Source organism: Adiantum capillus-veneris, chromosome 17 (genome assembly GCF_014529385.1).
Source record: "Adiantum capillus-veneris isolate H3 chromosome 17, ASM1452938v2, whole genome shotgun sequence".
NCBI classification, from domain to species: Eukaryota; Viridiplantae; Streptophyta; class Polypodiopsida; order Polypodiales; family Pteridaceae; genus Adiantum; species Adiantum capillus-veneris.
Genome location: NC_140947.1, coordinates 49,218,243 through 49,290,331, shown reverse-complemented (window position 1 = coordinate 49,290,331; position 72,089 = coordinate 49,218,243). Strand labels below are relative to the sequence as shown.

The following is a 72,089-nucleotide window of genomic DNA, read 5'->3' as shown; positions in this document are numbered from 1 at the left end:
TAGTATACCCCACCCCCTCTTTCTCTCTCCTATCATATCCCATGACCCAAATACCCCCCTCTCTCTCTAAAGGGCGCCATGTCTCTTGTCTTGTAGCTAAATAACCTCCCCCACACTCACACACACTCAGTTTCACTGAAAAAGGTGCCCACAGACCCATCCCCACCCGGTGGTTACCTGATTTTTCTTGTGTTCACACACATCTGCACACAGATTCACCTCTGAACACACTCCCCTCTCTCCCCTCTTGTAATTACTTTATTCTCCATGTCACCTCTCACTTTTTTTCATCAACCCATCTCTCTCTCTTAGTCTCTCTCTCTCATGAGATTGCTGTTCTGGCACATATACACACAGCCAGACAAGTGGGGCCCACAGTCACATGGCCTATGTAGATAATGATTTCTTGCAATGTTTTGCCCATGTGCCGGTGTGCGGAATCGCCACCTAGTCTTGTGTTTTGGAGTGAGCTTGTGTATATGTGAAGGGTGTGCGGATTCGCCATCCTTTTGTGATGCCTAAGTACTAAGCCGCTATACCCCCTCCCTCACTCTCTCTCTCTCTCTCTCTCTCTCTCTCACTTGATCTCATTCCCTTTCCTTTTCATCATTACTCCCAAGCATCCATCTCTCTTGGATGAAAACTTTGTTATGGTGGTGTGTTGTTTGCGTCCTAGCCGTTGAAGCTAGGTGGTGCCCCTGTTTGCTTTACCATGACAGGCTCGAGGCGCGCCATTCGGTCCCCGGTGTTTTAGAGGCTGTCGGGGTTCGGGGTTCTCTTTGCTCCCGTCAGTACTTCAAGGCCAAAATTTAACTCCAATAAGAGCGTATACCAAAGGCACTTTTTTCCCACCGGGTTTTTTCCCTTTGGTCATCTAGGTTTTAGACCCTAATCTAGAAACTCTCATCATCGACTTCTTGTATATATTCCTTCTACATCAACAATAAGGAAATGGCTACCCAAATCAATTGACAACAACTTGGAGGAAAAACTGCAGGTCTGCATATGCTTATCAAGAGAATATTTTATCTCCAAGGTCGACAACAAAGCTCCATCAAACATTGGCAAGTTAAAGAATGGCCTACAATGACAAGCAATAAAAATTCAGCAAGTGATCTATCCACAGCAACCATACGTAGCTCACACACTGCTTCAACATTGGTTATCTATTGCAGACAACTCCAATTGCAATGGACATGGAAAACAAACCCATAATAAAGTCCACACCACAAAGAGGATTGATTCAATAAACTCAAAAACATTAAAATCCTTCTTCATGGTGGCCAAGACTGGCAACAAAGAGAAGATTGTGCAATGAGAAGAAAATTTGTCTCGATAATCAAAGATCAAGTCACGTATCAACAACATGGCTGATATGAATCACTCAAGGAAGGGGGGAGCATCATCAACGACAAAGCACTTCCCATGCTGAAGACCAACCTTGAAGACAAAGATGAAGACAACCCTATGACAAGACTGCACAAGGTCATGTCAAGGGACGACATGAATTAGGAAGGGGGGAATGTTTGAGGACAGGTCCAACGGGCGTCCACCTGGCCCAACACGTAGCCAGACATCACATTTGTAGTTTAATATTTTACCAAGCTAGTATAGTAATACTCTGTGTAAATCCTGATTCTAGAGTAGCAGGTCAATTTCTTGAGTTCTAATGTTGTCATGATATTTGTAAAGGTCCACAACATATATACATATGAAAAAATCATTTTTTGATATTTTTTAAAACCTACAAACACTGAAAGTTAACTTTTTCAAAAACTAATCCCCCCCCCCAAACAAAAAACCTTTGTTCTCTCCTTCTCCTCCCTCTCCTCTCCCTCCCTGCCACCTTCTCTCCTCCTCCTCCCCTCTCTCTCCCTTTCCCCCCTTGCCCCCTTCTCTCCTCCCATGTTCCTCCCGCTCCCTCTCCCCTCTCTCTTTTCTCCTTTGTGTCCTCACGCAACACCTACCATGGTGCTCATGGGCATCAGAAGTCATATACCTCGACCACCATGTACTCCGCACAACAAAATAGTACATATTCGCTTATCGGCGGCGTTTGCACGGAAGTACACACATGAGGATGAGGAGAGGTCATCCTAGGAACGTCGTACCGTTGGTGAGACGAATGTTGATGGTTCTTCAATATCTTGGGAGGGGAGAAGTAGGCTTGTTAGGCTATTGCAATTGGTTGTGTATGGGTGCAGGTGCATCTTTGCATTCGTGGATGCACAAATATCAAGCTCTTCATCTCATAATAGTGGCATTACAAGAAATTATTGCCTCTTCAAAGAGGGAGGTTGAAACTCTCCAACAACAATTGCAAGAAAAGGATGTGTACATTATGAAGCTTGCCAATACCATCACATATTTGAAAGAAACACCCCTTGGTGCAAGGTAACAATATACTTCTTACTTTTGGTTGTGTTCTTATTATCATAGACTTTGAAGTCTAAAGTGTTTCCTCTACTTGTTTTGTAGTGCTTGACACAAAGGCTACTTTTGTGCACAAATAGTGAAAGGTTGCAGGTTAGAGAGGTCAAGTGTTACCACTTTTTCTCTAAAACAGCCTTCTTTGTTACATCTTGCAGGTAGGTGCTTCAAATCCATGCTTATTAGAGGTGGATAATCTCATCCTAATGTATATTTTAGGATTATACAGCTTGAAAATGTTGAATTCATACATGTTTTTTTTTTGAAGAATATGTCTCTAACGCGTCATGATACAAGGTGACCTCTTACTATGCTAGTTGAGTAGTGTTGTTTGCAAGAATGGATCAAGGAACTGGCATAACACGAAGCTTTTACGATGGCACACAGCTCTCCTCAAGAAATGTGTCTCCCACTACACCAAAAATCATTATGCTAACATGGAGAGATCCCTAGTAGGACAATACAACAACTTTTAATCAACAATACACCCTTTCCTAACATGAGGGCACCCCCACCAAAGGTATTTTTATGTGATAGATCACCCCATGAGCATACCATGTCATGGAATGGATGTAAGAACTATGACCGCACTACCCCTTGGAAGTTGTTCACAAATGTATGTTTATCAAAGTTAATGAGAAGAAATTTGGACTTTTTTGTTTGTTGATGTATAAGAGCACTCTAGGTCTACCATATATTAGATTGCTTGATAAGTTAAATAAGATTTGTAGTCATTAAAGTGTAATTTCTTTTTTGTTTGGTAAGATTGTACATGAGAAGACATGATAAATTACAAGAGATCTTGACAGAATAAACCTGGATGCCATACCTCTCCTTGAACCCTTTGATTTCTATCGTTGTGGGAAGTCCAAGGGAAGCCTATTTTCAAGTTTTTAGCAATAACTTTCTTTTGAAGGAAATTTTGGTTATTTTAAAGTTTGTACATAGTCTAGGAGTTCATTATGATTGTTTTCCTTCAGTTTCAAATTTTGACCGAGGGCACTCCTTGGAAGCCACTTTTAAAGGTGTTAGGGAAAGATTTTGGGAAAGTTCTGTATGTAGGAAATACAGTCCTTAACACAATAAAAAAACATTGGTTCTTTGAGTATTTTCTGATTCCATGGTTTTAATGCTCGTTGGAGCCTGTAGATTAAGGAAAAGATAAGAAATGTCTGTTTTACATCATTTTTTTAAGAAATTGCCAACTTGCACGTTGATTTTTGGAGAATCCGAGCAAGTTAGGAATTTTTTGCATCACAGCCTAAAATTTCAACACTAAAATAATTTTTTTTTTTAAGTGGCCACAAGGGCGCGCGAAATACTTATCCAGGAGTTTTGGATGTACATTTCGCGCGCCCTTGTGGCCACTCTTGCTGAGGGCCCTAGGCGCCTTTACATGGCAAAAAATTATAAAATTATTGTGTATGAGTATGAGATAAGGATGTAATTTAGATGTACAGAGAGCAAGAGCTCCCCCCCTGGGGCCTTATAATGACAAATAGGGGCTTTTTTTAATGCATGGCCTTGAGATAGAGGTGTAGTGTTTGATGTAATTAGACCCACCTCCCCCCCCCGGCTCCATTTTCTCTGTGTTCAAAGGTCTGAGACATTTACTATGTAAAATTTCCCTATATCATTTGTGTTCACCAGAATGGATTAAAAGTACTTCTTATAGGCCTTATCAACCAAACAAGGAGCCAACTTCTACTTGTGTCCACCTCTGTTCTTGGGAATGCTTTAGTTAAGCCATTTATTTGGTATTTGAAACCACATGTGACTCTTATTCTTGTAGTATCCAACCGAAGGTTTCTTGATTAGTAGTTTACATAGGCTCGAGTGGTACATATCTTTTATGTTAACAATGTATGTATCACATAATTTATGTTTACACCTTCTCTATCCAAATGAGCTACATAGTAAAAAAATCAGATCCGCAATTTAACAGTTAAGTTCACAAGGTAATAGCTATTGGTATCATCTTTAGCAATACCAAAGAAATAGCTACCAATAGCTCATGAATAGGGATATTTAAGAAGATTTGATACCAAAAACTTGTCAACACTACTCAAAAAGGTGGAAACTCAAAGGCTTTACAATATATGTATGATGAAACACGAGTCAATAATAAGTCACCCCTATACATCGACACCTCCATCTCAAGTTGTCATTTCTATTCAATATCCCCAAATGAGGACATCTTTACAAAGATTATGATCCACTTAAATAAGAATAACCATTAATGAATAAATTGAAATCAAAATATTGCTTGAATTTCTTTATGGTAGAGATTAAGACTTGAGACTTGAAACATCTTACAGGCAAACCAAAATATCCATAAAGGTCAACAATATTTCTCAAATTTGTATGAAACTCCAGTAATCTAATCTAAATACTCTCACTCAATACGACACAATTTAACAAAAAAACATATTTATAAGTTGCATTGATAGAGGAATCCAGCCTCATGAAAATAATTACAAATGGAGACAACGTTGTTGCTGTTAGGCTTCTCTTGCAAGTATTTGTCTTCCTCATCTAGAGATTCATATACACTTGAGTATTTGTGTGTCTATGACACTAGGGAAGATAGTAGTACTATATGCAAGGCTTTTCTAAGAGCTCCTAGAGAGTACCAAAGATGTCAGGGATAATGGGTTTGTGAGGTGAGCCGGGTCAACACCGGGGACTTCTCGCCGTGGGAAAATTAACATACCTGATGCACTACACCAAGAAAATAGATTGAATAACACTTAAATGACTTAAAATTGGCACATTAGAAGCCTCAAGCTGGTAATGATTAACCCAAAATGTAATTTGATTACAAAAGTTGCCATTAATGGCACTTTTTGACAATTCCCAAGTTGGTGAGATCTTAATCCTCCCAAAATCCACCCGAGAATATAAAATTCATCCCTCGTTAAACCTTGAGGCTAATCTGCTTAGAATGGCTATTATTAGCACTTAGAAATTGGTGCTCCTCTGCTTAGGTCAAGTGCAAAGAAGCCGAGACTTCCATTGCCCAAAGTCTACTCGGTAGAGAGTAAGAGCATTCTACCAACCCCCTTCTTCCCTTTCATGTTCTTTATTTGCTTCCTACTCCCTTGCTTGCTTCCAAATTACAATTCCTACTACTACCAGAAAAAATCTTGAGTTTATTGAGCTTAATCCTCACAAATTTGTCCAAGAGTGATAATCTCCTGCATATGCCTACAATCAGAGCTTCTAACTAGTTGTAAAGAGATATGAGGCTCAAAATTCTTTGCTTGTTTCCCTCAACTCTCCTAATATCCTTCCCTTGCCAAACTTCTTATTCTGCTTCAATCTCCTCCTTTGCCAAAGTCGAGTCCAAGAGGGATAGATTTAGCCGTGCTTTACTTAATTGGATGAGCCTCCTTATCTTGCTTCATGCCATTCATAATAATTTCAATGTGGTGCAGCTCCGCTTCCATGACAAGAAAATGAGCTTGCTAGCAAGCTAATTTTAAGCTAAAAATATGTCAGATGCAGCTTTAAAGGGCCAAAAGTTTTCTTGTTAATGCTAATAGTGAGAATGCTTGGAGTGGTCATAGCTAGTATTTTATTGATTAAAATTGTAGTACTTGAAGCGCTTTACAAGCCTGTCTTTACAGTTCATCAATTGGAGCTACATATAGAAAGATATGTCAGTTTGAGGCTGTAACAGATCTGTACCCGATTGGGTAACTGCTGATAAAGGGTCAAAGATTATATGAATGCATGGGCCTGAAGTGCCCACTTTGAGGAGCACATCAATTTTTTTAGTTCATCAAAAGAAGATCCGATTGTCAAGATACGGCCAGTTTAAGTTTCACCAAGGGCCAGTTTCGTACCACTTTGGTTCTCGGGGGGTTCACTATGTGTAAAACTACCATATCACGTGCGTTCAAGACATGTTTGTAAAACCCCTTATCTATGAATTTTTAGGAATATAATGTACCCTTTTCTTTTAAAATATATAAGTGTTTTTCAAATTTGAAAAACTGATGCCCTTCTGTATATTATTTCTGTAAGTTTCAAGAGCTTTAAATACCCTTCTGTTGAACTCACGTGATAGGTTACATTCTTATCAGGTGACCTCCCCGGGATTTGGTTGCCTCAATCAGCTCTTCATCTTTGAGTTTTTGAGCTTCAACCATGTTCTGGGAAATGGTATCTTGTTCAGAATCTCATCTCTTATAGTGTATTGATAGCAGGTGCTTCAATTGAATTGTTTTTCATGGCCGGCTAATGGAAGTTTAGATTGATTTATACTAACTATAGGAGCCATTGGAGCTGAATGCTATGACTTGGATGATGCAATCACCAAATGTGATGCCTTCATGAGAGTACGTTAAAATCTTGACGAGCTTTGAACGGTTTAATACGGCAATGCCTTGGTCACTATATATGCCAAGTATGGTGGCAATCAAAGGCCGTCTCCACTAGCTCGTCCACTGCGGCAACCCATGCCCACTTATTGATGTTCATCAGTAACAAAGGAGGAGCAGTGCCTTGCCTGCTATGTATGCCAAATCTGGTGCCTTAAAGGGCATGGCCACCCAAGGAATCCGGCCGCCCAAAAAACTCAAGGTCATGGCAACCAATGGCCGCCCAATTTGAGTATAAGGTGTGGAGGGAGGAAATAAAGAAAGGAATGACCAGGGTGGCAGCCAGCGAGGGTGCAGGGAAGAGAGAGGAGCTCACGAGGAGCAGTTGAAAGATCATCTCATCACGGCCATGAAACGTGTTATGCTCAGCAGGCCTTGGCGCCGTCATTCAGCCTCAAAAGCGGTAGTTTCTGCACACCTTCATCCCGGCCATGCCATGTCACCAGGGAGCCATGCCCACTAGCGACATTGCTAGTGGGTTGTCCATAAATAGTAAGGGAGATAATTCATGCAAAGCAAGATCGACCCTTATAAAAACGAGAAAGGGGATCTCACATCTTCACTTTGTTTTCTCTCTCCGGGAACCTTGAGCTAACCCTTGAGCTCTTGAACCCAAGCTTCCATAGCCCATGCAATTCTAAGCTAAACTCCATAGCTTATTAGAATCCTAAGCTTCCTAAGCCTCTTTAATCCAAGCCTCCTAATCAAATTCTAATCAAATCTTCCTAAGCCATTCAAATCCTAAATTAAACCCTTCATAAGCCATTCTAACCCTATTCTAATCCCCCACCATAAGCCATTGGAATCTGAAGCCAAAAATCCATAGCCATTCACATCTTCAATTAATAACCACACCTAAGCAAAACCTCCATAGCCTAAGCTAACCTCCCATAGCCATAGCCGAAGACAAGATCAAGCTCTCTTTCTCGACCTTGAAGCAACAGAGGAAGAACAAAGGAGAGAAACTTTATCAAGACAAGCTCGACAGGCCAATTAAGGCAAAGGGGAAAGCACTGTCATGCTCAATAACTGTTATCATTGAATTGGACATTATCATCATCACTGAAGTTTGATTTTTGTAATTATCACCTAAATTAAGGCAGATTAAACCATGTAAGGAGCATAAGCTCCACAATTAACATTTGATTAAGCAAAGGTATTGTTATAATTATCCATTTTGGATAATCAATAATCAAAATCTGGTTCAAGCTGTCTGTTTTAAGCTTTTTCTACATTAATTGTGTTTGTTGGAACTCTCTTCCTCTCTCCTCTCACAGTCAGAGGCCTCGCGCCTTCCCGACTCACCTTTCGAACACAAATCCCCCTACATTCTTGGTGAACCCGATGCAAAACGAGCCGGGTGGGAGGTGAAGATGGAGATTCCAGAACAATTGATGCAGTTTATTGAAGATTTCAATTTAAATGGATTTTATGGGAGCCGAGGAGTTCCAGATTTGTCAAAAATGCTACAACTAGTTTAGGGATGTTTACAAGAGGTGAAAGCTTTGAAGATGAAAAAGCAAATAGAAGATGCAGTGGAGATGTCACTTGATGACGTACATGAACAGTGTGGTATTTTTCAAGGACATGATCCATATGGACTCCCTACATGCTATAAAGCGGAGATGACGAGCTGAGGAGTTCAAGAAGATTGGATGACTTTGAGTTTTGAAGAAGTGGTACCCTCCGAATTTAAAGATAAGGTTCGAGGACTGGCAGAAACATATCCCACACAGTGGGGCTATTTTGCAGATGGGTTTGTTCATGAAAGCTCAAGGATTATCGAGTTGGCAATGAAGGATATTTTTGATCGAAGATAGATTGTTTTCTATAAAGAAGAAGGGGGATCAGATGCTGTTCCTTAATTACGATCAATTTTGGGAACATATTTCTGCAAGGAGTAAAGCCAAGGCAAATACGGCTTTGGAAGTAGCAAATTCAGCATCAGAGGACATATATTGAGCAACCTAGCAAAGATAAACAATGAATTTAATACTGAAATGGAAATATATGATTTTTTTTCAAAGATTGCTCGCATGGAAGATACCTTCGATAATGGTTCTAGTGAAGGGCTAGACTGTACAACAAATGTTTTTCAATCTATTGACCTTAGCATGGGATGTTCTCAAAATGTCTATCAAGAAGATGAGCCACTACATGCTACTAATGGGTCTATCAGCACTATAGCTGAGCAGTACAACAGGTTTACTACAGATGATTGCATCAATAAAGCTATTATATACACAATACCTAAAAAAGTACAGAAGGTTGATGAGCCGACACAGGATATGCTTGAGGGTATCCCTTTAGAGGGGTTGCCAAATGAACCTTCGTAGTGTTATGATGGATTGCTATGTAGCACGGATGCAGATAAGGAAGCAGAGGATGATATTGATGAGTTTGAAGATTGCCTAGATCATGATGATTGTGAGAAAATTATTGTAACGGATTTCTCATCTATGATTGTACATGGGCTGCATGAGAAGATAACTCCTACAATTGTGATGAATGTGGACACTTCCAAGAGTGATTTTCCCGAGGATGCTGTGGATGAAGATTTACAAGTTGAATTTGTTTTTCATGATCAAGCTTAAAACCCAACAAGTAAAAATTCCTCTAATGATACAGGTCCAGAGACTCCCAAGGTTTTTCATAATGTCCTAAGCCCATTTGAATCCGAATCTAAACTTCATAGTTATCATAAGCTTCCATAACCAAGCTGCAATCTCTTTCATAAGCCATAATTAACCAGTTTTTTAGAATCTCTTCTTTCTCTCTCGACCTTAAGGTAGCAGAGGAAGAACGAAGGAGAGGAAATTTGTAAACGCAAGCTTGGCAGTCCAATTAAGGCAAAGAAGAAAGCACCATCATATATAGTACTGTTATCATCAAATTGGACATTATCATCATCGAATTTATTGAAGTTTGATTTTCTTAATTATCACTTGAATTAAGGCAAATTAAATAGATATAAGGAGCACAAACTTTGCAGTTAACATTTAATTTAAGCAGCGGTGTCAAGAAATTTGCGGTCTTGCTAGGAAAGCACCGGGCTTCTGGCTATGAGAGTTTGTGAGAGAACTCCAAAAACTTTATGAAGGAGTTATTCCATAGATGCCATGAAGTTTAGGGTTTAGAAGGAGTGCAATCAAAGAGTCCCCACTCTTTCACTCACACACACAAAGAAAGAACACAAAGAGAATATCAGAACAATACAAAGATGAAAACATCAAGGCTATGGTCATATCATATCATGGGTAATATGAAAGGGTTGATAGATGAGTTAATAGCTTGTTGACCAAAGAGGCTACAAATTGTTCTTTGGAATTGTAATTTTGTGCTTACCATAATATATATGTTTTGTCTAGTGATTGGGATTAATTGTGTGTACAACTTCTCTTGATTCATAGTAAGATAACCACACTTACGTCAAAATGAACAGTTATACTCTATAAGGGGTAGTATGATGGGATCTGGTGAAAGAAGTATTTTATTGAGCCTTTCTGGGCCAAAGAGAAACACTATACATTGTTGAAATTGTATTTTACAACTAATCCATACGTGAATTGCTATAGATCGCACAGAGTGGAAGTGATAGAAATTCACATCATGTGGATTATTCATCTAGGATAACTCTAGTATGTGCAACATGTAGATATGAGAGAAGTGAAGGAAAGGGAATTTCCCTCCCAAACCCTACTCTTGCTCGTAGGCAATAAGGATACTACGGGGAGAGATGTACCTGTAGTAATTAGAACCTAGAATTTATAGAGAGAATAAATTTCTAAGAGTGAGAGAAATAGGTTGGGTTAGAGAAGGAGATGAAATTAGACATATATGTTGGATTAGTGATGAAAAAGAAAACAATAAGAAATCCACAAAATATCAAACAAGAACATATCTTACTTGACAAACCCTTCGAGAGTTATTCACCACCATTATGATGGAGAGAGAAGAAGAGGGAAGACTTCAGCTTTGATTGATGCACCAAGTTCAAGACTTTCTTTGATTAGGGTTGATCTTCCAAGGATAGCTTACAAGAATGTCTAGTCTTCATCTAGGAGCAAGTGCAGGCTTATGATTATGTTTAAGGCTAAGTATAATCAGGCATCAATCCTCTCAATCCCTCATGGATTCATCTCATGAATGTTTTTCAAGGAAGAAGAGGTCCCTTTGTATAGGTGAAGGGAACCCGCAAGATTTACACAAGAAAGAGAAGAGCCAATGTGAACAGGAACTTACAAAGTTTGAAATGAGATGTCCCTGCATGATGTGGGCAGCAGACTGGGGTCCAATATTTTGATCATATCTCCTCAACCATGGCTCCAAATAAAAAAGTAAAATTTTTCCAATTCGTATTGGAACCTTGTGTAAAAAAATCATCAAAATAGGGTACACTTTTGGCAGCAAAGTCTTCCTGTGGTCCCATTAGCCTAGACTTTCATTTGATTCCAAAGGACACCTCATGCAGCACAAAAGCATGACATTGCTTCTTGACAAAGGTTTTTAAGCATCCTATGAATAATACATTAAAAGGAGTGCATCTTTGAGAATCATGCAAGCTAGTGTCCCACTAGGATTTGATTCCTTCCTAGTAACTATTAAAAAGAAACATAAGAAATATATATAAAATACATAGAATATATATATATTAGAAGTTACCCTAGATATAGAATCTAGCTAGGGTGTGAGATGATAATGAGATAGTAGAAAGAAAGAACCAATGTTTTGTGCCCTAAGTTAAAGAGGCGGAGCTATTGACGCTTTTTCCATAGTAGTTTCTGACGGTAAAGTAAGAATATGTTACCCTTGAGATAAATAATAGGATGAGATAGAAAGCTTATTATTATACTTAGATATGCATATGTAAATTATAGGTAATATACTTAAGTATCTAAAAAGTTGCAAGATAGATCTTGTAGCATTCATTTCCACTATGTATGTGTCGCAGCACGACATCTATCCCCCTCTAAACCTACACATCCTCCGATATGTGCCACATTTTCTCTTTGTAAGATCAGCCCTCTAGTACATCTTCTTTGCTTTCTTCTTCACTAGATGATTCCAAAGCTAGGAAATATACTTATGTATCTAGAAAGCTGTAAGATAGATCTTGTAGGATTCGTTCCCACTATGTATGTGTCACAACACAACATCCACCCCCTCTAAACCTGCACATCCTCTGATATGTGCCACATCTTCTCTTTGTAAGATCAGCCCTCTTGTACATCTTCCTTGCTTTCTTCTTCACTGGATGATTCCAAATCTTCATCTTCACTTTGATCTTCACCTGCGTTTTGATCTTCCACCTCATCAACATCTTCTGGATCATTGTCTACTCTTCTCTTAAACATTTTGATCCTTTTTCCTCCAATGGGAATCTTTACTTCTATACCATCTAGTTCATAAAAGCTGTAAGTAGCATTTTCATGCACATGCTTTACAACATACGGTCCAAACCATCTTTTTGAATAATTACCCATGATTGTGTGTTGGTTATCAAGGCTACTGTCATACACTAAAACCCAGTCATCTTTTTCAATTGCTTTTTTGCTGAGCTGATGTCGCTTATCAAAGTAGTCCTTGTTTTTCAACCTTGCACTTTTGAGTCGTTCTTTTGCAGCCTCAATGTCTCTAGGTCTTCTCTCTAGCTGCCTTATGCGCAATGCAAGGAGCTCTTCCCTGCTAAGCCCTCTTGCCAAGGTAGCACATTACATGTGGGAATTGTATCTTTAGTCGACATCACTTGCTTTTGACCATACATCTGCTCTGTAAGCATATAGCCAGTTACTGAGCTATGTGTTATACGATCAGCCCATAAAGAATATGTCAACAATTTTTGCCACTCACCAACTCTTCCTTTGCAAGACTTGGCCAAAGCTTTGATGATAGGAGGATTCCCTCTTTCACTCTTTCCATTTCCTTCAGGGTTGTAAGCTAAGTATAAGAAAGCTTGATTCCTAATTTGGAAAAGAACTCCCTTGCTTCCTTAGCATCTAGCTCACCTCTCTCTGCAGTGATCTTCCCCACACAACCATAACGACAAATCACCTCATCAAGAAGGAATTTGCACACAACTTTTGTATCTCTTAATGCTCTTCCTTCAACCTGGTTAGTTAGGTCCTCTCGTACAAGAACCAAGTATCTCATCTGCCAGAGTCCTAAAGGCATTGTGACTAGATCCATAACCCATTTAAAGTGCATGGATAGTGGATATGTCGGACATTTGAATACATTTGGCAAGTTATACACGACTCTAAAAATTGAGATACATCTTTATACATACCCTTCCACGAGTATTTTTCTTTCAACTTGGAGAAGGTTGCCTACACACCCCTATGTCCAACCCACAGACTCTCATGAAACTCTTGCATGAGCGTTACTTGAGTTTCTTTTTTACATATAACCCATTGTGGTGTAGCACCCTTTTATTTGGGATGCTTTCACAAGTAACCATCCCTTAAAAAGTACACATATGCTTTCCTACATATCCTCCTGAATTCTTGTTTAGACTAATCATCCAGTTTTGCTAGAGTACTCAAGTAGCTTCCAATAATAAGCCAATCACCTTCATAAAGCTCTTTCAAGAACAATTCAAGTGTATTAGTCATGCAGACATTGTTGCCTTTGACATGAGAGATAGAATAGAACTTTGTGCCCACATCATCTCCCTCGTCAATCATCTGTGACTCATCTCCATACCTTGCCCTTGATAGAATATCTGCCATTGTATTGTCTTTACCTGCAATGTGCTTAAACTCAGGATTTAAGGACTTAATGTAGGCAATCCACTGGAACATAGCAATGTCTGGCATTGAGCAGCTTGTAATCATCCCAAGAAGTGGTAGACAATCTCTTTCTACAACCACACATGCACCAATAAGGTACTCTTTCCCATTTTTCAAGGCTTTAAAAATATCCCATAATTCTCTCTTTATCTGCGGATAGTTTCTTTGGCGAGCACTCAGTACCTTTACTCCAAATCTCACCACAAACCTGTGTCCTTCTTTGTCATCTTGCCCTATTGCCCATCCAATTCCTGTAGGACTGGTGTCTACTGTCACAATTACTAGCCTTTGACACTCATAGTCTACCTTTCTCAAAGTTGGTGCTGACTGGAGCAACTCCTTTAGTCTTTTCATGACTTTTACATGTACTTCTGTCCATTTAAACTTTTGATTCTTTCTAAGCAATTGATAAAGAGGATCTGCTACATGTGCATAATGTGGAATTCAAATGGCATAAAAGACACATGCTCCCAAAAACCTTCTAATCTCAGTGATGCTAGTGCATGTTTCTTTCATTATTTGGATGGCACCTACCTTTGTTGGACAATGTTTTCTACCATATGGCCCATACATGAGCCCCACAATGAGCACTTCATTGACACCAAACATAGACTTTTTATGTGACAAAGTAAGATTCTCTTCTTCCAACCTAGATAGAATTTTATCACAATCATTTATCTGATTTTTCACAAACTTAAAACATCCCTTGAGATCCAAAGCTTCATCTTTCTCACTTTTTTCACATCCTTTGATAGGAAAATCATCAATGAAAGGCATTGTGATTTGAGGAATAAAGTTATGTAAGACCTTATTCATCTCATTCATCATATGTGCAACCCAGTTGGTTGCTCCCTGTGGAAAGGTACACATGCTTACCAAACCCAAAGGTGTCCTCATGGTTCTCAAGTCTCTGCTTTCAATCACAAGTTGAAATTGATCATACCCTGAGTAGAGATCCCCCATTGAGTAGATTTCCTTCCCTGCTATGCCAAGTACCTTCCCCAAAGTAAACTCAACCTTTCTAATCAAAATCCTCTCCTCTAGAACTTTCTTCAAGTATGTAGCAAGATCAATGTCAGATTGTAGTCTGTAAGCTAGTCCTTTTGGCCCCTTCTTCTTCCCTGTTGTAGATTCCTCCATGGTCACTTCTGGTGAAGGTGACCCCTGTGTTGGTGGTGCTCGCAAAGGTGTTGCATCATTCCTCCCTCCACTTCTTGTAGCTACTTTTGAAGGCCCTTCATCACCATTTTCACGCCTATGCTTTTCTTCTACAATGGCTTCATGGCTTTGGCAGTTTGTAATGTAGGCATGCATAGACATTGAATCCACTGCATCACTCCACCCTGTTTCTAGATGTATGCAATCACCTGCTTCATGTAGAATCTCTTTTGTAAGCTTTCCCTTTTTAGCTAATTGCATGACATTTGTCCAAAGTCGACCATGATGGTCACTCACCTCTTCATCACTAAGATGCTCAAGTTTTAGTCCATAAGTAGCTGCCTCAACTGATGATATGGCATGGTTAGTTGCCATATCTTCAACTAAGGTTTGCATTCCCCCCTTCCTAAAGGTAGTTCTCAAGGATAGACCTATCTCTCTTAAGTGGATTTTACCATCCTTAAAAAAGACAACATATTTTGTCAAAGCATCACTGAAACTATCACAATCCCTTCTTACGTTGTCTATACTATCACACCAAATACATCTATTAACAAAACCATATTTGGGCTATTGTCTTTGCCTAAGATTGCGCAAGTACTTGGTTACATCTTTGCCATTAAAGTGATCCATTCTGTTGATGACTGCTTGTATGGCTTTGGTTACTGAAATCTCCCTTCTTTTAGTGGCATGTTTTTGTTGCATAAACATTGTAAATGCTTGAAACATTTGCATTGTTACTGGGTCAAAATGCATACCCTGTTGCTCCACATGATCACCCATGGTTACGCACAAAATCTCACCCTGGTAAATTCACGTCAGGTTCAGCAAAAATATATCGAGAAATTTGTGGTCTTGCTAGGAAAGCACCGGGATTCTATCTGTGAGAGTTTCTAAGAGAATTCCAACAAAATTTATGAAGGAGTTATACCATAGATGCCATGAAGTTTAGCGTTTAGAAGGAGTGCAATGAAGCTCCACTCTTTGTCTCTTGCACTCACGCACACAAAAGAACAAACACAAAAGAGAATATCAAAACAACACAAAGATGAAAGCATCAAGGCTATGGTTGTATCTTATCACGGGTAATATGAAAGGGTTAATAGATGAGTTAATGGCGTTCAATCTTTGCTGAACAAACAAGATACAAATTGTTCTTTGGAATTGTAATTTTGTGCTTACCATAATATATATGTTTTGCTTGTGATTGGGATTAATTGCGTGTACAAATTCTCTTGGTTCATAGCAAGATAACTACACTTACGTCAAATGAAAAGTTATAGTCTATAAGGGATAGTATAATGGATGTGGTGAAAGAAGTATTTCATTGAGCCTTTCTGGGCCAAAGAGAAACACTATACGTTGTTGAAAGTGTATTTTACGGCTAATCCATACATTCATTGCTATAGATCGCACAGAGTGGAAGTGATACAAATTCACATCATGTGGATTATTCATCTAGGATAAATCTAGTATGTGAAAATGTAGATATGAGAGAAGTGAAGGAAAGGGAATTTCCCTCCCAATCCCTACTCTTGCTCGTAGGCAATAAGGATACTACGGGGAGAGATGTACCTGTAGTAATTAGAACCTAGAATTTATAGAGAGAATAAATTTCTAAGAGTGAGAGAAATAGGTTTGGTTAGAGAAGGAGATGAAATTAGACATATATGTTGGATTAGAGATGAAAAAGAAAACAATAAGAAATCCACAAAATATCAAACTAGAACATATCTTACTTGACAAACCCTTCGAGAGTTATTCACCACCATTATGATGGAGAGACAAGAAGAGGAAAGACTTCAGCTTTGATTGATGCACCAAGTTCAAGACCTTCTTTGATTAGGGTTGATCTTCCAAGGATAGCTTACAAGAATGTCTAGTCTTCCTCTAGGAGCAAGTGCAGGCTTATGATTATGTTTAAGGCTAAGTATCATTAGGCATCAATCCTCTCAATCACTCATGGATTCATCTCATGAATGGTTTTCAATGAAGAAAAGGTCCCATTTTATAGGTGAAGGGAACCCTCAAGATTTACACAAGAAAGAGAAGAGCCAGTGTGAACAGGAACTGACAAAGTTTGAAATGAGCTATCCCTGCATGATGTGGGCAAACTGGAGTCCAGTATTTTGATCATATCTCCTCAATCATGGCTCCAAATAAAAAAGTAAAAATAGGGATAGAAAATTCAGCTCATAAGCTAGGACTCCTATTCTATATACGTTTTCCAATTCGGATTGGAACCTTGTGGAAAAAAATCATCAAAATAGGCTACATTTCTGGCAGCAAAAGTCTTCCTCGTGGTCCCTTAGCCTAGATTTCCATGTCATTCCAAAGGACACCTCATGCAATACAAAAGCATGGCATTTCTCCTTGACAAAGGTTTGTAAGCATTCTCTTAATAATGCATTAAAATGAGTGCATCTTTGAAAATCATGCAAGCTAGTGTCCCACTAGGATTTGATTCCTTCCTATTAGCTATTAAAAAGAAATATAAAAAATATATGAAAAATACATAGATTGTATATATATTAGAAGTTACTCTAAATATAGAATCTAGCTAGGGTGTGAGATGATAATGAGATAGTAGAAAGAAAGAACCAATGCTTTTTGCCCCAAGTTAAAGAGACGGAGCTATGAACGCTTTTTCCATAGTATTTTTTGATAATAAAGTAAGAATATGTTACCCTTGAGATAAATAATAGGATGAGATAGAAAGCTTGTTATTATACTTAGATATGCATATGTACATTACAGGAAATATCCATATGTATCGACAAAGTTGCAAGATAGATCTTGTAGCATTCGTTCCCACTATGTACGTGTCATAGCACGACAATGGTACTGTTAATTATTCGCTTTGGGTAATCAAGCTTCAAAATCTTGTTCAAGCTGTATGTTTTAAGCTTTGTCTACATTAATTTTGTCTGCTGCAACTCTCTTCCTCACATCTCTCACAGCAACAGGCCTCGTGCCTTCCCGGCTCACCTTTCGAACACAAATCTCCTAACATTCTTGGTGAATCCGATGTGAAACGAGCTGGGGTGGGAGGTAAAGATGGAGATTCCAAAAGAGTTAATGCAATTTAATGAAGATTAGAATTCCAATAGATTTAATAAAAATCTAGCAGCTGCAAATCTGTCAAAAATATTGGGCTAAGTTTAGGGATATTTGCAAGAAGTAAAAGCTATGAAGATGAAAAAGCATACTGATGATGTAGTGGAGATGGCACTTGATGCCGTACATGAACAATATAGAATTTTTCAAGGACATGATCCAGATCGACTCCTTGCATGCTATATACGGGTGATGAAGAGCCAAGGAAATCCAAAAGATTGGATGATTTTGGCTTTTGAATAAGTTGTAACCTTTGAATTTAAAGATAAGGTTTGAAGACTTGCAGAAACATATCCCACACAGTGGGACTATTTTGTAGATGGGTTTGTTCATGAAAGATCAATGATTAACAAGTTGGCAATGAAGGAGATTTTTTATCAAAGCCAGATTATTTTCTATAAAGAAGAAGGGGATCTAATGTTCTTCCTTAATTACGATCAATTTTGGGAATATATTTCTACAAGGAGTAAAGCCAAGGCAAATACGACTTTGGAGGTAGCAAATTTAGCTTCAGACGACAATATTTTGAGAAACCTAGCAAAGGTAAATAATGATTTTAATGTTGAAATAGAAATATATGATTTTTTTTCAAAGATTTCTCACATGGAAGTTACCTCCGATAATGGTTCTAGTGATGAGCTAGACTGTACAACAAATGTTTTTCAAGCTATTGACGTTGGCATTGTTCTCAAAAAGTTTATCAAGAAGATGAGCCACTACAGGCTACTAATGGGTCTATCGGCACTATAGCTGAGCAAGACAACAGGTTTACTGAAGATGATTGTATTAATAAATCTATTATATACACAATACCTGAAAAAGTACAGGAGGTTGATGAGCCGACATAGGATATGCTTGAGGGTATCCCTTTAGAGGGGGTGCAAGATGAACCTTCACAGTGTTATGATGGATTGCTAAGTAGCACGAAAGCAGATAAGAAAGCAGAGGATGATATTGATGAGTTTGAATATTGCCTCGATCATGCTGATTGTGAACAGGATATCACCATGGATTTTTTACATCTATGCTTATACATGGGTTGCATGAGGAGATAACTCCTGCAGTTTTGATGAATTTTGATGTTGAAGAGTGGATTTTGTGAGGATGTTATGGATGAATATCTACAGGCTAAAGTTGATTTCCATGATCAAGCTCAGATCCCAAGTAAAGATGTCTCTGTTGATACAGGTCTAGATTGTTCCAAGGTTCTTCATGATGGCTATGAACCTAGAGGGGGTGATGATGCTAAATCACCATGGGTACTGAAATAGGTGCACAAGGTTTTTCATATCCTTGGACAATATGCCAATCATGGTAGGATTTGGATGCTATTTTTTTTAATGATTCTTACGTCAATGATGGTTTGGTTGCCAATAAAAGGGAGTCAATTCTCTTTAAGGCGTATTGTTAATGAGCTTAAGTTGCCAGAAGTTTATGGGATATGTGTGATACACTATGCTTCAGGTGATGCTCTAGTATATTGTGGGGCCCATCAATGCTATGTCCTCTTAATGGAATTTGATCCAAGAGATTCAAAGAATCTTCAAAAGCAGATTCAATACGGATGGTTACTTGTGGATATGCATTTTGGTTACATGTTATTTGATCGAGGAATAGCACACCTACACCAGAAAGGTTTAATGTTGATTGATACAGGAAATATATGCTCATGTGGGTATTATGTTGCTCCACTATTGGGCAGCTTCTTATTTTTCCATTTGATCCTGGGGGCTATTGAAGTGCAACTTCTAGATTCAAGGATATCAGTTATTTTCTTGTAGCAAATTAATTGGCACTAGGTTTTGTTTAAACCACCATAAGCTATTGGAATCCGAAGCCAAAAAGACATAGCCATTCTCATCTTCGATAACCACTCCTAAGAAAAAATTCTATAGCCTAAGCTAAGCTCACAAAGCCATAGCCGAAGAGAAGATCAAGCTCTCTTTCTCGACCTTGAAGCAGCAGAGGAAGAACGAAGGAGAAAAACTTTGTCAAGACAAGCTAGACAGGCTAATTAAGGCAAAGGGGAAAGCACCGTCATACTCAGTAATTGTTATCATCGAAGTGGACATTATTATCATCATTGAAGTTTGATTTTCTTAATTATCATTGAATTAATTCAGATTAAACCATGTAAGGATCATAAACTCCACAATTAACATTTGATTAAGCAACGGTACTAATAATTGTCCGTTTTGGGTAATCAAGCTTCAAAATTTGGTTCAAGCTGTGTGTTTTAAGCTTTGTCTACATTGATTGTGTCTGCTGCAACTTTCTTCCTCACTCCTCTCATAGCCAGAGGCCTTGCGCCTTCCCAGCTCACCTTTCAAACACAAATCCCCCGACACACACACAAAGAGAGAGAGAGAGAGAGAGAGAGAGAGCATAGAGCTCCTCTTCTCAGAGCTCCTTCGCTTGCTTGGTTCTTTGTTGAGCCTCCTAAGCTGAGAGAGCCTCTTCACCTTATTCTTCTCCGAGATCTGACTCCCCAAGATCCCTTCACCTCACTTCTTCTCCTTCCCTTCCTTGCCGAGCTCCAACTCCCCAAATCCCTTTTCTCTACTTCTCGTTCTTAAAAGGCTTTCCTCTCTTGCTCACGGAGGTCTCTTGTCCGATTGCACGTGTTCTCCAGCTTCTTCTTTCCCTCAGGGCTCCGACTTTGCTATGTTCCCTTATGTCCGTCGCTATCCTTATTCTCCTTCACTATCATCTTTTCAAAAAACCCCTCCCCCCTAAGCAACGAAGGCACCATCATTGCTAGGTGGGAAGCGAGTAGATGATGTGGCATGTTCAAAATTTGGTCATCACTGAACTGCACAAGAGTAGCACCAAAATGGAGCGCCAGGGCGAGCTTGCCACATTCCCCTCCTTGGGTGCCATCATCTGAGGCCCGTAGCAGCTGCTACAACTCCCACTCTCCCTCCCTGTGCATTAGCCCACTGCCTGATCCATCACCATGCCCTTTTTTTTCTTTCACTTCACACTTCATCTTTATTAAATTAAATGGGCGGCCATCCCATGGGCAGCCAACGTCCCTTTTCTCTTGGGCGACCCTCCTTTACCTGAAATTCAGGTGGCCTTGGTGCGCCCACTTGGTTCACATGTTGCCCAAGACTTTGCCTAGCTAGCACAGAATTGTACTCCACCTTTATGTGTTGACCAGCCTTGCTTAATGGGTGGCCACTTTAGTTTTTGGGCAGCAAGCTCCACTTAGGAGGCCATTGGATGTTTATGGAGCGGCCATCAATTTCCATCATAATCGGCATATATATGACCAAGGCATTGCCTTGAATTTTTAGCATCCCATGACTCACAATACCATCATGAATTCCATTGCCCATTTAAAGGATGCATGGTGCCGCTTGCCTTCAAGATACAAGCGTACGTGGTTACTTTTAGCAAAAGGCATTCCCTTCACATTTAGTTAAAAGCATTAGAGCTTTTGTGTTGTAGCTAGGTCAAACATATTCCACAATCAATGCTCACATATCAACCAAATTAATGTTGAAGCATTGTATTAGGCCTAGACCTAGTATCAGGTCAACCAAAAATCTCTTGACATTGTAATGTGGCATTTGTGTCTACTAATCCAGTGTTGAGCTCAATTTTTTCCTAGCGAGCATACCTAGCTACCAATGCACTACAAGTGATGACATTCTAGACAAGATTATCCTTGAGCACTTATTCTACTGCATTCTAAAACTTGGATAAACCTCAAAACTCCCAGATGGGACAATAACCGAGGCGACCGGAGTGGTACAGAACTGGCCCCCGGCTGAACTTAAACTGACAATATCTCAACAGCCAAAACTTTGATTGTTGATTTGAAAAGACTGATGTGCTCCACAAGTTGAGCACTTAAAGCCCATGCATTAACTTCCTCCCTGATCCCTCATCTGTAGTTTCCCAGTCCGGTACAGATCATCAATTGACTCAAACTTCAAACTAACATAACTTCCTCACCGTAGCTCCAATTGATGAGCCATAAAGACAGGGTCATAGAGCGCCATGAGCACTATAGTTCTAGCTCATAAACTTCCATTTTTAGTCACCTTAGACATACCCACTTTTAGCATAAAAATCATAAGTTATGGCCCCTTAAAGCCGCATCTAACATACATTTAGCATTAATCTTGGCATGTTAACAAGCCTTGATCATTGCTCAATAAATGTGTAGGCTTCTAAGAATCTTAGCTTGCATTTCTTTGCTCTTTTTCCCATCATGGAAGCTAAGCGGCACGACACCGCAGTTCCAGCAATTGAAGCTCCTGGGTCATGGTCTTGGCTAGGGTCTTTGTGTTGCATTTGGAGGTGCTCTTGGAGCTGAAACTCATATTCTTGGTGTAGATAGTTTGATGGGCACTCTCTCTAGGGCTACCCTTTTTTCTCACATTAGTCACATTTGATACATTCAATCATCATATGGGTATCCTCCTTACAATGACTGCACCAAACCTCATCCTTAACTAGAATCTTACTCCTTACACTAGAGAGTTCTTGTATCTTTTTGTTGAGCTGCTTCAACGTGTTCTCCCAGTCTCTTGTCTGGCTTGTTTGTTGACTAGCTTTTTCTCTAAACTACTAATATCTTCAGATTTGTTGGACTCGCTTAAGCTAGTTTTCCTCTTAGCCTTCTTGTCTCCCTTTCAATCCATCTTCATCGCTCTTTGTACTAGTTTGTGAAACATCTACATGGGGTTCGTGATCTCTGACTTTGCCACACCCTTTAGTGTTGTTTAATTGAGAAACCATGTCATAAAAACTAATATCTAATACTCCCAAATGATTTTCTCTTGGTAAACTTATTATTTAATATGGGGAAGTACCAGGAGAGTAAAAGCTAGAAAATTGGTAAGGCTGCAGACTCGTCTCTGTTGAGGATCTAAAGGAGGGAAAATAGGGATCCAAAGGGGGATAGCCTGCAAAAGAGCAATGTGCTTCAATGAAGATTAAAGGACCTAAGATTCAGCTCCATTAAGACTTCCATAGGCTAAGGTTCCAAAAATTAAATCTTTTATCCAATGGCCAAAGCATAGGGAAATTGGATGGTCATGGGAAGACTAAAAAGTCTCCCTACATCCCTAGGAAGGAGGGGGCGAGCCCATATTTTAGGGGATGAGAGAGAAACACACACACGCACTCCAAGGCTCCCACTTTACACAAAGGGAATCTTGGACACATGTCAAGCTCCTAGGCCAGTTGCCCCCAACCTCCCCTCAAATGGATGGCCATAGAGGTGGACCAATGAGAATTAGGCTAGAGTAAATTTAGTCTAATCAATTTAAAAATTGTTTATAAAAAAACCAATAGAAATTAAGCTCCCTAGAAGACTATTGGAAAATCTACCAAGGGGTCCAATGGGCATCCAACAGCCTAATGGCTTGCCTAATTCCTATAGGCCACAAGATAAAAAGGTCCAATGAGAGTTTAGATGAATTATTTAAATACCTACAGCTCTCAGAAAAGGGGAAAGGGGTACACTTGTCAAAAGGCTATCAAGGATGCTTCTAATTTATGATTGGCTAAGCTTTACAAGAGCCAATTGGAGGCAAGCATGAGCATTTAGCAAGAGGGGTCGACCAAGATGAGAGATGGGGATGCATTTTACTCTAACAAAATGCTACACACACACACACACACAACTTATGTGTGCAAGAAGATCTCCATCTCCTTCTCCAAGCATTGAGAAGTAGAGGCCTACACCAACAACTCTTGGCTATGGAATACAAATCCAACCAAGAGCCACGCTTCAATGGCATGCTCATCTCCTCTACCATGCTAATTACTAATCTAAGCTATGCTATTAGAGTAATTATGTGAGGAGAATACTTCTTTCCCGTAAGATACGTGTTCTTCCTCTCAATCTATCCTCATTCCTTACTGGCTCTCACCATTTTTGAAGGTGTGAGGTTTTGGGACTAAGGCTAGGGACACTAGGTGTGATTTTCAAGCATAATTTGGTGTATGAAGCTTCCATATTCATTGCACCAACGAGTTTTGTCAAGGAACACAAGAATTGTATTGTACAAAAGTCTCCTTTGATCGGAGAAGCTATAAGACAAAGCCTTTATAGAGGGGGGCCCTGCTCCATGTAAATCCGGTCCTCAACTGTTGTCAATTGTTCTATTTCTCTCTCTTTTCAAGTATTTCAATGCCAAACTAGCTAGGTGTAAATTGCTATGTTGTTTTCTCAATTAAGTACTCTTTCTGTGCTTATTAGGAACTTGTTCTTAATGAAATGCTCACTAGGTTATCAATTTCCACTACACACAAGTTACTAGTGCATTAAATGTTACATTGGTATTAGAGCTATTGGTTTTTCTTTTCTCGCTCAAGAAGAGAGGTCCTCAAGCTTGCTACAAATGTTTGGTGTTATTAATTGCAAAAGAGTAAGTAGAATAGGGATTTTTCATCCTTGAAGCACGCCTATTGTATGCAGTTAACGGGGGACACCGTTGAGAGCTATGTTCTTACTAATGGAGCCTTATGGGGCTTGCTTATGGCTTAACCATTATTGAGCTATTAGAAGCTTGACAGAAACCGGTGCTCTCTTCGCTCTGTTGAACCCTCTCTTCTATTTCTTGCAACTAATAATATTCAAGCCATGGGTATAGATGCTTGAGTACTTATCTTTGAAGGTAAAGAGGAGTAGCAACTAGGGCTTGGGGGCTTGAAGTGCCAAAGTACAAGTAAAAGTTTACACCTAAAATTTGCTAGTATGGATGACAAAGGAAAAGAGATTGAAATGAATGTTGATAGCTTTGATTTTGCTAATGAAAGAGCAACTAATGATGCCCCTATGCTTGTAAACTATCTTGTTTCTAGGCTACAACAAGCCCTGGGCAACCCATCCCTCCAAGGTGAAGTGATACAGCAATTGTGCACCCATGGTATTCTCCAAACTACCCACCAAGAAGAGAGAGAACCTAGGAAGCCTCCTAGAGAGACTTCCAAAAGAGGACTCTCTCCAATAAGGGAAGAAGAAGGGGATTCGTACGAAGGGCTCAAAAATCTACTACTCAATGAAGCATCTCCTTCCCAAAGGAGAACTCAAGTTTCAACGGTAGAGCCCCCACCAAAAGAACGAGAAAGAAGTGAGTCTCTTGCCACCTTGTCAGAGATGGCTCCATGAAGACGGCGGGCAAAACGCTCTCCAACACCCCCTAAATGAAGAAGACCATCGCATACTTCTCTACACCATAGTTCAAAGAGGGACGAGAGAAAACAAGAGAAGAAAAAGGTGAGAAAGAGGTCACCCTCTTCTCCATCTTTTTCATCTTCTTACTCTTCTGAAGAAAGTGATGGTACAGACAAGGAGGTACAAGGGAAGAAAGTGATGGTACAGACAAGGAGGTACAAGGGAAGAAAAAGGAAAGAAAGAGGTCACCCTCTTCTCCATCATCCTCATACTCTTCCTCTTCTAAAGAAAGGGATGGTGCAGCTCTTGAATCACCTAAAAGAAGACACCATAGGAAATCCTATGTCGCCTGGAAGAGTCATCTAAGCTCAAAAAGTTCAAAGAGGGAGGAAACATCTCTTTCCTTACCTACGATGGCACTTTTGGTGCTATGGACAAAGTCTTGGTCCTTTATCCCCAACAATTCAATACAGAGTTTGGAGATGAGGGCTTCATGGAGTCCTCTAAGCTACGTCATGTAGCTATGCATTTTCAAAAGTCTACCATGCAATGGTGGTCTAGCCTACGAGCAAACGATGAAACTCCACGAACGTGGAAAGCTTTAGGAGCTTCCATCATGAAGCAGTTATTGGCTACCAATGCCAAAGACAAAGTAATCACTGAATGGAGAATCTTGACGCTCTCTCCCTGCAAATCTATTCACAAATATGTAGACAAGTTTTGGGATTTACATCTCAAAGCCACTATCTTCAAAAATATGGATTTTGGAGAGAAAAAACAACAATTTTATGTGGGTGTAACTGAGGATATGGCAGAGTATGTTAACTCCCAAAGGCCATGCACCATATGTGCAGTCATACAACATACCATGGTGGCTTCACTAATCAATTTCCAACAAGGGTCTAAGAGAAATCTTAAGCCCATGGAAAACAAGGACCGTAATGAGCCTAAGGCGAAGGACAATGTCCAAAAGTCTCCCAAAGGCAATGCCAACAACAACAAAGCTAAGGAGAAGGGAGCTTATAAAGGCAAAAATAAACTCTCTCTTGAAGAGATAGAGAGTTAAAGAAAAGATAACCGGAAAGATAACCGTTGTTTCAAGTGTGGGGAGCAAGCCTATCGTGCTTGCCCCAACAAAAATACACGTAATGAGCCTCCTAAAGCTACCTTGGTCGAAATTCAAGAAGAGGATGCTCATCACAAAGGATCTCCTATATGCCATGCTTGGGGAAAGGTAAGAGAACATGATGCTTTTATTCTCTTTGACCCTGGTTCTACTCACAATTTCATATCCACAAAGTTTGCCACCAAGCTAGGCATCCAAGCCTATGAGATGGGAGATGTCCTACCTGTCGATGGTGCTTTCGAGGGGCAAGAAGCTTCGGTCACTCGCTGAATTGGGAAATTGAGATTCCATGTCCAAAGCTATGTGGACAAGGAGGATTTCTTTATCTCTCCTCTCAAGCATGAGGATGTAATCCTAGGGGCACCATGGTTTGATTGCATAACTGCCAATGTTAAATTCCCTGAAAGGCAAATCTACTTTAGGTTTAGGGAAAAGGATATGTACATATATGCTAAGGAGTTGGGTAGTACCATACCTCTTGTACATAAGCAAGCTTTCAATAAGTCAATAAAGAGCTCTATTTCCGTGTACATGATTTTTTAGAAAGATTCTCAAAATTAACCTAATGATTTAGCAAAAGAAAATATAAATAATCAAAAGGAATTAGAACTATCCAATTTCCTCAAGGGATTCCAAGATGTTTTTATTGATGATATCCCTTGTGAACTACCTCCCAAATGAGGCAATGACGACCATGCAATTGAACTTCTTCCAGTAATTTCACCGCCTAATAAACCTCCTTATAGAGTTTCCCAAGCTCAACAAGAGGAGATTATGTGTCAAGTGCAGGAGTTAGTTGAGAAGGGCATGGTTAGGCCTCGCTCATCTCCATTTTTTTCACCAGTGTTATTAGTGAAAAAGAAAGACGGCCCATATTGTATGTGTATCAACTATAGAGCACTAAATAGGATCACTATCAAGAATAGGTTTCCTGTTCCACGGGTAGAAGATCTATTTGATAAGCTACAAGGGTTGACCTACTTCAGTAGGATTGACCTAAAAAGTGGCAACCATCAAATAAGGATAGTTGATCAAGACATTGTAAAGACCGCATTTTGCGGTATGTTTGGTCTTTACGAGTACCTTGTTATGCCTTTTGGCTTGAACAATGCACAAGACACATTTAACCGCTTGATGGAGAATCTATTCAAGCCTCACCAAACCTTTACTGGAGTTTTCTTTGATAATATAATCATCTACTCTAATTCATTCGACAAATACAAGCAACACCTCCAGGTAATATTTCAAGTTTTATGAGAGAATAAACTTTATATTAATCGAAAGAAAAATGAATTTAACTTACAAGAAATTCAGTATTTAGGTCACATTATCTCTCAAGATGGCATCCAAATGGATCCATCAAACCTAGAAGTAACAAAAGGATGGCCTAACCCAAGGAATTTGCATGAACTAAGAAGCTTTATGGTATGTGTGCATACTATGGATGCTTCATAGAAAAGTTCTCACAAATCGCGGGACCATTATATGATCTAACAAAGAAAAAAATTAGGTATGCATGGTCCACCAAGGATAACAATGCTTTCAAAAAGTTTAAAGAGAATCTTATCTCTTAGTTTGATAGGGGGAAGCAACCTGGATTTCTTCAACCATTTCCGATCCCTAATTCACCATGGGAGAGCACATCCATGGATTTTATCTTTGGTTTGCCCAAGTCTATCCATGGGAATATGGGAAGATGGACAATAGTAGACATGTTTATCAAACAAGCATATTTTATACCTGTCAAAAAGACTATCAAGGCCCACAAAATGGCAACCCTCTTTATATCACGAATCTTCAAGTACCACGTCTTGCCAATGTCCATAGTGTCGGATAGAGATCCTAGAATGACCAGTAACTTTTGGAAGAGTCTCTTTGAGAATTTAGGTTTAAGGCTAAACTTCTCTTCGGCCTATCATCTTCAAATGGATGGCCAGAGTGAAATAGCTAACCTAATAATTCTTGATCTACTAAAAGCTTATGTCACAAAAGTAGATCCAAAGTCCTATGGGAGAAGTACTTACCCTTGGATTATGCTAACAATAACACTATACATAATTCCATTGGAAAAGCACCTTTTGAGGTGATTGAGTGAAGATCAAAAAGTCCCCTGCTACTCAAGGTACATGGGAAGATCTTTGCTACAGATGAATATAGCCGAGACCTGTAACAATATTTCCAAAAGATTAAGGATGCTATATCCATCTCTTAGCAAAGGCAAAAGGCTACTGTTGATAATCACAAAAGAGCCCTAGCCTTTAAACAAAATGATTGGGTCTTGCTTAAGATTCCCAAGGCTCGATTAAGGCACACAACGGGCAAGAATACTACAAGACACCAGAAGTACTATGCTAAGTTAGCAAAAAAGTACTATGGTCCTTTCCAGATTCTTAACCAATCAATCAGATGTCCTACCAACTCAAGTTGCCCAACCATTGGCTCATACACAATGCTTTCCACGTGAGCCTACTAAAGCCTTACAAAGGAGAGCCACCTCAAGAAGCAATTATTGAAGACTCGCCGTAGATCGAGGACCAAGAAGAGGTGTTGCAGCCCGAGACCATTCTCCAACATGAAGACAAGGTATTACGAGGCGATAAGACTATCCAACGATATCTTATCAATTTCAAAAACTATCATTTTGAAGATGCTAGATGGATGCAAGGAATACAATTAAAGGTTAACCTAAACCTTGTGAATGCTTACAATGGTTCCCTAGAGTAAGCAAACGTAAATATGTATAAATGAACAAAGTTTTTTTCTTATAAGACTCTCTTTTTCTTTATTGTGCGCACATGTTAATGAGTATGCATGTTTAAGATCATGTTTGTGGAGACGATGCCTCCCAAACACCAAGTAGAGCTTGTCATTCTACTAAGGGAGATTGATACGGACTAATGTGCAGACATGCTTGTGGCAGCTAAGGCTCTCAAGCACCAAATGGACTAGTCATCCATTCTGGAATGATGGGGTAGGGTAAAATAGGGATCCTCTACCCGCTAGCAAATGAACTAATGACTAGGCTTTATCTTCTCTACCTCATAGTTGAGGACGACTATGATCTCAAGAGAGCGGTAATGTCATAAAAACTAACATCTAATACTCTCAAGTGATTTTTTCATGTTAAACTGGTCATTTAATATGGGGAAGTACCAGGAGAGTAAAAGCTAGAATATTGGTAAGGCTGCAGACCTCCAGGCTCTGTCAGGGATCCAAACAAGGAAAAATAGGGATCCAAAGGGGGATAGCCTGCAAAAGAAAAATGTGCTTCAATGGGGCTTAAAAGACATAAGGCTCAGCTTCATTAAGACTTCCATAGGCTAAGGTTCCAAAAATCAAATCTTTTATCCGATGGCCAAAGCATAGGGAAATTGGATGGTCATAAGAAGACTAAAAAGTCTTCCAACATCCCTAGTAAGGAGGGGGCAAGCCCATATTGTAGGTGATGAGAGGATAACACACACACACACACTCCAAGGCTCCCCCTTTACACAATGGGAATGTTGGACACATGTCAAGCTCCTAGGCCAGTTGCCCCCAACCTCCCCTCAAATCTTATTGGATGGCCATAGAGGTGGGCCAATGAGAATTAGTCTAGAGTAAATTTAGTCTAATCAATTTAAAAATTCTTGATAAAAGAACCAATAGAAATTAAGCTCCCTAGAAGACTATTGGATAGTCTACCAAGGGGTCCAATGAGCATCCAACAACCCAATGGCTTGCCTAATTCCTATTGGCCAGAAGACAAAAAGGTCCAATGAGAGTTTAGAAGAATTATTTAAATATCTAAAGCTCTCACAAAAGGGGAAAAGGGGACACTTTTCAAAAGGCTATCAACAATGCTTCTAATTTGTGATTGGCTAAGCTTTACAGGAGCCAATGGGAGGCCAAGATGAGCATTTAGCAAGAGGGATCAACGAAGATGAGAGAAGGGGCTGCATTTTACTCTAGAAAAATGCTACACACACACAGCTCGTGTGCGAGAAGAACTCCATCTCCTTCTCTACACATTCAGAAGTAGAGGCCTACACCAACAACTCTTGGCTATGGAATGCAAATCCACAAGCTTCAATGGCATGCTCATCTCCTCTACCATGCTAATTACTAAGCTATTCTATTAGAATGATTATGTGAGGAGAATACTTCTTTTTTGTAAGATACCTCTTCTTCCTCTCAATCTATCCTCATTCCCTACTAGCTCTCACCATATTTGAAGGTGTGTGAGGTCTTGTTATTGAGGCTAGGAACACTAGGTGTGATTTTCAAGCATAATTTGGTGCATGAAGCTTCCATCTTCTTTGCACCAACGAGTTTTGTCAAGGAACACAAGAATTGTATTGTACAAAAGTCTCCTTTGATGGGAGAAGCTATAATACAAAACCTTTAAGGAGGGGGGACCGCCGGCTCCATGTAAATCCGGTCCTCAACTATTGTCAATTGTTCTATTATTGTCTCTTTTCAAGTATTTTCAATCCCAAATTAGTTAGGTGTAAATTGTTATGTTGCTTTCTAAATTAAGTACACTCTCTATGTTCATTAGGAACTTGTTCTTAATGAAATGCTCACTATGTTATCAATTTCTACTACACACAAGTTAGTAGTGCATTAAATGTTACAAACCACTTGTTGAGGCTCTTATTTCCTGGTGGGGACAATAACTGCCTTGCTAGGTATTTTATCTCTTCATCAAATTGTCTGACATTGGTTTTATTTTTTTAATCTTCCCCAGTTGGATGAGGAGCTCTTACTCCATTTGAATCTATGTACAAAGGCTTTAGGCATTTCCTAGTATGCGGATAAATGTTCTGGTGGGTAGTTGAAATACTAGATCTGGGCTATCCCCCTCTACCTCTGAGGGAATCACACCCTCCATTCCATTTTGGGTAAGTCTCTAAGACTAGCCCAGCTCTCAAAGGTCTGCAAGTGCACTTGAGGGTCACTCCCTTGCTTACCCTTGTACTTTGGCATCTTTAGCTTGAGATCTTTGGCCACTTGGTGTGCTGCCAGGTCCACTCTTGGTGTCCCTGGCCTCTCTCTCCCTGGGCTTCTGCATTTCTTCTACCTCTTCAAGCTTTGACTGATCATCCGAGTCAAATTTGACTCTATCCAATCCTCTACTTCTTGTCTTTTCTTGGGTTATGTTGACCTTCTCCTTTCTTGGATTCTTTTCTTTACCTTTCCTCTATGTTGCCCTCCATGGTTGATACTTTCTTTAGAGCTATCTCACCATGATTTCCATATGCTAGGCCTGAGCAATCGCTTGGTGATAGATAGTGGTGTAGTCTAGTACTAGGTTATTCAACCTTGGCTATAGCCCTTGCTAGTAAAAGGCACACACACAAAGATAGTCAGACAAAAGATATGGATGAATAGATCGATTAAGAAATATAGTAGCTTCCCCAAGTAGCTCCACTAATGGTCAATGTGCAAGGCAACAATCGAGAGCACAGGGTAATGTAGGACCATCTTATTTGAGTTGAGATGATTTGAGATTGTGCTCTAGTAGAGGAGGTTCCAAATAGGGTCTATGAGTGCGTTTGGAGGAGGAGGTGGTTGTTGTGGGGGTAGTGCAATAAATGCACCATCATGGACTCCTTGATAGAGTCCTTCACATACTGGTACTCCTCTAGGTATTCCATGCATGCCTTGGGATGCACATGATCACAATGACTCCAAGCTATATTGTGTACAAAATGGATTCTTGGTGATGAATGCAACTAGAACGGCCATGAGACAACATATACGATAGATTTGCACATTGCAGTTTGGTCACTCCTTCATGGTGAAGTAGAGTCAGCAAGACAAGGATCACGCAAGAATTTTATTATAAAGGAAATCCATTGTAAGTATTGGTCAAAACTTGAACACTCCATTGTCAGCACAGAGTGGATTCAACACATTGCATGTGAGACCATGTCACATTGATGTTCGGAGGTTCATGATGCCTATAAAGAAGGTAGAGCAAAGCCCATATGGTTGGATGCTCATGAGTGCGATTCATTCACTAATAGAAACAAGAGACTCTAGATAGATACCATCAGCAAAGGGAGTTGGTAGTGGGTCATCCTTGGGTGTGTCACATCTTGGTAATAGTGGTTACAATACAATGCATCATGCGTTTGTATATATTCCTTGATTGAATGCATTTTATTTTTTAAAATACTTCATGTTTCTTCATCTCATGTTTTGAGTGTTTGTTGTGGGAGTTGGTAGTGGGTCATCCATTGACGCGCATGGAGGAGAATCTACCTTGAGGTGAGTTTCCACATTAGTTTTGGAGTTTATTTTTTGTTCTAAAAAGTATTTTTCATTGTTTGACTTGATACATGTGATTCTACGTTGTTAAGGTTTTTCTCCAAGATTGCAGATTGTTGAATTATAGAGAGTCATGTGTATATGGTAGTGTACTGCTATATTTTTTGTATCACAATTCATGAAGATAAAGATTGTATTGTATATGATGTATTTTATATTATGATTGGTCACTCCATACATTTTGGAATGTTTTGATTATACTTGTCTTTTGATTATACTTATGTTTTTTAGTTATTACATTGTTCATTGGTCTTTAAAAATTATGAAGTGTAACATGTCTTTTTGGTTGCAGGTCATGTACTAGTGTGCAAATACATGTCTTGAAAACCACTACAGTACATGTGAAAACATGTACTTGATTTTTTTGGGGCCGAGGGCATTGTCCCTTGTTGCAGAAACAACAGTGCAATTGTTGTGTTCCTATTACAACAACAACACTGCAATTGCTATGTTCCTATTGCAACAAGGGATAGTGTATTCTGCCCCAAAAGAATTGTAGATTTGGTTGACGGTACATGCGTCAGTATAATCCATAGTATTATTGTGGCCTTTACCACCGTTGATACCATAATGTATATTGGGGCTCATCCCAGTGATATGATACTGAGGCTTATTTCAAGGCATATGACAAAGCCACAAACCTTTTTGAGTAGCGTATTGTAGCTAGTATACCTAATGGTATGGCCCTTGTATCTAGTAGTGCATTGGACTTTTATTTCTTTTGGATGTTTAGAGTATAATTTTTCTACCAAATTCCCCCCATGTGCTAGTTATCCTTGCTTGAGGCTTGTTTACTAAGTTCTAGTTATGTCATCTTTGTCAAAGAACTCTTTATTCAAATTGATAAATTGGATGGCTCTAACTTCCCTTTTTGGAAGGATCAAATTTACAATGTGCTAGTGCAAAAGAAGCAAATGAAGTTGATTAAGTTAGAGAGGGTTAACCTTCAGGATATGGAGGGACACGTCAATTCTGCGAGCGCAAATGCACGATCAGCACGAGAAAGAGAAGTTCATGAGAGGAATTAGAAGGCGATGTATTAATGTGTATTTCCATATGAGATATATGCAGACTTATTGAAAACTCATAAAAATGTTAGTTCATGTTGATGTTTATATCTTGTAGCTTTGCTATGCTCTGCTTGAGTGTTGACCATGAGGATGATATTTAAAAGTGTTATTTTCTTCACTACACACCATGATATTAACATAAGAATAAAATCATATCAAGATATTCAACCACACAAGACCTTTAAAGTGTTGATCATGAGGATGGGATTTAAAAGTGTTAGTTTCTTCACTAGACACCATGATATTAACATGAGCATAAAAGCATATCAAGATATTCAAGCACACAAGACCTTTGAAGACTTACCCAAGATTATATTGGCTACAACATAATCGAGAATGCCATAATATAGACCTAATTTAGACTCTCATTACCTAAAGCATTCTAAAGCATTAGTTTCTTTACTATGAATCATTAAATAAGCATGACCTATGAAGATATTCAAGCACACAATACCTTTCAAGACTTACCCAAGATTCTATTGGCTAGAACAAAATCCACGATCCCATAATAGACTCTAATTACCCAAAGTATTATTTTCTTGACTAACATCATGATATAAACATGAGCATAAAACCCTATCTAGATATTCAAGCACAAAAGACCTTTCAAAACTTTCCACTTAGAGCCAAGTCCTACTCGTTAAACATAATATTATTGCAGTGCCCGTTAAGTTTGGTTTAATTGGTTCTAGTTTAATGACTAGAACATAATAAAAATTCCCATAATATCTACATAATCAAGATTCTCATTACTTAAAAGCATATTCAAGAATCTCCAACTAACTAAAAGACATAATCAAGACTTCTAAACATAAATCCTAGTCACAAGCTTCGAGCATAAGGTCTCAAGCACAAGATTCATGTTCAATTCCAGACACAAAATAAAATCCAAATCCAAAATAAAAGTTCTCTAAAGACAAAATAAAATCCATTCCACCGACTAATCAGAATGTGCTTGGTCATCAATGAAAATACACCTATGTCTATGCCTCTCTTGCACTAATGGTTGCTCGTATAGGGAGGTGATCGTCATGAGCTTGGCTTGTGCCTCTGCGTAACAAGGTAGCTCACTATAGATTGTCATGATGTAAGATCCAATTAAAATGCAGCTACAAAGAGATGGAAAAAGAGTAATATTGTATACTTACTAGTCTGAGGGAGTATCATGAACCACAAGAGCAACCCCTTCATCATCAGGGTTACTATCATTGTTTCCAAGCTCAAAGACATTTGGTGTTCCATTGTTCTTTTGCATGAGGGGAGATCAATTTCCCTCACATATCTCCTGGTCACTCTCCACAACCAAGCAACCACGACCAGTGTGCATATCTGCCTTAAATACAGGCCCTGTACCACTACCAAGCTCTATAACAGTACCTTCTCTAGGACATAATGCCTCCACAAACAAAAGCATATGAGAGGTACTATTCTCTAGAGTGCCTCGCCACCCTCCACTCTTGCCATTACACCTCGCTCGACTAGAAGATGGCAAGTAGTGACCTATAACCTCCATTGAGAGATCTTGCTGCATTACTTCTCCAACCTCCGCATGGACACGATAGAGTCTAGCATTATATGACATGAAAACAAGTACCTTGAGTAGTAAGTGAGAACATTCGTGTATTATATAAGAAACAAGTGTCACTTACCTTTTGAGCACTCACATGTTCAAATGGAGGATCCATACCAACCTTATGAAATGCCACAGCATAAAACACACCCATCTATACAAGGCATAGAAAGAACACTTAGAATAGTGTCCAATAAACATAGTGAGAAATAAAAGAGTATATACAACATCAAATTATCAAAATTTTATAAAGAATGATGCTTTACCTTTTGTGTGTGGCCATGTCTAGTCATGGAAGAAAATGGCTCGGAGCTCTCCAAAATCCACCTAAAGCTTAATTGTAGGCCTGCATGTATAGCCATGCGCTCCACTCGAACAAGGGAGGTGCTAGGGCAAAGAACAAGCACCCACCCCATGTCATCCATCACTGTAGATGCTACCACTAGTGAAAACTTTATATGATCATCTGTGAGAACATTCCATGAAGGAATGCCATCAAAACCAACCACCTCCCCACCTGCAAGTAAAGTTTCCTAACTTTCTATCAACATTCTTTGAGGTACAAAAATATGAAATACCAAATAGCGAAGAAGTAAACTTGAAATATTCTTACTAGTAGGAAGATCAATGACACTAAGATCGACACTCCAAGTACTAGGCTTTGCATTTCGTGTCTTTGGACCACCACCCAAACCAACATAGAAATCCCTCATCACCACAAAACCATCTTTGAAATTCCGTGTTGAGGATTCCTTTCCAAGATCAATTTAATCATAATTCCAAACCTTTGATCGCTTGATTTTCCCTTGTTTCTTGATAAAATTAAAACTAGCAAGAGTAGTATGAAGCAATACTCCCTTCCCTACATTCTTATGTGCTAGAGGACTGGCCAAATTTCTTGTGTCTATGAATACCAAACAAACCATGAAAAATAGCAAGAGTAGTATGAAGCAATACTCCCTTCCCTACATTCTTATGTGCTAGAGGACTGGCCAAATTTCTTGTGTCTATGAATACCAAACAAACCATGAAAAAAAGTTATATCAATCAAACCACTCTATGAACTTTTTGAAATTAAAAACACATAATAATTATTTAAACACCATGGCAATAACCCACTCTATGAACACTTACCTTTGATGGGTACGCCTCCCTTGCTTGATGGTGGACGAACACGATTCTTGCCTAGAGCTTCCCTCTCTTTCTCTTCTTTGTCTTTAAGAGCTTTTAACTCTACCTCCATCTTCTTTCTTTGTTCCTCGGTCATCTCCCCTGATGAGCCAGAGTGACTTGCACTCTCCCTTCAAATGACGAAGGTAAATCCCCTTCTCCTCTTCCAAGCATTCACCTTTCTTCATATCAATCCACCAGGGACAATGCTTACGCTCCCAATCTGTGAGGAGAAAAGCTCTATTGGGATCATTTCTCTCTTGAAAGATAGTAGATGTGTACATGCTATAGGTAGGGGGTGACATAATTGTCCAAGCCTTTCATATTTCAGGAAAACAAGTGATCTTCTTGATGGCGATAAGATGCATCAAGAACCTGGCACAAGGAAACCCCAAGAGGAGCTACATATATAAATGAAAAAAATGAGACATACATAATAAAAATCATCTAATAAAGAAAAAAATGAGACATACATAATAACAATCATCTAGCAAAGAAAAAAATAATGGATATACCTATATACCAAGCGCCTTGAAGAATTTTCAAGTCCACATGGTTTGCAGGACTAGTAGCCACATTCATCTCCTTTTGAAAATCATAGAAAAGAAATCCTCTATATCTACTCACAATATCCTCAAAATACAACTGTAAGTGAACATCCTCGGGCAACACAACCTTACTTGCTCCATGAGTAGAATCTAAAATCTGCTGCAAAAGTCTTGATGCATCCTCCATGACTTGATCCATCCAAACTTCCTTAGCTAACCAAGGGATATAATAGTGATCACCCAATGGCATTCCATAGCTCTGATGAAAGTTCTCATCTGTCCCCAACATTTTTAACTTTGCAAGCTTAAGATCTTTAGAACATGCAGCACTAAAGATGGAGTATAGCTTCTCTATTGTAATCTTGAATCTTTCATCCTTGAATGGAAGCTTCCACAAGATTTGAAACCATTTTCACCATTAGCAGGATTGACAATAGACAAGTTCTACAGTGGCAAAAAACTCAATGAATAAAATCAATGTCTATCATTCTAGCTTTATACAAGTACAAAAGTACTCACCCGAGTCATTCTTCTATTGTAAGACTTCACCACAGTCTTCTGTGCTTGGTTTTCTACCTTAGTTTGCTCATCTTTTGATAAATCAGGAGATATCTTCTTAAAAGCAGCCTCCAAATTAGATCTCCATTTATTCTAGACACAAATTTATATTTTTTTGAGCAAAGCTACCAAAAAACCAAATAACTTAATGATATAAAGGATGTTTCTCAACGTACCCCATAGACCATGGGACCAAGAATAGCTTGTGTCAAAGGATACCACACCCTCTTCCCTATTTATGCCTCTCTTGCCCTTGCTTTCTCAATTGACATCTTCTCCGCCTGAGTGAAATTATCAATGAATTGGGATGCATCCAAGGAGCAAATTGTACTTGTGTGATACAAGTAGTCCTTAAGATTTGTCTTGATAATTTCTTCCTCATTCATTCTACAAAACCAACAAAAGTTTAAAACATCCATATATCTCTATTCTACAAAGTTAGAGAAAACAAAAAAATTAAGAACAGAAGACTATACTTACATGTTTAGTCTTTGAAGAGCAGCAATCAATTTCATCTCGTCCTGCAGAGTAGGAACAATGAATTGTGCTAAAACTCTTACTTTTTTTTTTTTGTCATTGCATGCAACCTCTCTTATGCTTTCTAACCAAGATGCAGTACAGTAATTACCATCCCAGACATAGAACATATTTCCCTCTCAAGATAGACCATTGATCACTGGATAAGAGCTCATCTTCAAACTCTTTGTTTAGCAAATGCCAGTTATTATCCCATGTTTTTGTTATGTCATCATGTACATCTCTAGTTGTTCCTTCAGGAAGATTCACAGATAAGACAAACATGCCTTTCATTATAATATACCCTTCCTCTTCAAACACTTTCTTGAGAAGATAAAGATCCTTTCTAAGCTCTCGTACTCTCTCATTCACCAAACATCCGCACAAGGGAATCATTGGAGAACAAGACCGAAATCGAGAAGGTTATCAAGCCGCACGAGGGCTAAAGGATTTACAAGAACCACCACTCTATTCAAGGTATCAAGGAGAGAGTAAGCCAAAAACTCAAGGGTCAATAGAGCCTGGAAGACCACCCATAGAACGAGCTCGAATATATGAACCATCTCTTGCAAGAACTGTTAGAAATTACGGCTTAGGAGCATCACTGGGAGAGGAACCAGCCTACTACAGAAGAACAGAGGAGACATATAGAATGGGACGAGGAGATCCAATGATGAGATTTTTAGACCATCATAGAATTAGACCTTCTCAAGTGCACAAATGGGTAAACAAGAAATATACGAAAAACAGAGATCATAGGGATCATGCAACCGCCTTTGTGCGTGTAATTAGAGCGGAAGAGGTGTTAGATTTCCCTACCCAATTTGAAGGGTTTGGATTAACCCTAGAGGATAACACTGCTACTTGGTTTGACTCTGTGGAGCAAAGAGACTTTGAGTCTATGGAGGAGGTGTTTGACGAGTTTATCGAGGAATTCTCACAAAGGGGGATAGCTCATAATACAGTCTCACAAATCCATAAATTCAAACAGAAAGACGGGAAATCTGTGCGAAAGGCAGCCCTATGACTAAAAAGATATGTTAAGTTCTTCCCTGTGGAAGAACTGCCAACTCAGTCCAGACTTATGCTTATATTTATCCAAGGACTAAGGAATGCAGATCTCTAGAAGGACTTACATATGAAGAGGAGCACAACGTTGAATGAGTTAACTAAAGAGGCTCTTTACCTTGTGGAAAATTATGCGGTCTACAAAGAGGGTGAGTTCAAGGATCTTGACAACGATTCATCCTCGCAAGAAAGTGGAAGCAAGTTTTCTAAGACAGCACCGAAAGGAGAAGTAGCTGTAAACCAGGAGCAGCTTGTAGAGGAAGTGCTAAAAAAGATTTATTTGTATCCCAAACCCCAGGATAAACAGCCCAAGTGGTGTGCTATTGAACAAAAATGGACAAACCATGGGACGGAGGAATGTTATTATAACAAGGGATATGTGAGAGAGAGACCTTACGCTCCCCAAGCTCAGGTAGCATCTCCTCAAGTTCCACCGGTGCCTAGGTATCAAGCAGGAATCCTACGAGGACCTGTAGGTGTAGAAAGACCACAACCAATGTTGGGGCAACAACCACCCCTACCAGGATTACGACCAATTGGCATAAGATACACACCAACCGTAACGGAATCAGAAGAGAAGGCTTTGGTTCCTATGCATGCATATTATGAAGATCCCAGTGGATATGCGGAAAATCCTGTGTACTATCCACCAGAAGAACCCTTAACACCAGAACCATGGAGCATGATAGGAAATACAAGACCACCAACCGCTGCACAGGCAGCAGGAGAAGGAAGATATAGCTTGGATAAACGAACATTGTTGTTCATAGCCAACGGAGGCATGGGTGGGCAGAGACATGCATACCAACAAAGAGGAGCTCAAGGAGCACCCCAACAGCCTAAAGGACCTTGCTACAATTGTGGTGGAGACCATTGGCTAAGAGACTGTCATCATGATCAACTCATTAGAGTTAACGCATATTGCACCGAGTGTTCAATTTCTCTATTTGCGAGCATTGATTGTATGGTAAACAAGCACAATCACCACATAAAAGGGTAGTACTTGGAAAAGTGAGCCTTTATCACTTGTGCATAGTGATTTTTATGGGCCCATGCCTATGATTCCATGGGGGGAGCATCTTATTTTGTCACATTCATAGTATATAGATTTCCAAGAAAGGTGTGGTCTTATTTTCTTAGAAGAAAGGGAAAGGTTCTTTCTAGTTTTTAAAAATTTGTGACATTAGTGAAGACTCAAATCGAAGAAGGTCAAGTGTTTGAGATCTAATAATGGTGGCAAGTACATCTCTATATATCTTTTTTAAAATTGTGATTTAAAAGGTATTAAAAGAGATTTGAAAACTCCCTATAATCCTCCACAAAATGGTGTTGCTGAGAGGATAATCTGTACATTCAAGAAAACACACATAGTGTTTTGCCCAATGCTAAATTTCCTAGTCAATTTTGGGTTTAACCCATAGCAGTAGCTATCCGTCTTATCGATAAATCTCCCAATAATGCCTTGGATAATAATGATTTTTGAGAGGCTTGGTTAGGAAATCCACATTCTTACAAGCATCTTAGAGTCTTTGGATGTGAAGCTTATTGCCATGTTCCCAAAGAATTTGAGATAAATTGGCTTCTTGGCTATGGTTCACTTGGCAAGATGATATTTTGGTTGTGGGATGTAGGGGCTGAAAAGATTCTTTGCAGTAATGACGTTTACTACAAAGAAGAGAAGATGCATAAGAGGTATACTTTTATAGTTGAAATATGCAGGGTTGTGTTTCAAGAGAAAGGAGTTGTGCAATGAAAAATGTTGCACGTAATCTTGGACAACAAGTACAAAATGCTCCTATTGTTCAAGCAAATGGAAAGGGACAACTTGTTCCTAAGGCTGGGCCTATTTTACAAACATTTGTGCAGATCTCGTGACCTCCTGACAGATATGTTCCATCACTAAATTATGTCATGTTGATGGATTGTGGGGAGTCCTTTTTCTATAAGGAAGCCATGTTGCAAGATGAAAAGCTAGAGTGGAAGAGAGCTATGCAATCAAAAATGGATTTTCTACATAAGAATCAAACTTGAAATTTGGTTTCGTTGCCTAAGGGTTAAAAGTCATTACCATGCAAATGGGTGTAGAAAGTGAAGATCACACTTCATAATGAAAAACAAAAGTACAAGGCATGACTTGTTGCTAAAGGGTTTAGGCAACAATAGGGTATTGACTTTGATAATACATCTCTCTAGTTGTGAAGATGACTACCTTGCGTTGTGTACTTGCATTGGTTTCTTGAGAGGACATAAAACTTGTACAGATGGAGGTAAAGACAATGTTCTTGCTTGGTGATCTTCATGAAGAAGTCCATATAAAGAGGTAGTCGACTTGCCATTGGTCCATTTGTGTTTCTCTTCTTCTTCATTTTCCCTTTAATATTTTCTTCTCTTTAAATTGTCCTTGCTCTCTCTCTCTCTCTCTCTCTCTCTCTCTCTCTCTCTCTCTCTCTCTCTCTCTCTCTCTCTCTCTCTCTCTCTCTCTCTCTCTCTCTCTCACACACACACACACACACACACACACACACACACACACACACACACACACACATGGACCATGAGCCTCACACACACACGCACACTTGGTTGTGAGTAATGAGAAAATTCATGTCCTTCTCCAAGCTTGAGAGGTAGAGAGCCTCCACCAACACCTCTTGGCTATGGAATACAAACCCAACCAAGAGCCATGCTCAAATCATTCTCTTCATCTTCATTATCACTATGCTAAGTTATGCTCTAAGAGTGATTATGTGAGGAGAATACTTATTTCTGGTAGAATCTATAATAAAAATGCCTTTTGGAAGGGGGAGCCTGACTCTGAGTAAATCCAGTCCTCAACTCATGTCAATTTCTCTAAAGTGGGACATGGATCTATTATCTTTGTTGGTGTGCTTGTTTTATAACAAGGTGCAAGGTACACCATTGGGAAATTTAGACTTAATAATGGAGTCTTTTTACTACGAATTAACCATTATTGAGCTATAGCTTGATAGGAACCGGTGCCAACTTAGCAATGTTATGACCCTCCCTCTACTCTTTGCAATTAACAATATTCTAAACCACAGGTGTGGGCTAATTTTCAAGAGTAAGAGGAGTAGAAAGTAGGGGTTTGAAGTGCCAAGGAATAAGTTAATCTACACATAACTTTTGTTAGCATGGCTGGCAATAATAAAGAGAGTAGAATGAATACTGATAACTTTGATTTTGCGCATGAAGGTGCTACTGACGATGCCCCTATGCTTGTCATTTTTCTTGTCACTAAGCTACAACAAGCTATGGGAAATATTGCTTTACAAGGTGAAGTCTACAACCAACTTCACACTCATGGGATTCCCCAAACTCCCCAACAAGAGAGAGAACCTGTGAAGTCTCTTGGAGAGACTTCCAAAAGAGGTCTCTCTACGGTGAGAGAAAAGTAGGACTCATATGAAGTGCTCAAATGCTTACTCACAGACTTAACTCCACTCAAAAGGAGAGGTCAAGTCCCACATGAAGAACCCCCACCAAATGAACAAGAAAGAAGTGAGTCTCCCAACACGTCTGAAGATGTGGCTCCAAGAAGACGCCGGTCTCAACGATCTCCAACTCCTCCCATGAGGAAACAATCACCGCAAAGCCCTCCTCCTCGTAATCTCAAAAGGGAAGAGAGGAATGAAAGAAAGAAGAAAGAGAAAAAGATATCACCCTCTTCCCCCTCTTCATTGTCTTCTTCTGCTTCCGATGAAAGTAGCGGCTCTTCTCCTAAAGATCCCAAGAGAAGAGGCCATCGCAAGTCCTATGTGGCATGGATAAAGTCAAAGAAAGAACATCAAGGAGGGAGGAAAGAACATCTCTTCCCTTACCTATGATGGCACCTTTGGTGATATGGACAAGATCTTGGCCTTCATCCAATAGTTTGATGTGGCCTTTGGTGATGAGGGCTTCACGGAGTCCTCCAAGCTACATCACGTGGCTATGTATTTCCTGAAGTCCACTTGACAATGGTTGGCTAGCCTACGAGCCAAAGGTGAAGCTCCAAATACATGGAAGGATTTAAGAGCCTCCATAATGAAGCAATTTCTTGCAAGCAACGCCAAAGAAAAAGTCCAACTGAATGGAAAAGCTTGAAGGCTTGAAGCTCTCTCCCTACGAGTCTATCCAAAACTATGTAGACACGTTTTGGGATTTACATCTCAAAGCCACTGTCTACAAAAAGATAGACTTTGGGGAGCAAAAGCAACAATTATGTGCGGGCCTTTTTGAAGAAATGGCCAAGTATGTTAACTCGCAAAGTCTATCGACAAAAAGATAGACTTTGGGGAGAAAAAGCAACAATTATGTGCGGATCTTTCTGAAGAAATGTCCGAGTATGTTAACTCTCAAAGACCTAGGACCATACCAGCGGTCATACACCATACTATGGTTGCTTCTCAAATCAATTTCCAACAAGGGGCTAAGAGAAATTCTAAGCCCATGGAAATGAAGGATCAAAATGATTCTAGAGGGAAGAACAACTCTCAAAATTCTTCCAAAGGTAACTCTAGCAACAACAACAACAAATCAAAGGAGAAGGGAGTCTACAAGGGCAAGAATTGACTCTCTCCCAAAGAGCTAGAGCATTATCATAAAGATAGCCGATATTTCAAGTGCGAGGAGCAAGGGCATGCATTTTGTGTTTGCCCCCAAAGGAATGTGCGTAATGACCAACCTAGAGCTAAGATATGGTAGAAGCTCCAAAAGAGGATGCTCATTGCCAAGGATCTCCCCTTTCCTATGCTTGGGGAAAGGTCTTAGAGCATGATTCCTTCATCATGTTTAACCCTAGCTCAACTCACAATTTAATATCCATGGAGTTGGCCACCAAGCTAGGCATACGAGCTCATGAGATGGGAGATATGCTCAAAACGGATGGAGCTAGATTTCTTCATCTCTCCTCTCAAGAACGAATATGTCATCCTTGGGACACCATGGTTCACTTTGATGGCCATTGAATGCCACCATGAAGTTCCCTGAAAGGAGGATCTATTTCAAGTATAGGAAAAATATTCCAAGGAGTCAAAGAATACCATCTCCCTTATAAATACCCTTGCTTTTGGTAATCCAATGAAAAGCTCAGTTTTCGTGTACATGATTAACAACAGGATATTAGGAGGCAAGTACAAGAACTGGTAGAGAAATAGATGGTGAGGCCTAGCTCCTCTCTCCATTTTGCTCATTGGTACTTTTAGTGCAAAAGAAAGATGGCGCATATCGCATGTGTGTCGACTATAGATCACTAAATAGGATCACTATCAATAATAGATTTCCCATGCCATGGGTAGAAGATCTATTTGATAAGCTACAAGGGTCTACCTACTTCAGTAGGATTGACCTAAAAAGTGGCTATCATCAAATAAGGATTGTGAACGAAGATATTGTAAAGACAGCTTCTTGCACAACATTCGGTCTTTATGAATATCTTGTCATGCCTTTTGGCATGACAAATGCTCCAGCTACATTCAATTGAATGATGGAGAAGATATCCAGGCTTTATTGCAAGTTTATCCAAAGTGTTCTTTGATGATATTATCATCTGCTCCAATTCATTGGAAGAGCACAAGCAGCACCTCTAGGTAATCTTTCAGATTCTGAGAGAAAATAAGCTTTTCATAAATCAAAAGAAAATTTAACTTTTCTTAGAGGAGATTCAATACTTAGGTGACATTATCTCTAAGGATGGCATCCATATGGATCCACAAAAGCTAGAGCTAATAAAAATATGGCCTAATCCAAAGAATCTCCATGATTTATGAAGCTTTATAGGTATGTGTGATTACTCTAGACGCTTCATAGGAAAATTCTCACTAACAGCAGGCCCATTACATGACTTAACAAAGAAGAACGTTAAATACTTATGGACTGCAAAAGAGAAAGAATCTTTTGAAAAGCTTAAGGATAAGCTTATCTCTCAGCTTGTGCATACGCTACAAGATCTCTCAAATCCATTTGAGGTCCAATGTGATGCTTGTGATAATTGCCTTGGAGTTTTTTTCTTCAAGAAGGGGATGCCATAGCATACGAAAGTCGCAGACTCAATTCTGATGAGCAAATATTAGGCATATATGAAAAGGAGCTACTAGGTGTCCTACATTCTCTAGACATGTGGAAGCACTATCTCTTGGGGACTCCATTCATCCTACAGATAGATCATCAAATCCTCAAGTATATCATGATGCAAACCAAGTTATCCGACAAACAAATGAGGTGGGAAAATTTTCTTTTGCAATTTCATTTTCATATTGCTCACGTTGCTGGCAAGCACAATCAAGTGGTCCATGCACTCTCATGACGGCCAAAGGTGAATGCGGTATCCATAGCTACTCACAGTGATCTAACCTCCATGATAGATGAGTATGCTATTGATCCCGACTTCAAGGATGTGATTTCATCCCTTGTACTAGGGAAGAAAGATAACCATTCACTCTCGAGGATGGTTATCTTCTCTATGGCAATAGGTTGTGCATTAGTAACTCACTCCATGAGAAAGCAATGTATGAATCCCATGTTCCTTCTTATGCAGGACATAGAGGGATTCAATCTACTCTTCGAGGAGTAGAAATGTACTTCTATTGGCAAGCCATACATTTGGTATGCAAATCCATTGAGACAAATGTAATAAGTTTCTTTATTTGTCTCAATCTGAGTGAGCACATTGGGAAGGTGCTCAAGTATTTCAATATGAAGAGGGGGAAGGCATTGAGTACTCCATTTCCTTTATATGTGAAATTTTCTATAAAGGATAGCCCTAAATATAATGAGGGGACGGCTAAAATGGATAGGTTCCTTTATTCATTTGCAATTTGGAGTTTGATGTGTGCTACAATTTCCACATGTACAAACATTGCTTTTGCAGTGGGAGTGATTAGCAAATACATGTTAAACGTAGGCAAGAAACATTGGGAGGTAGTGAAAGGGGTTATGAGATGCTTGACTAGTACAAAAGACGTGTATTTTGTTCAAAATTTAGGAAGTATGTGTAATGGGTTTGCATGTGTATTGGGTTACACATATGCTTATTATGCAAGAGATATGAACAAAACACGGTCCACTTTAGGCTATGATTCACATGCGTTGGAGGTACAATTTCATGAAAATCTTGATTGCAAGATTGTGTCACCTTGTCTACCACATGAGGATATTGCAGCATTAGAGGCTTGCAAGGAAGCAATATGGTTTACTCATTTAGTGGGAGACTAGGGGATCAATGTTGAGATGCTTGTGTTACATTGTGATAGCTAGAGTGCTATACAATTAGCAAAGAACTTGGTATTTCATGCAAAGACAAAGCATGTGGTGTGAAGTATCACTTCATTCATGAGGTATTGGAAGCGATATTGGAAGATAAGCAAATGCAACTTGCCAAGGTTCACACTAGTGAGAATCTTGAAAATCTGCTTACCGAAGGGCTTTCTTTAGAGCAGTTTGCGCATTATTGAACTTTGATGGGCATTGGGTAGATGGTTTTTCTACTTTGTATGTATATATGCATTGTCACCCCACCTTGAAAGCACATTGGCCTTTAAGTGGGAGGTTATTGGGGTAGCAATTCCCAATGTGCTTGTCCCAATGTATTGGGCAGCCAAACACTAGTTCTAACCATTCATTCTATTTAAAACTAATAAGGACTCAAAATCCCTAGTCACTATTGTGATAGGAGTCTACCACATCTAGGTGTCTCTTCTTCTTCTTCTCCATCTCTAAGCTTGCACTTGCATGCTTTAATTGTGCACTTCAAGGTTGAGATTTCCCTTATGGTTATGAATTTGTTGCGATTGGAATTTTCTTGGGATATGGATGTGCTACCAAAATTTTTGCAGTCATGTGAAGCATAAAGGCCTTCTTGGAGAAAATGATTTCCTGCATTGGAACTTCTATTAGTGAGCAAAGATTGATATAGAGGAAAAATATTTGCATTCAAATTTCCTCCTCTTAGGAATTCTCTTTGATCAAAAGTAGTGGATCATACATATATTTAATTGGTACTTGAGTCCAATGTTTTTTTTTAGGATCAACATATAGTTTCCATGCTATGTAGAAGTTTAGGACAAAGGAGTCTAAAGTCTCCTTTGAAACACAAACTACTTCAAGTGCCCTACAAACATTGAGCCCACTGTTGCATATTTAAAAATGTGTTTCTTGCAAGGTCACTTGATAACTCATCTAAACAGCTTAAGAGTGAGTTAAGAGGTCCATCTAGACATATAAGAAAGAGAAATATGACAGTATGCATGAATATTGAAATTGAATATATATCCATGATTCATATAAATTTGAGAAGACTACATCATCATGCATTATGTGGATCTAGATTTTTGCATATTCTTTGATCTTCTTCATTGGGAAATTCCTCACACCCTTCTTACGGTAGCTAGGTATATAGTTATCCTCTAATATTTCCTTTCTCACAATGCTATAATGCTTTGATTATCTTGGAAACCTTAGTAATTCTAGTCTCAAAGTTAAATCTAGTCTAAGTTGAAGTAATCTTATATTTGCAAAATAGTCCTTTGGTTTATCATCAATGTTGATGAAGAACTATCAAAAACATTCCTAACAATGAGTGAGGTAACTATGGTCAATGCTCTTTTAATAAGTTCTCATCTCTGGCACACTGAGAAAACTTTAGTCATGATTTCAAGGTAGAAGAGTTATCTTGCATCCCTTGGCATTCTGTGTCACCATGTTGTTAAATGCTATTGCCAAAACTTTGTTTTCTTTGTTAAAGCACTCAAAAGATATCTTAGGAATCATTGCTAGCTAGAAGAAAAACAATCAAATTTCTTTAATACACTTGCTCATCACAAGTCATTGCAATCAATTGCATCTAGAATTTAGACAAGGTAGACAACTCAGTCATAAATCATACTCAAGTATGTATCATTACCAATGAATGTCAACCATTTAACTATCCTAACTATATTCTTATTTTCTAAATAGAAATCATGGATATGTGCGTGATATAGAACCAACTCAACTAGTATCAATGGTAGGATATCCCTAAAACCCTTGTCTTTGATTGATACCATTTGAGTTATCCCCTCCCCAAGGTTCTATGCAAGAACTATACTTTTACACTTTTCCATCAATATAAAAAAATCAATAAACACCAAAGTGCAAAAACAACAATATAATAATTTCCACGTTGTTCTCTCTAGTATGAACTGAGAAGTTCAATGGACCTTGAATAGATAAACCAAAATTGGGACAAAGATATATACTTACAGGAGGAATGAATTATGCCATCAAGAATACTATCTTTGAGAAGCCATGATTGGAAGATCTTATTACATAGTAATGTCAAGGACCCAAACCCATAGTCTTGAGAACCAAGGCCAATCGATTGTTATTCCAAAAATGGTTTTGATGCCACAGAGTCACTCTAGTAATATGTCAAAGGCACCTCATTTTGTTTGGGCAATAAAATTTTCTAAATCAAAGAAGAGTAAATGCTTGTATCTCTCCACAAAGGGTCTCCTTGTGTAATCGTTTGTTCCTTGCAAATAACAGATTTCCACAAAGTTTCCATGTCGCTATTGGACTAAGATAAAAATACAAAGTAATCAAGGAGTGTTTGAAAGAGAGCACATAAAAAGACTAAAACAACAACTCTTCTATAAAGATTGAGGAATTGCAAGCAGGAAGTCAAGTTGAAATTGTTAATAAGATGTAAAGTTTCTTGGGACAAAAAAGTAAGCGCAATCAAGTTTACAACTTCAACCAACCGTAGGATAGCTCTTTCTTTTTGCTGGAGAGTTTGCTAGGCCCGTCCCACAAATCCTTAACTTTGATAACTAAGCCATTAGAATTTAAATATAAAATAATAATAATAATAATAATAGCATCCTCATTCACAAGAATCTTGGAGAGCCACCCTCTTGACAAACTGTCAAGTTAATTGAAGAACATAGACCATGTGAACAAAAGTCATGCATATGAAAATTTCGCTTTTTCAATAAAAGAAAAATGGAAAGTAAAGGATAAGAGAACATAAGTGTATTTTACAATGAAAATTTAAAATGGATTAAATCGGTAGGTGAAGGATAAGGTAAGGGTACTTATCCTAAAAGAACTTATAAAAAATGCATAAATGTGGTAGGTAAAGGATAAGGGAAGGGTACTTATGCTATAAAAGAACTAATAAAAAAATGCATAGATGGGGTAGGTAAGATAGGCAATAGCAATTTTCCAAAGATCTTTTATCAAACAATGCATGAAAAGAGCCCTCCTCCTCCCTTTCTTCAAAGGAAAAAGGGATTTACTCCCTCATAAGCTCTTCCTTTTAGTCGTTCTCAAGGTTGGTGAGCATAGATCTTCCTCCATATCAAAGCTCTCTTCAAGCCATAGACTTACTTACTTGGTTTTATAAGAAGCTCTCCCTTCCTCTCCACCAGGCTACTCTTCTTCTCCTCTTTCTCTATTTTCTCCCCCTGCTTGAAGCCCTATGTGTACTAGAAAAAATCATAACTAGCTACACTCAAATAGACTTTCAAATTGTGCACTCAAAGTTATTTCTATTTTCCCAAATTGAGACCCCAAGGTCTCCCTTTAAAAACCCAAGTAGTGGTGAGAAGATAAGTAAAGAAGAAGAAGTACACAAAGCTCCTTCCTCAACCACATCTCAAGAAAACCCTTCTTTAAACAAGTCTACGGCAATTTGGATCTCAAGTTCCATACCATTCTCTTATTTTCCTCTCACTTTAACATTATGTTGAAATTTATTTGTTTGTTGATCAATCTACTTATTTAGTGTTCAATTACTCTCATGATTCTTGAATTCTCTTACAAATAACGAAAGAAGCGATCTAATTTTACATTAAGGTTTTCTTGGACTAATTTTACTATACTACGGATGATCTCCTCACTAACTCTAACTCTCACTTATTGATCCTTAACTGGTAACTTGCTTATGTCAAGTGCATTAAAATTCCTATGTTCACAAATGCTAGGGTCTATTGCAAGTAGAAATCACTCTCTTAACCCCTAGATGGTTCACAATCTACCTAACCATCATGCATGGACAAGGATACTCTAATTATCTCCTAATTGCCCATAGCATTAAAGGTTGGAATAAAACTAAGATTAAAAAGAACCAAGAGTTCCATAAGTGAGTTTAAGTCAGGAAACCATGACTATAGGGAAAGTCTCAAGGTGTGAGAATTCCTAGTAGCTAAGAGTTTTATGGTAATGTTATTGTTCTAAGAAAGTTGAAGACTTTCAACAAAGTCTCAAGTCTCAAGGTATGAGAATTCCTAGTAGCTAAGAGTTTTATGGTAATGTTATTGTTCTAACCAAGTTTAAGACTTTCAGCAAAGAAGATGTCATTCTCTCTCTCTATCTTTGAAAATAATTAGGATTCTTCCCTTTTGATTAGAGGCATGCCTAAACTATATCCTAAGAAGATGTCATTCTCTCTCTCTATCTTTGAAAATAATTAGGATTCTTCCCTTTTGATTAGAGGTATGCCTAAACTATATCCTATGAATTTGATAAGAGATGTAGTCACTCAACCACAAGGTGTTGCATAATATTCACCATGTTGTAATTTTAGGTATTTTAGACATCTCACACATTTATCTCATCTTTAGGAAGGATAGATAGGATTGTAAACTTACATTGTGCATGAGACTCATCACTCATTCATAAAGAGGTTACTTCTCACAAAAATTTCAAGAAGTACCGGTAGGTAGGTTGTGGAAGCATTATATAGCCCTCACACAACCATACTTGACATTTGCAATAAGGTATCTCATGACCATGAAGGTGGAAAAGTTCAAACATTAACTTCATGGTATTCATCACAATCAATCTTAAGTAAGAAAGAATGCATAATGACGTTCTCGCAAATAGCCCATTTAGCAAAGTAGACACTCAAGGTAGAGTAGAAGATGCTATATTATGCATAATTCACTATTAGCACTTCAAACATTCTTGCTTTATTCCCCCAAGCTTGATTTTCTTTTGGGGATCTAGGGGTAAAAATGGTTTTTTCTTTACCCTATGCATATTTATTGAAAAAATAAGAAGGGGGTTAAAAATTCCACAAAACACTCAAATTCTACTTTTCTACTTAGTAATGATCTCTCCAACTCTGACACAATTTTTAAGCATCAATCACTAGTCAAATCTAATCTAACCTACGGACTAAGGTCCTCAGTAGAGGTACCCTTACTTCTAAGCTATTTCTACATTATTGGCAAAACCCAATCTTCAACTATGTGCTAAATGAAAAAAGTATTGACTACTCTAGAATAATATAGAGAAAGCGTTGGAGTGTCAAAAATGATTACCGATTTTTATCTACTCTTGAGTTCTTCATCCTTTGAAATGGTGCCAAATGTTGTTGGGCTACCAAGATTCAATATATCCGCTATAGAATAGAGAGAACCATGAATAGATTGGTCAATATGTGGGATGTAGCTTATCTAACTAGTGAATGGAGGCTAAAAGAGGTTTTCAATCTCTCAAAAAAATAATCTAAACTCACTTCTAGCCATGTGCAATTCTCAAGTGTGTGTCAGACACCAAAAACTAGTCACTCAACTGTAAGCATGCAAGCTAACTTTCCAAGCATGAGTGTTGCAAATCCAATCAAACTATCACCAAATTTCTTTGTTTGGTCTACTTAAATGCATTTTCTCTCTCTAAAATTGGCCATTTTAGTGAAAGAAAATAAAAATAGTAAAAGGACCGACAATGTACAATGGGCAAGATGATGCATCTGTGAACTAGAGAGTTCCACGAATTTTATGCATTTTTCAAAAGTGCCCTCGGAGTCCATTAAGGGTTCTAACGGGATTTTCCGGACTAAAAGTATCAATTTAATATTGTCCAAAATATTCCTGAAAGCCTCCAAAATTAAGCTAAAAGGTTGTCGACTGCATTTGGTACAAGGATCATGGACATAATGGGTTTGTGGCCCAAGGGAGGTGGATTGGGGGCCAAGGCAAGTGAAGAGGAAAAAGATAGGATGGTCGGACAAGTATGTAGCCTTATGGGGGCGCCTTCTCTTCTCCACCCTTCATCTCAGCAAATCTGGACCACCCCTTTCCCCTAAAGACAAGCACACAAAGACCCACTTTGCTCCAACTTGCTCCCTAAGTCTCCCAAGGCATGCAAATCGACTAGGGATGATTTGTGGCTGATCTGAGCTCAGTTTTTGGCTCTCTCAAGCTCCCATGGAAGCTCCACTTCATCTCCTTCTTCGCCGTCTATGCATGAATTATATACTATGCCTGATTATGCTTAAATTACACAGCAGGTTACTAATTCCTATGCTTAATTACTTCTTTTCCAACCTGTATCTTGCTTGTTCCGCAAAGCTCTTATCATTTGCATGATGTTTAAGGTTTTGGGAGCGAGTTGTACGACTGTTGCGGTGTAAAAAAGCCTAATTACAATTTTTGTTAGATTTTAGAGCTAATTATCTCTTGAATCTGTGCATTTAGAAGTGTGATTAGCATTGTATTGATGAATAATTCTTCTCTTTTTGAGAATATTAATTACTACAAAGTCCTTTCGGAGGAAATGTAATTTTTTGCAAACACATGATCAACTCTCACAAGAAGATTTAGAAATTTTCTCATGTACGTAGGAAAACGGAGTCTTTTTCAGTGTTTTTCCTACGATGCATAACATCGTGAGCTTCTCCTTGAGAGGCACCATATACCTAGCTAGACCATCAGCCCGACGGTCCCCTGCCCCCAATCGTACCTAGCTAGGTATGTAGTACCTCCCCCATGATGTTGAGGTAAGTTACAATGTGGGAATTATTGTGAGGATTTGTCCAGAACTTCTTGTGGATCTAGGGAAACTGGTTGATCATTTGCCACTGTGGTACACCCGGAGTACGAAGCCATCAAGGCCTTGCTCAGCCCACCTCCCCTACAGCTGCCCAATTCTGGATTGATTCTGCTTTCTCCCTCCTCATTGCCTTTTCTACCCCCATTGCCCCCCAGATCGTGTCACCAACATTCCAAGTTTGTCGGTTGGTTCTTTGTTGTAGATGATGAAGACAACGATCCTGAGCTCCTCGGTTGCAACTCCATCGATGCTTTAATAACTCGGCACCACAAGCTCATCCTTGCTTGCACCCACACCTCAGGTGAGGAGCCTCTCCCCCAGCAGCTTCATGATGCCGGGGTGGATCATGTGGCCCTAACAAATGATATAATGTCATGCCATGTGTAGCTTTCTAAGGGAAATCACTTCAACCAGCCTGCGGTACTCTACTGAAACAACGCCAATATGGATCAAGTGAGGAGGGAGGAGGAAGATGTCATTAGCTCGTTGGCTAGTGTGGGCGAGCTGGGTGGTACGTCCTTCCGAGATGCGATGCAGGGAGCAAGGAGGATGGTGGAGGAGGTGGATGCGAGGTGTGTGGAGAGTTACTCATTATTAAGTCAGAGCTGGAGCTGGTGAAGAAGAAGGGACTTGAAGAATACGTGAAGGGGATAGGGAGATGGATAGCAGGCAACAGGCAATGGTCCTTCCAAACAGTTGGCTACTCCCACACATGCCCCCCAGAACAACAGCTGGTTGTGGTTGTTGTTGAGCTCGATCTAGTCCTGCCCACCTGGTGATCATCCTCGTCCAATTACATCTAGAACAACTAGTGTTTGTATTAGTCTCATATGTAATGCTCAAATTACTTCCTTCAAGCTCTAGGATCATTAATAAAGAATAACTGGTGTTCATCTTGTTTTGCTCTATATCATGAAACCACATACAGTTGCAAATATTGCACGAGGAGTCAAACCCATATGATAAGTTCCTTCCAAAATTCTTCAATGTTCTTTACCTTGCCAAATCTGTAATTTTGATGTGCAATATCTCGTTTTTCTCTATATCACGAAATATCCCCCACATATAGCTGCACATGTTGGTACAAGGAATCAAACCCATATGGTCATTTCCAATTTGTTTATCTAAGATTTTCAATGCTACACTATATTTTCATGTATGATTGTAATGGAGTGAGAAGGAAGCAGTTTTGGAGCGGATATGCCATTGTATCTAAGTTCGTCCTTCTATAATAGAGTTTGTGCACATTACAAATTGGTGGAGTTGACAGAATTGTTTCTTTTCTTCATAAAAGAGCCTCGTTAAGACCTTCCTTATCCGTGTTTCAATATGAGTCACCCAGTGTCTCCTATAAACAATCCATCTTTCCCTCAATATGGAAATGCCTTGATGCATCTTGAGTATCCTGCATAATAGAACAAAACAATCACTTGGAATAGATTTTCCCAACCATTTTCTCTATGTTTGTGAATGCAACAAATCGGCATTTAGTAGGTGAGTTAGCCCAATAACAGCCTCCAAATATCTGAAGATCAGATAGTAAGGTGCAACAAAACCCCTTCTTTAGATTACCCAAAAAAGATGTCCCAACGTGGATAGACCATCCGAAAAGTGTTGTAGAATACCATAGCTAGGGTACATAATAGAAATATTTGGAAGTTGGCACACTACCTGAAGGCATAGCAGCTACTTGGTTCGTACACCAAATTGATCATATGAAATTATAATAGCCTCCCATAAGCAACGGTGTCATGCAGCTCTTCTTCCATGATGGGAAAAAGAGCAAAGAAATGCAAGCTAAGCTTCTTTGAAGCCTACACATTTATTGAGTAGTGACCAGGGCTTGTTAATAGGCCAAGTTTGTTGACTAATGTATGCCAGATGCGGCTTTAAAGGGCCAACAAATACCTTAATGTTGTTAAAAAGGAGTATGCTTGAAGAGAGCATAGATGGGAGTTTATGATTTAGAACTGTAGTGCTTGAGGTGCCAAGATATTTTCCGTTAAAGATTCACCGGGGGAGGCGATTTCACACCAGCCCCGCTCCGCTCAATCGGTGTGCCATCTGGAAATTTTACAGCCTCAGTAGGGTTTGTATGCATTCTAAGCATCTTGAGAAGTCTATAGGAATTTACGGCTTGCCAAGCGGAGTCCGGAGCTGTAAAATATTAATGTTTGAAGTCGGTGACAACGACCGATGATAAGGTACCAGATGACTTTTGGCAGGTTTGGCAACCTTAGCTAGTGGGCCCACAAAGTTTGGGATGATGGATTTACAGTCCTTAATGAGTTATTTGTTTGAATGTTGTCACCTAAAGTGTGTTGATTGTAGGATTTACTTAAGTGCTACTGGAGGAAAATGTTGTGCGAGGCAATGCCCGGGTGAATATGTATGCTAAATGGGGTGTGCTCATAAGGCCGTGCCCAAAGGCAATCCTAGCCATGAATAATAAAGCCGCCCAATGTGGCACTAAGGTACCCTTATGAAGCTATGGTTGCCAAAGGCAAGGCTGCCCACTATGAAACCATGGCGCCAATTGTGGCTTAAGGCCGCCCGGACGCCCACTATGAAGCATTGCCCGCCCATTGAGAAAAATAAAGCCTAAATGTGTGAAGGAAAGGAAAAGCAAGGAAATGGCGAGCGTGAGCAGGGGCGGCAGCGCAGCAGGAGAAGGAAGACATGCAAGCCAAGCTGATACTTGGATGAGGTCGAGCAAGATGGCAAAATTACTCATCCCGCCAAGGCGCACCTTTTCGGCATTACTCCCGACAGTTTTTGCGCTAGTCAAATACGGCCCTACCACGTCATCTGAGAGTGTTTTTTATGCTCCCTAGCAACGACGGCACTGTCGTTGCTAAGGGAGGGGAGTTATTAAAGAAAAGGGTTCTTTTTTTAGGGCATGCAAGGGGGAGAGAGTGGAGAAAGTAAGTTTTTGTGGTAGAGGGGCGGCAGAAGAGGAGGACGGAGTGGAGCTTGGGGAAGATCAAAAGCTCTCTCTCTCGCTCTCTCATCCTCGGCTAGCATAGCAAGCGTGAGGGGAGCGAAGGAGGTAACAAACGAAGGAAGGAAGAGAGGCAAAAACAAGGTAAGCTCGCTCTTTCTCTCTCTCGTCCTCGGCTAGCAACGAAGGAAGGGAGAAGAGAGAAGCTCGGAAGGGAATCCGGGATCTCAAAGAAATAGAAGAAGGAAGCATAAAGCTCTCTTTCTCTCACTCACGTCCTCGACAAGCAAAGTAAGAAATGAGTTCTCTCTCTCATCCTCGTCATGAAAAGAGAGGGGAAGACGTGCAGGTAGCAAGGGAAAGGCTCTCTCATGTTGGAGAAGCAAAGCGAACAGGGGGCCTCTCTCAAAAGCAAGAGCAAGGAGGGTTGCATAAGTGAAGGAAGGTCTCTCTCTTTCAAGTTGAAGAAGAAATCGAAGGCTCTCTCACTCGCTCTTTCTTGTCCTCAATGAGTAAGGGCAGATGAAGAGGGATAAAACAGAGAGGTGAAGCAGAGCAAAGGGTTCTCTCTCACTCTCTAGCATAAGAAAGGGGAAGAGGGGGAGCAATAAGACGCTCTTTTTCCCGCTCTCATGCATAGGCAAGGATCGTGAGAGGAGGGAAAGCAACTTCGAGGCTTGCAAGGTACAAGGAAAGAATAAGATTGAAGCGAAGCACCAAAGGCAATCAGAGCAAGTGGATTAGAGGAGATGACAAAATTTGTGAGTGGCAATTAAGACAATGCAACGCACTTAGAGCAAGAAGCTGCAAGACAATTGACAATAATTGAAGCATGATGATCGACACAGTGAACTTACATGAGGTTTGTAGAATCTTGAATGGAGATGAAGTAAATTAAAACAGGAGGGAATTTCCATCACCATCATCATCTAAAGATTGATTAATCATCTTGTTAAGCCCCGGTGTTGTTAACGACCCGGTTAATCCTGTAAAATGGGAGCTTAAACTCCTAGTTAGCAGATGATCCAAGTGACAGTGCTGTCAATAGTCCACCTTGGCTAAGGATTAAGTTGTACTCAAAGTATTATTTAATTAACTGATGATTATGGTGATTCCCAGAGTTGTTAGTGTCTCTTGTTCTCTCTCTTTTACACCTCCCATAGCCGTAGGCCCGGCGCCTTCCTGGCTCACGTTTTGAACACATATCCATCGACATTTTTGGTGAACCCGACGTGAAACGAGCCGGGGTGGGAGGTGAAGATGGGGATGCCAGAAAAATTGAAGTAGTTTATTGACGATTTCAAGTCTAATGGATTTGATAAAAACCGAGCAGTTGGAGATTTGCTACAAATGCTAGAGTTAGTTCAGGGATGTCTACAGGAATCAAGAGCCATGCAGATAAAAAAGTAGATTGATGATGCTGTAAAGCTAGCACTTGATGCTGTATGGGAGCAGTATCATAATTTTTAGGGATATGATGCAGAAGGTTTTATTGCATGTAATGAAACCGAGATGAAGAGCCGAAATGTTCCAGAGAATCAGATGATTGCAGCTTTTGAAGAGGTTGTAGACTCAGATTTTAAAAGGCAGGTTCAAGAACTGGCTGAAGCATATCCCACACGGTGCACACGGTGGGATTATTTTGCAGAGGAGTTTATTTACGAAAGCTCAAGGATTCTAGATCTAGAAATAAAAGAGATTACTAAACAAAGCCAGGTTGTCTTCAGTAAAGGTGAAGGGGATCAGATGCAGTTCCTCAACTATGATGAATTATGGGAGCATATTTTTGCAAGAAGCAAAGACAAGAAAAATGTTGAGTTGGAAGTAGCAGATTCCGTTTCAGAGGAGCTTATTTTGAGCAATGAAGAAAAGGTAAACAATGAATTTAAGCTGAAACACACTTATATGATTTTTTTTCAAAGATTGCTCGCATGCATGCTACCTCCAATAATGGTTTCAGTGAAGGCATAGACTGTACAACAAGTGGTTCACAAGTTGCTGACCTTGACATGGGTTATTTTGAAGGAATTCATCAAGTAGATGAGCCTCTACAGGATATTACTAAAACTATCAGCACTATAGTCGAGCAGGACAACATGTTTGCTGCAGATGATTGTATAAACAAAGATATTATATACACAATATCTGATGAAGTGATCAAGATTGTGGACCCAGCACAGGATGAGCTTGAGAATGCCAATGAACCTGTGATTGCTACTAACAATATGTTTGAAGATGTTGCTATCGCAGAAGAGGATGCTATAATGGATGATTTTTTGTCTAGATCTGAAGGAGATGGTTATGAAAGTATGGAAGAGCTTTCTGATGCGTGTACCTCTTCAGAGAGGGTGCTAGGTGAGATTTTACAGTGCTATGATGGATTGCTAAGTAACATGGATGCCAATGATGAATCAGAGGATAACATGGATGAGTATGAAGATTGCCTAGATCATGCTGATTGCGAACAGGTTATCAATAGGGATTCTACATCTATGCTTGTATATGGGTTACAAGAGGAGATAACTCCTACAGTTTTGATGAATGTTGAGACTTTCAAGGGTGATTTTTTTTAGGATGCAATGGATGAAGATTTACAAGTTGAGGTGTTTTTCATGATCAAGCTAAAAACCTAACATGTTAAAACTCCTCTGATGATACAGGTCTAGAGAGTCCCAAGGTTTTCCGTAATGGCTATGAAGCTAGAGGGGGTGATGATGCTAAATCATCCTTGATACTACAAAAAGTACACAAGGTTTTTAATTTCCTTGGACAATGTGCCAAATTTGGATGGATTTGGATGCTATTCCTATTGATGCTTATGTCAGTGATGTCTTGGCTGCCTGTAAAAGGGAGTCATAATTCTTTAATGCTTACTGGTAATGAGCTTAAGTTGCCAAAAGTTTACGAGATGTGGGTGATGCACTATGCTTTAGGTGAAGCTCTAGTATATTGTGGAGCCCATCAATGTTATGTGATCTCAATGGTGTTTGATCCAGGAGATTCTAAGGATATTTGTAAGCAGATTTAATATGGATGGATAATGTTAAGTATGCATAGTAATTGCATAATCAAGGGTAGCATATTTGCACCAGAAATGCTTGATGTTGATTGATACAGAAAATGTATGCTCATGTGGATATTATGCTGCTCCAGTGTGTGGACAATTCCTTATTATTCCGTTTGATCATGGGGGGTACTAAAGTGCAAGTTGCAGATTTGACGAGCACCAGTTATCTGTCGTAGCAGGTTGCATGGTACAAGGTTTTGTTTTCTAGATTATGCGAAGTCAAAAGAGTTTTTGGTTATGCGTTCAGTAAGATTACATGGTTGGCTTCCAGTTGATTTCTTTGGACAATTGATGAAGTATCTTCACATCTTTTGAGTTGGTTCTGCTACCAAAACTTGAAGTAAAGGACTTGACGCCCATTCCGTGTGTAGACAGAGTAAGGCATACTTGAGCTTGACAGGGTTTCCTAAAGCTAGCTTAATGGTCAAGCCGTGTGCATCATTAACTCGAGCACTTGAGTTTGGCGGGGTTCACTAAACACGTTTCCATAATTGAGTGCCTTAGAGATATGGCAGATACGGTTCAAAGATTTTTTATGGGATGGCTACCTAATGATTAAGCTAAAACATTGATGATAGGGTATAAGCCTTATTTTATGTTTCATATGTTTACCAGTTACGTGAGTCTGATGATGGCAAAGAGCATAAGGTACCTATAACAGATAGAAATTGAAGTGCAGTTGGCACAGACTAGAGGCTATGCACGTTTAGAGGGGGTGGATGTCACGCAGCTCTGCTTCCATGATAGGAAAAAGTGCAAAGAAATGAAAGATAAGCTTCTTTAAGGCCTACATATTTATTGAGTAGTGATCAAGGCTTGTTAACAGGCCAAGTTTATTGATTAATGTATGCTAGATGCGGCTTTAAAGGGCCAACAAATGCCTTAATGTTGCTAAAAAGGAGTATGCTTTAAGATAGCATAGATGGGAGTTTATGATCTAGAACTGTAGTGCTTGAGGTGCTCTATCAGCCTTTCTTTACAGGCCGTCGATTGGAGATATGGTGAGGAAGTTATGGCAGTTTGAAGTTTAAGTCGAATGCAAATCCGTACCGGATTGCGCAAATGCAACTGAGGGGACAGCTATGAAATGAATGCATGGGCGTAAAGTGCTCACTTTGTGGAGTGCGTCGGTCTTTTCAGATCAGTGATCGGATTTACAATTGCCAAGATATTGGCCGTTAAAGATTCACCAGGGGCCAGTTCCGCACCAGTCCGCTCCGTCGATGTGCCATCTAGGAATTTTACAGCCTCAACGGGGTTTGTATGCATTCTAAGTCGCTTGAGAAGTCTACAGGAATTTACGGCTCGCCAAGTGGAGTCCGAACCTATAAAATATCAATGTTTGAAGTCGATGACAACGATGAATGATGAGCCCGGGGGATTCACTCTATATACAAAATGGGACGCCACCTGCGAGCGGACAACTTTGATAAAACCCCTACATACGACTCATATTAGGGAATATGACCCCCCTCTCTACGCTTATACGACAATCAATGAAGAAAACTATCATACCTCTATCTTACATATAAAATTTAGGTCTCATATGATCTAACTAAGTAAAACTAGTCAAAGAGTGTGTAGCAAAGTGATTGGCAATGTACTAAGGAACAACTTATATTGATAGCTAGATGTACCCTCAATGTGTCTTAGTTTGACTTTCAAACTATGTGCCCAATTAGCCTGCACTCTAGCTACTCGTCCAATTATGACCCATCCAAATCTGGTGTAAATCAACCCGACCTGCTCCAAATCAACCCTTATCTATGACCGGCTTGATGCAAAATTTGGTGTGTGACCTGATAGAAAACTTCCCCTAAATCATCTGAGTTATAGTGCACACCAGTGACCAATCGTTACAAGTAAGCAGCCCGGGTCAGGTCCCCTCCCCCCCCCCCCCCCCCCCTTGCATAAATATGATACCCCCTCCCTTATTTTTAATCTTGGGAGATAAATTATTCAGGGCCTACCCCTAACTTATACGCTTATGTAGCTTGTAAAAAAACCCCCCTCCCTTGCACTTACGTGGTGCGGTAAGTTTTCCATGGTGAATCCCCCGGGATGATGAGGTACCATATGACTTTTGGCAGGTTTGGCAACCTCAATTAGTGGGCCCACAAAGTTTGGGACGATGGATTTACAGTTCTTGATTAGTTATTTGTTTGATTGTCGTCACTTAAAGCGTTTGATTGTAGGATTTACTCATGTGCCGCTCTTTTTCCCGCTCTCATGCATAAGTAAGGAGCCTGAGAGGAGGGAAAGCAACCTTCGAGGCTTGCAAGGTACAAGGAAAGAAGAAGATTGAAGCGGAGCACCAAAGGCAATCAGAGCAAGTGGATTAGAGGAGATGGCAAAATTTGTGAGCGGCAATTAAGCCAATGCAACGCACATAGAGCAGGAAGTTGCAAGACAATCGGCAATAATTGAAGCATGATGATTGACACAGTGAAGTTACATGAGGTTTGCAAAATCTTGAATGTAGATGAAGAAGATAAAAACATGAGGGAATTTCCACCACCATCATCAGCTAAAGATTGATTAATCATCTTGTTAAGCCTCGGTGTCGTTAACGGCCCGGTTAATCCTGTAAAACGGGAGCGTGAACTCCTAGTTAGCAGATGATCCAAGTGACGGTGTTGTTAACAGTCCGCCTTGGCTAAGGATTAAGTTGTACTCAAAGTATTATTCAATTAATTGATGATTATGGTGATTGCTAGAGCTGTCAGTGTCGCTTGTTCTCTCTCTTTCACACCTCCCATAGCCAGAGGCCCGACGCCTTCCTAGCTCACGTTTTGAGCACATATCCCCCAACAACGGTTGATTCAACACTTTGCGAATCAAAGTATTATTATGCAAAGTGCATCGGGGCAAGTACACACACTCAATCATAAAAATTGCATGCATAGTGATGCAATTTGCCATAAAAATCAACCAACATATTCTTACGGCTAACCCACCCATATCAAAAGCTATGAAATTTTACATTGCTTGTAGTGTTCAAGATCAAGAACCCACCACTTGCTAGCTCAAAGAATAGAGGCTCATTCACAGATTGATGCTCAAAACACCGTTGGCCACCCTAAACAACTTGCCCTCTTCTAAAAACCCTACTTATAATGACTCCAATGGACATTGGCATCTACAACACACAACATGGGAATCAACAATGACTACCACACATATATTCTCAAGGTCGTCCAAGATACTTTTCCTACAATTCATATGTTGATACACAAAGATACTGTGCAAGAAATTGCTCTCATTCTCATATCTTAAATTCTCAAATCACTTTTTGGATCACACATCACAATTAGCCACAATATCCTAAAACATCCAGGTGAATGGTTGATGAAAGGCTGTTAGAAGCTGGACACACCCTACGGGAAATGACTGCTCGACAGATTATTATTTTTTGTAATTATTCATTTACTGAGAAAAACTCGACATTTCACCTTGTAAATATTGGGGCTTAAGGAAGTTTCCAGATTGTATCCCATTTTTGACATTTAGATTGAGTAGATGGTGAAATTGGAACATTAGGGTTTGAGAATTGTAAGGTATTTATACCACTTTTTGACCTTAATAAAAAAACCTTTTGTCATTTTAAAAAGTTTGAAGTCTGTGAGTGAGCGTACTGTATACGAGAGAGAGTGAGAGCTTCATCTTGACACTACGTGTGCACCGGTGGTCGGAATCGAGTGTGGAGAAGTGCAACGTGTTGCCCCCGACGAGAGCTACGTGCCAATACCTACATTGCGCGCGTACGGTCTGGTTTTGCGAGCTCCATCTATGAGCTTCATTTGGTGATTCGATGAGCATACGCTGTCTGATTTCTCATTACACCATATCCACACGTTCGCATTGAGTAGAGCTACACATTAGGCACTTTAGATTTTGGAAACGAAGACCTGCAAATTTTGGCTAGACATCCTACGTGATTTTGCACCGGGTGTTTTGGGTTGGGGTTTTGGTTCATAGACCTTAGGGAGAGCAACCTATTGGTGTTAGTAGGGTCTCCTTCAAGTTCTGTGATGTTTCGAGATTAATTGATGGGTATTCGGCTCTAGAAAGCGTTATAGGAAGTTTCCTCTTATGCACTCCTGAAGGCTGTAGCTTAGACATTGGGTAGATACCTCTGTAGGAATTAGTTAGGAGTCGTTTGAGTGTAGGTTGACCCCCTACGCTTGCTTCCACGTGCCTGCGGGTCGAGCTTCGTCCTTAGCTGACAAATCTTGTTAGGTGAGTTCTCGCTGTGTTGACGTCCGTCACGGCGTAGCCGTCCAACATTGGCGCCGTTGCCGGGGACGAAAACCTTAGGTAGGTGACCGAGACTAGTCCTTGAGGATAGGGATTCTTTGGCTTTCCAAGAGTCTCGCTTTGCATTTAGATAGGATCAGAGGGTGGAGGACTCTCTAGGAGCATTTCTGTCAGAAAAAAATTAATTTTAAGCCAGGAGACATCCTACGCGTAGGATGTCTACAGGCCAATCTGGTGGGAATTTTGGAATTTTGAGTTGACCAGTGTGTTCAGAAGGTAGGTTTTACCCTATTTTCACTTGGAAAGTGGAAATTTGACCATATCTTGACAGGATAAGGCCCGATAGATTGAAATTGCCAGACATCCTACCCAAATTGTGCCAAGGCATTATTTTAAGACCAAAACCATAGGATGGTTGCATGAGCATGATCTGCATGATATATTGAGTGACTGAGAGAGGTTTCCTCTCATTTGGGTGAGAAAACTGGGTTCTAAGCAGACTTTAGCACTTTTGACTGAAAAAGGCTAGAACAACTAAAATTGGAGACTTTTGAAATCCAAACCAAAATCTAAGCATACAACTGGGTTGCTGACATCAAGGGTCAAACAGACCAAAAAGACATCCTACACGTAGGATGTCATCTGTGTGATTTTGTACTCCAAACCTAAATTTGAGCTTACCAAAGTGATCAACACCTCAAGAGGAGTCCGTGCTTTGCATTTGAAGCCATTCAGAGCAAAATGACATGCTACACGTAGGATGTCTAAAGCAAGAAATTGAAGCCAGATACTGACTGTAGGCCTAGCAGGGTGTTGTATAGCCTGAGGCAAGCCTCCTAGTCAATTTTGGTCCAAATTGGAGTTGATTAGACTGATCAAGACCAACAACAGGCTGTCGGAATAGATTTCTGATCCATTGACCAGCTTATAGGTGTCCAAATCAAAAAGTGAAAACAGTTGTGGACTCAACACATCAAGGGGAATCCATCGTGCAAGAATCCAGGCAAAACAGAGCAGGAGACATCCTACGCGTAGGATGTCTACTGGGGCTTAGTGAAGAGAAAATCTGACTGAGCTGATACACTGAGGTTCCAATTGGCTTAAGGGTTCCAGAACTTCTTTCAGAAGTGAATTTGGACGTTGTTTGACCTTTTGACGAAGCAAAGGTTGAATTCAGACTTTTCACGTAAAGTGACCAACATCCGAGGGAAGTATAGTTCCAGATTAGCAGACCTAATCCAGAACATCAGCAGTGTATAAAACACAGTAGTGGTTGAGGTTAACTCTCCAGTTATACCAATCTTTACTAAAATCACCTCTAGCGGTTAAATGCCTTGATTCGATTGCCGAAATTAAACGCTTGTGTACAGGTATATTCAGCGGCAAAGCAAGAAGTTGTGAGGAGACCGATCCTTTGCCAGGTGAGTGGTTGGAATTGTGATAAATTGCATTGATAAGTTTGATGAATTTAAGATCAGGAAGATACATTTTTAGAGACCAAAAGGTGGCAGGTGACCAAGATAGCTTAGTGTCCACTGAGGAGAGTGTAACTCAGGCAAGGCTAGATCCACTAGCACCGATTATTGAGGAAGGTAGTGATACTGACACTTCATCAGATAAATCCTTCTTCATGATGGGTAGTCAACAGCCAGGAGGTTTCACCTATGACGGACCAATGCCAGGAGGAAGCACCTCCCTAAATCCATTGATCGATTCCAAGTTCATTGTGATCTTCTTAGAAGGAACAAACTCGAGGGAGCCCTAGTTTATTCTGACTATCAAGGACGCAAGTGTATTTGTATTGAAGAAAGGCCGGCTCAGAGACTGGAGATAATTCGAGTCTATGATGATGGAGATAGATTCCGAGACAAAAAGGGGAACCACTATCTGATAGTTAGTAACCCTGAGGATTACAACAGATATGGAGATAACGTGGCGAAGGGGAAAATGGTTTCAGAAACTCAAGAACCGCCACCAAACATTGATCGACCTGGAGCGCTTTTTATGTATGATAAGAAAACAACCAGGGTTTCAACTTATAATGAGAATGTGGGAATCTACAAGCATGAGAGCGAGGGAATAGTCTCTTACTTTCGTTGCAAAGAACCATACCCGAACGAGTTAAGCAAAGATAAGGTTCTTTACTTATTCTCTTATGAAATTGCTACGGGGAAGGATATTGTTTTTGTTGATAGGTACGGGCGAGAATACCAACGTATTCTCCCAGAGGAGGTAGAAAATGCAACAGTTCCAGGAGCACCAACATATGCCCCCGATGAAGTGCCAAGAGCCACCTACACCCCTAGCAAGTTGACAAATCCCTTTTCAGAAGAGTATGACGTGACCTCACATTCCACCCGATCGTAGACATTCAACAACCAAAACCAACCAGCGACTCAGCCATCATTGCAAGCATGGCTTCGACAGAGTGCAACATTAGAACAAGACCGAAATCGAGAAGGTTATCAAGCCGCACGAGGGCTAAAGGATTTACAAGAACCACCACTCTATTCAAGGTATCAAGGAGAGAGTAAGCCAAAAACTCAAGGGTCAACAGAGCCTGGAAGACCACCCATAGAACGAGTTCGAATATATGAACCATCTCTTGCAAGAACTGTTAGAAATTACGGCTTAGGAGCATCACTGGGAGAGGAACCAGCCTACTACAGAAGACCAGAGGAGATATATAGAATGGGACGAGGAGATCCAATGATGAGATTTTTAGACCATCATAGAATTAGACCTTCTCAAGTGCAAAAATGGGTAAACAAGAAATACACGGAAAACAGAGATCATAGGGATCATGCAACAGCCTTTGTGTGTGTAATTAGAGAGGAAGAGGTGTTAGATTTCCCTACCCAATTTGCAGGGTTTGGATTAACCCTAGAGGATAACACTGCTACTTGGTTTGACTCTGTGGAGCAAAGAGACTTTGAGTCTATGGAGGAGGTGTTTGACGAGTTTATCGAGGAATTCTCACAAAGGGGGATAGCTCATAATACACTCTCACAAATCCATAAATTCAAACAGAAAGACGGGAAATCTGTGCGAAAGGCAGCCCTACGACTAAAAAGATATGTTAAGTTCTTCCCTGTGGAAGAACTGCCAACTCAGTCCAGACTTATGCTTATATTTATCCAAGGACTAAGGAATGCAGATCTCTAGAAGGACTTACATATGAAGAGGAGCACAGCGTTGAATGAGTTAACTAAAGAGGCTCTTCACCTTGTGGAAAATTATGCGGTCTACAAAGAGGGTGAGTTCAAGGATCTTGACAATGATTCATCCTCGCAACAAAGTGGAAGCAAGTTTTCTAAGACAGCATCGAAAGGAGAAGTAGCAGTAAACCAGGAGCAGCTTGTAGAGGAAGTGCTAAAAAAGATTTATTTGTATCCCAAACCCCAGGCTAAACAGCCCAAGTGGTGTGCTATTGAACAAAAATGGACAAATCATGGGACGGAGGAATGTTATTATAACAAGGGATATGTGAGAGAGAGACCTTACGCTCCCCACGCTCAGGTAGCATCTCCTCAAGTTCCACCGATGCCTAGGTATCAAGCAGGAAACCTACGAGGACCTGTAGGTGTAGAAAGACCACAACCAGTGTTGGGGCAGCAACCACCCCTACCAGGATTACGACCAATTGGCATAAGATACACACCAACCGTAACCGAATCAGAAGAGAAGGCTTTGGTTCCTATGCATGCATATTATGAAGATCCCAGTGGATATGCGAAAAATCCTGTGTACTATCCACCAGAAGAACCCTTAACACCAGAACCATGGAGCATGATAGGAAATACAAGACCACCAACCGCTGCACAGGCAGCAGGAGAAGGAAGATATAGCTTGGATGAATGAACATTGTTGTTCATAGCCAACGGAGGCATGGGTGGGCAGAGACATGCATACCAACAAAGAGGAGCTCAAGGAGCACCTCAACAGCCTAAAGGACCCTGCTACAATTGTGGTGGAGACCATTGGCTAAGAGACTGTCATCATGATGAACTAATTAGAGTTAACGCATATTGCACCGAGTGTGGAGTTACTCATTTGATTCCGGATTGCCCTAAGAACTCGAGCAAAGGAGAAAAAACTACCTTGAATATACTCGAAGCAGTGCCTTCCAGTGGAGGATTAGAAAACGAAACAATAATACCTATTCAGACAGTGACACGAGCCCAAGCTCAAAGAATGACGAACGAACCCATAATTGAAGAGCCCAAAACCGATGCCCCAAGTTCAGAAACAAAAAATCAGAGAAGCACTTGGAAAGCTAGAAAGGTGCGTATGAAAGCCAGGAAAGAATGAGAGCAAACGGCTCTATCCAAGGAGTTAAAACACACAAAGGATAGATTAGAGCGGTTAGAGTATCTAGCTAACCTAAGCTCACACACTGCGGAAACCATAGCAACCAAGGAAATAGCGGAACCCAAAAGTGCAGGATCAGGAGGATTAGTACTGGCAGACAAGGTCAATGAGCAGTTAGATGCACTTCTGTAAGCTTACGAAGCCTGACTAAAAAAGAACCAAACCCAAGAGAAAAGATGGATGACTTGTACATATGCGGAGATAGAAAAACAGAGGTTGGCAATGTGTAGAAAGATGATTGAAACAGCTCAATCTTTGATAGAAAACCCGCTTGGTAAACCTGCAAATTGGCATGAAGTACCAGCTCTAACCCATATCAAACCAACCTTAGAAGAACAAGGAGAAACGAAGGAAAGAATCACGAATGCCTATGAGTCTAGGGGAGAGCCTATCATAGTGCCAAATACGACAGATGAGGCAAGTGACGGGTTCCAGCCTAAAACATTGGCAAAAATGGGTAAGGAATGTAACGGTCTAGATGATCTGTGGAAGCAAATCCGTGAGGCCAACAAAGCTAACAGGGTAAGTTACCACATGAATAGCACAAGAAAAGAGAAAAATGAGATCTTACCTCCTATCGAAGAATTTGAGGCAAGATCACAATTGAACTTTGATATACATTCACAAGGGGGAGACCAGGGATCAATTAGTTCGAGGCACAGCCAACCAGACTCGCTGAAAACTCTACCCTCTTACCTAGGAGAATATGAAGCCAAGTCCGAGGTGAGAGCAATCCCATCTCAAAGACTTTCTTCTAACAAAGTGATGGATTCACAAGGGTTGATTGAGTTATTGTCCACCCCAGTGGCATGCACAATCACATTAGCCAAACTCCTAAGGTTACGACCAAACATGTGGACCACAGTAGGCAAATGCCTAGAAAAGTTTGGAGTGAAAGACCCCACCTTGAAGCTTCAGGAAGGGATCAGAGAATTGGACAGGCCTCAACTAAACACTAGGCCAATACCATTAAACAAGGTTGGAGAGTATTGGGAGGGAGAAGATGGAAACACCACGCTACCAGTAGAATTCCAAGGAGTAGTTTCCAAAGCTATTCTTGACAGTGGAGCAGGAGTTTAGTTTCTATGGCCACCAAGAAATTCCGAAAAAAATGGAGAAAACGAGCTTTGAGAGCTACCAGAATGAAACTGCAATTGGTAGATGGGTTCATGGAGAAGCCTCTAAGACTCTTAGAAAAAGTGATTGTCACTTCGTGCGGAATCGAGTATGAGCATACATTTGCAATAGTCGATTTCGACAAAAAGAACAATTACGAGATCATCTTGGGAAGACCATTCATGAGACAATTGAAGATGGTCCAGGATTGGGGTTACGACCATATATACCTCAAACATGGTGAGACAACAACCAAAATACACTTGAAAGACCATAGTTACAAAGATGTGAACGAGACACCAGTGGAAGAATTTGATTCAGCTACGTCGGAACTCCCAGCATGGTTAGGGCAACAAAAAGAGCTATAGCTGTGCGGAGCTTCACATTGTGGGAGTTTAAAAAGAGAGGAATGCGTCTTAGAAAGAGCGATTGAGGACAAGGATTATATTCCGGAACCTTTTCCTGAAGATGCCTTGGAACCTCTGGAATGGGAACACATACTAGCAACATTGGATGTTTGTACCATTACAGATAGTCCAACGACAAAATTTTGAGATAAGGATGGCTATGATGTGCTACCCTATTACATGGTAAGCCTTATACTAGGACGAGATGAAATAGTAGAACCACCAGAACAAGAAGAGTTTTATGACTCCTCTGAGCATCTGGAGGTAAATAACGATGCAGATAATGAGTGTTCAGACAACTCAAGTGAGCGTGGGGAGAAAACAGAGAATATTAAGTTTTATGATTTTGCCAATCAGCACCCTAGACGCCAAGAACGCTATAGGAGAAAATGAGCAGAAAACAAAAAGAGAGAAAATCTGATGCCCAAGATAAAAGATAAAACTCACTATCTAATGCTTGTCAAAGCAGAGGATTGTGTAAAAGATCAAATATCAGGAAGATCCTCAAAAGTTCGAGGGGAAGGAATGCGAGAGGAAATAAGACAAGTACGGAAAGCTAAAACAGAAACAAAATCACAAAAATCTCAAAAATCAAAACAAGAAACAACAAAAGACCCAGAGTGGACCAAATTGGAGCGTAAAAAGAAATACCAAGAACTGAAACGGTCTTTACGAGAGGTATGGACTACTGAGGAAGATAGTGATGGTAAGGGAGAGTCAGAAAAAGAAAACATGAATGTGCCATCACATTATCGAAAATTCACCATCCAGGACATAAAAATCATAATGACACCACCAGTCACGGAAAGAACAAACCAGGAATCTTATGATGGACCGGAAAATGCAACAAGGATAGACCTCGCTGAACTAGGTGAGAAGCCTCAGCCGGTCTATATAGCAACTGATTTAGAGCCTGAAGAAGAAGAATGGCTAACACAACTTCTCAAGAAGTATAAAGATGTGTTTGCATGGTCCTACAAAGACCTCAAAGAAGTTGATCCATCGATATGCCAACATACAATTCCTTTGAAATCGGATGCAAAACCTAGCAAACAGCGTCCTTATACATATAATGACACATTTGCTAAACGAATCAAAAAGGAGATTGACAAGCTGATGGATGCTGAACTCGTCTATGAAATCAAACATACGGATTGGGTGTCACCCATAGTGGTTGTCCCCAAGAAGAACAGAAAACTACGAATGTGTGTAAACCTCAAAAAGGTAAATGCAGCCACCATAAGGGACAATTATCCCTTGTCGATCACATAATAGGTACTTGAGAGGGTGGCCGGGAAACGGGCTTATTCCTTTCTAGATGGGTTTTCAGGATACAACCAACTAGCAATTGCAATAGAGGATCAACACAAAACAGCGTTTGCCACAGAATGGGGAATTTATGTGTATCGTGTTATGCATTTTGGCTTAACTAATTCCCCAGTTACCTTTCAAAGTTTAATGACGCATGTGTTCAAAGAATACCTGAGAATATTCTTAGAAATATACATGGACGATCTTTGTGTACACTCTCTTCTACGAGAGGAACATATTGACCATTTGCAAAAGGTATTTGAAAAATGCAGAACATATCGAATCTGTCTTAACCCGGAAAAGTGTATTTTTATGGTTAGGCAAGGCCGCATCTTAGGGCACATTGTCTCAAGAAATGGCATAACCACAGACCTAGACAAAATCAAGGTCATCGTAGACCTGCCCAAGCCTACTAATGCAAAACAAGTGCAATCCTTCATGGGACACTGCGGATATTATCGAAGATTCATATATATGTATGCAGTCATCGCACAACCTCTGTATCATTTGTTAGTCAATTTCGACTGGACTGACGAGTGTGAAACTTCATTCCAAAATCTGAAGGAAAACCTTGTATCAGCATCTGTACTTGAAGCATCGGATTGGGAAAAGTATTCCATGTTCACATTGATGCATCTGCATATGCAATCAGGAGTATTCTGGCTCAACCTGGAGATGGAACAATGGATTTTCCAGTTTGTTATGCCAGCTGACAGTTAAATAGTGCGAAAAAGAACTACACAACCACCGAAAGAGAGGGGTTAGGAATGATTTATGCTGTAAAGAAATTTTGGCATTATTTGCTCATAAATAAATTTGTGTTCTTCACAGAGCATCAGCTCTTTTGTATCTGGTAAATAAACCATGCAATACTGGGAGAATTGTATGTTGGTTTATTATATTGCTAGAGTTTGATTTCACAATGGTGGTCAAAAAGAAAAAACTCATCTATGGGCGGATCATCTTTCAAGGCTACACAACGGGGAAGCTCCTGAAGGAGTAGATGACAACATACCAGATGCTTATCTTTTCAATATTGAAATGATACCCAAATGGTCTCAGAAAATTGTCAGCATTCTTTCCTTTGGAGGTAGGTTTGATAACACGGAAGACAGATCCAAACAACAAACAATTTGACAAACAAAAAACTTCTAGTTGATTGCAGGACGGCTGTATCATCTAGGATCGGACCAAATTCTACGACTATGTATAAATCTGGAGGAACTAGAGTGTTATCTTGAAGAAGCGCATGTCCAGGATTGTGCATTTCATTGTTCAACAGTGAAAACACACCAGAGACTGAAACAATTAGGGGTTTATTGGCCAACTATCTAAGCGGACACACATGCTTATGTTAATAATTGTACTATATGTAGTGCCAAACGACCAGTGGATCACATGACATTGTTTCAGGTTGCACCTGCATGGAGTCAATATATCGTTGATTTCTTAACCACAAGGACATTTCCTGAAAACATAACAAGAGCACGGAAAAGGACTATAGATCTGGAGGCTCGTGACTTTCAGTTAATTGGGAAGCAACTCTATAAGCGAGGAAAGGACAATCAACTTAGAATCTGTGCAAGTGAAAGTGAATACCTGCTGATTCTAGAACACGCACATAGAGGCATAAGTGGAGGCCATTTTTCAGGTGATAAGACGGCAAAAATTGTCTTAACCACAGGAATATGGTGGCCTACATTAAACATGGATGCTGACGAGTTTGTAAAGCGTTGTTACGCATGTCAGCGCACCAAGGTGTAGAAAAAGAGAGATGAGATGCCACTACGGCCAATGATGGGAGCAAGGGCATTTGCAAAATGGGGCATTGATTTTGTGGGACCTAT

The 72,089-nt window shown here is 39.8% G+C and overlaps 1 protein-coding gene and 2 pseudogenes across 1 annotated transcript; all 3 read right to left on the bottom strand.

The window, feature by feature from the left end:
- Nucleotides 1-33,541: 33,541 nt before the first annotated feature.
- On the bottom strand, nucleotides 33,542-34,782 carry LOC147437217 (uncharacterized; annotated as a pseudogene).
- A 34-nt stretch (nucleotides 34,783-34,816) lies between these two features.
- On the bottom strand, nucleotides 34,817-35,810 carry LOC147437216 (uncharacterized). The gene is given in 5 exon segments (XM_086486119.1): nucleotides 34,817-34,873; nucleotides 34,876-35,070; nucleotides 35,177-35,251; nucleotides 35,364-35,614; nucleotides 35,711-35,810. Coding segments are annotated over 5 exon segments (678 nt in total).
- Nucleotides 35,811-35,864: 54 nt separating this feature from the next.
- Nucleotides 35,865-38,183, bottom strand: LOC147437215 (uncharacterized; annotated as a pseudogene).
- Between the last annotated feature and the right edge of the window lie 33,906 nt (nucleotides 38,184-72,089).